The sequence below is a fragment of the Mus caroli genome, chromosome 9, assembly GCF_900094665.2.
Source record: "Mus caroli chromosome 9, CAROLI_EIJ_v1.1, whole genome shotgun sequence".
NCBI lineage: Eukaryota > Metazoa > Chordata > Mammalia > Rodentia > Muridae > Mus > Mus caroli.
In genome coordinates this window covers 88,084,883-88,146,119 of record NC_034578.1, presented here as the reverse complement: position 1 = coordinate 88,146,119, position 61,237 = coordinate 88,084,883, and the positions used below count along the sequence as shown (strand labels likewise).

General features: G+C 38.5%; 3 protein-coding genes across 3 annotated transcripts in view; all 3 read right to left on the bottom strand.

Moving 5' to 3' along the window:
- The window catches only part of LOC110301752 (phospholipid scramblase 1), a 50,002-nt gene extending 46,968 nt beyond the window's left edge, over window positions 1–3,034 (bottom strand). The window contains exon 1 of the mRNA XM_021172387.1: window positions 2,978–3,034. The gene's annotated coding sequence lies outside the window, so the exon portion shown is untranslated. The remainder of the gene's footprint in view (window positions 1–2,977) is intronic.
- Window positions 3,035–16,902: 13,868 nt separating this feature from the next.
- Window positions 16,903–39,779, bottom strand: LOC110301871 (phospholipid scramblase 2). The gene is made up of 8 exons (XM_021172561.2): window positions 39,758–39,779; window positions 31,786–31,866; window positions 26,194–26,426; window positions 24,298–24,340; window positions 23,188–23,408; window positions 22,914–23,075; window positions 18,997–19,158; window positions 16,903–17,487 (listed from the first exon to the last, which is right to left on the bottom strand). Exons 2-8 carry the CDS (start codon window positions 31,856–31,858, stop codon window positions 17,458–17,460), a joined length of 924 nt encoding a protein of 307 aa, XP_021028220.1. The 5' UTR covers window positions 31,859–31,866; window positions 39,758–39,779; the 3' UTR covers window positions 16,903–17,457.
- A 4,036-nt stretch (window positions 39,780–43,815) lies between these two features.
- Window positions 43,816–61,237, bottom strand: part of Plscr1 (phospholipid scramblase 1) — a 22,270-nt gene continuing 4,848 nt past the window's right edge. The window contains exons 2-9 of the mRNA XM_021172508.2: window positions 57,798–57,824; window positions 56,502–56,582; window positions 52,579–52,823; window positions 51,157–51,199; window positions 49,159–49,379; window positions 48,897–49,058; window positions 45,797–45,958; window positions 43,816–44,271 (exon numbers count right to left, since the gene is read on the bottom strand). Of these exons, the coding sequence (XP_021028167.1) occupies window positions 44,215–44,271; window positions 45,797–45,958; window positions 48,897–49,058; window positions 49,159–49,379; window positions 51,157–51,199; window positions 52,579–52,823; window positions 56,502–56,582; window positions 57,798–57,810 (984 nt within the window). The 5' untranslated portion in view covers window positions 57,811–57,824 and the 3' untranslated portion in view covers window positions 43,816–44,214. The remainder of the gene's footprint in view (window positions 44,272–45,796; window positions 45,959–48,896; window positions 49,059–49,158; window positions 49,380–51,156; window positions 51,200–52,578; window positions 52,824–56,501; window positions 56,583–57,797; window positions 57,825–61,237) is intronic.

Here is a 61,237-nt window from a genome sequence, read left to right as displayed (position 1 = left end):
GACTCTAGCTGCATATGTATCAAAAGATGGCCTAGTCGGCCATCACTGGAAAGAGAGGCCCATTGGACATGCAAACTTTATATGCCCCTTTACAGGGGAACGCCAGGGCCAAAAAAATGGGAATGGGTGGGTAGGGAATTGGGGGGGGGAGGATATGGGGGACTTTTGGGATAGCATTGGAAATGTAATTGAGGAAAAGATGTAATAAAAAATATTAAAAATAAAAAAAGAAATGTTATCATTATTTTCTAAATTTTATTAGTATTTGTTGTAATGTCCCTTTTTAATTCTTTAAAATGTTATTTATTTGGCTCTTTTGCCTATTTAATTTGAATAAAGGTATATTTCAGACTTAATTATCTTAACATATTTTTAGATTCATCCTATTTTATATGTATGAGTGTTTTGACGCATATATGTATTACAACACATGCATGGCTAGTGCCTGAGATCAGAATAGAGTGTCAGATACCCTGGACAACAGTTAAGGGTGGCTTTGAGCTACTGTTTGGGTGCTGAGAACCAAACCTGGGTTCTCTGCAAAAGAAACAAGTGCTTATAACTTCTGAGAGAACTCTACAACCCCGTTTTACTTTTTATAGAAACTACTCATTAAAAGACTTTCTGTTGACTACTTTCCTTGCTTTTTTGTTTTGATTTCTTTGATTTCTGCCCTTATCTTTTTTCCTGTCTTCTAGAGTTATAGTTTGTTTGATGTTGTTTCTTATAGTACATTAAGAAGCATCAACAAATTGTTCATTTGATATCTTTCTGAGAATTTAATGGTGGGATTTAGTGCTTTTCTTAGTTACTTTTTTATTGCCATTAAAATAACATCACCATACCTGAAAAAAGTTAGAGAGAAAGAGCTTTATTGGGGACTTATACTTTAGAGGGTAAGCTTATGACCATCATGGTGTAGAAACATGATGCTAGAGCAGTAGTTGAGGACTTAGATTTTATCTATATACTAGAAAGACAGCCTTAACAAGTAATGCCATGGGCATTTTAAACCTCAACAACCACCCCAGTGATACACCTCCTCCAACAAGGCCATATTTCCTAATCCTTCCCAAAGAGTTCCACTAAATTGGGACCAAACATTCAAATATGAGTTTATGCAGGCCATTCCTGTTCAAACAAACCATCACACTACCGTAAAATTATCTATCAGGATTTCCTTCCTTGCATCCCATAGATAGATTGTATTTTCTTTTATATTTAATTCCAGAACATTTTTATGTTTTAATTTCTTCAAAGACCTATTCTTTACTTAACGAATATCAACAATCACACAATTATTTCAATTAAAATATTCAAATAAAAGTATGGATTTTACATTATCTCTCAGAGATAATTTTTTTTAATTTTGGAGAAATTTTGACTTTATTCCATGAGATTATTAATAAACATCTAGGAACCTGATGTTACTGAAAAAAATCACTTCTTACTTAGCCCATAGTATAGATAGAAGCAGGACAAAAACTTGGTACTCCTAATTTCATTTCTATCTTTACTTTGGGGTAAGCTTGTGGAGTTCTGTACAAAAATATGCCAATAATGTATAGATATCTCCTACACTTGTGGAGTCTAACATGTTTCTCCTTCAAGATTATAGCACAAAATAATAGTAGCTCTAGTACTTTGTTTTTGGCTTTAGTATTATCTAGCTCTGAATTGTAGAAATGTCCCGTAGAAGCAACCAGTTATTGTGCTAAACTGAGGATGAGGAGTTCCTAGACACAGTAGGAGCAATAATTTTCTAGATCTAGCTTGTCTTATTAAAATACTTCATTAGAAGCACTTTGTGGAACCAAAACTGAGATAATCATCACCAGACCACAGGTTGATCAAGACTGCTTAACCATGTACACTTCTCACTGTCTGTCCAATTTCTCTTCTTTTTAATGATAATGTTTGTAACTATCCCAAAGATGTGTTCAGATATTTAATTTTCTCCCTTTCCAAAGTGTACGTTTGGCATAAAGTTCACTCTTGAGTCTTCATCATTACTTTCTGTTTATTTTCTTTAGGGCCAAAGCCTAGACTTTGTATGTTGGAACTCCTGAATTGGGCTCTGGGTCAGAGTCTGGTTATATGATCACACACTTTTGAAGTCTCTTATCTCTGAAAACATTCACTATTGATTTAAAGTGAGAACGTCCAAATCATTTCCAGGTCAAGCATCATCCTAGTTTTGGAGATTAAAATATGAGCCTTAGAATTATCTTTTCACTGAGACTGATAAATGGGACGTCTATGAAATGAATCCACATGTTCCAAGAAAGAAGAAGGGGGGAACAGGAGCACATGACAGATTTTGACATGCATATGAACAGTTTGGAAAGAGGGTAGGAAAACTTAAACCTCTTAAGTTTCACATATATTTGTATGTCAGTAGCAAAATGGATTTGGAGGCATTCGTTATAATCCAGCTAGAACATTTGACTCTTTTAATTCTATACAGAACTATAAAAACCTGATTCCTAATAAAGACATGAAATCACAAAGCAGAAGCTCAAAAACTCAGAATATTAGTCAGTATCTTCAAAAATGTCAAGATCTTCACCAATATCATACCAACATCAATGAAGCATCAACTCAAATTTGAAGTCTTTTGTCTCAAGAATAGTTTCTTAGTTTAATGGCCTGAATATTTGTCTGCCAAATAGTAAGAAATGAAACTCATAAAGTGATTGATTTATGAAGAAAAAATATTAAAAAGTCAAGACTATGAGGAAGCCAGGTTTCATCAGACGTCAAATCTCAGCCTCTAGACTGTGAGAACTAGTTTTCTACTCTTATAGCCCACCATGATATGGTCTTGTTTTAATGGCCCAGATCACCCAATACACCTGATATGAGTTAGACAGGCAGATATAAATGAGATCCTAGGCAAAAATGTAGTTATAGTCAGTTATGATCATCAAAATTCCAAAGGACAACAGTCTCTGAAAGATACTTATGAAATGGCTACCTTAGAGGTCATGGAGAGAAGACTGGGCCTTCATCTGTCTTACATTCCAGTAGTTACGTTACTATTAGGAAAGGTCCAGAATGTGGAGATGTAAGCAGCTACAACAATGAGCATTCCATTCAGAACCTAGAAGCTCACTAGTTCTATAGATACTTGGGGTATTTATAGAACTGTACATGGATCATTATTCGTCTAAAGAAATAGTCTCTGGAGAAATATACTACCTGTGTAAACAGAGAAATGTTTGTGAGATAATATTGTTTTATTATTATCATTATTATTAGATCTTTGAAAGTTTCATACAGTGTTTAGATCATATTTATCCCTCCTTCTGCAAGTGTGTACAGATTCAATCCCTTTTTTCTTAACCATCCAATTTTGTGGTTTGTTTATTTGTATTTATTTATTTACTTATTTATTTATCCTTTAACAGCAAGTCTTGTTACCCAAATAGTCTTGATGTGGTTTTTTTTTCCCCACTAGAGCATGGTCGACTTACCAGAGGCTACACTCTGATACAATTGCCTTTTTGTCCCCAGAAGATAATAACAGCCAATAGCGCCATGGCTATAAGGTATAATTGATCTTTTCTACTTTTCTACTCTTTTCTCCATGGTGGGATTTGGTCTGGTTTGTGCTTACAGGGGTGTAAGCACAAACCCAAAGTGTGTACGTGTGTGCGGTCACAACTGCTGTGAGTTCATATGTGCAGCCGCCCTGCTGTGTCTTGAAGACATTGTTCCCTTGTAGTCAGACATGCCTCTGGTCTTCACTTTTTCCACATGTCTTCTACTTGGGATTTAAAAGACTATGTCCCTCTGTCAATAATACTAATATTCAAATTTATAGCTTAATATACTTTAAATTCTCCTTAAAAGAAGGCTACTCTTTGAAAGGACTCCCAAATATTCTTTCCAAATACACAAAACAAACATCTGTAAGGGTAAAAACATTTGCTTATTTTTTTATTTAAAGTTTTTATTTTACCAAAACATTATGCAAGGGAGAGATGGTAAAGGTTGGCATCCTTGTGCTATCTAGGAAGAAGTTCTTTATTATTATTAGGTATTTTCTTTATTTACATTTCAAACGTTATGCCCTTTCCTGGTTTCCCCTCTGAAAAACCCTTATTTCCTTCCCCTTCCCCCTGCTCACCAACCCACCCATTCCTGCTTAGGAAGAAGTTCTCAAGAAATGAGAAACTGTGGCTATATAAAGATTAGTAGAGACAGCTATATTTGGGTCCTTTCAGCAAAATCTTGCTAGTGTATGCAATGGTGTCAGCATTTGGAAGCTGATTATGGGAAGGATCCCTGGATATGGCAGTCTCTAGATGGTCCATCCTTTCATCACAGCTCGAAACTTTGTCTCTGTAACTCCTTCCATAGGTGTTTTGTTCCCAATTCTAAGAGGGGCATATTGTCCACACTTTGGTCTTCATTCTTCTTGAGTTTCATGCGTTTAGCAAATTGTATCTTATATCTTGGGTATCCTAAGTTTTGCTGAAAGGACCCAAATATAGCTGTCTCTTGTGAGACGATGCCGGGGCCTAGCAAACACAGGAGTGGATGCTCACAGTCAGCTATTGGATGTATCACAGGGCTCCCAATGGAGAAGCTAGAGAAAGTACCCAAGGAGCTAAAGGGATCTGCAACCCTATAGGTGGAACAACATGATGAACTAACCAGTACCCCGGAGCTCTTGTCTCTAGCTGCATATGTATTGAAAGATGGCCTAGTCGGCCATCACTGGAAAGAGAGGCCCATTGGACTTGCAAACTTTATAGGCCCCAAGATAGGGGAATGCCAGGGCCAAAAGAATGGGAATGGGTGGGTAGGGAAGTGGGGGGGCGGTATGGGGGAATGTTGGGATAGCATTGGAAATGTAATTGAGGAAAATATGTAATAAAAAATATTAAAAATTAAAAAAAAGATTAGTAGAAAAATGCATCAACAAGTAGTTTGAACAAATTAAAAATCTCACATATACAAAATAAATCTTAGAAATTTACATTGAATGTGACATAAAAAGTGCTAAACATCCTAAGTAAGTTTATTATAGTTTAAATATTAAGTGTCTCCCCAAAATGTTCATGTTTTGAAGGATTTTTCCTTAGGAAATTAATCATGCATTGAGAATTAAATGATGAAGGCTTCATCGTTGATTGATTCATAACTTAGTGGCATTACCTAGAGAAGGTCGGAGGTTGACCAGAGTTGGAAGAAGTAAGTAATTGGGGTACCCCTACAAACAGTGAACTTTCCCTTCCCCCTCTCTGACTGCTTTCTGGTTACCATGAAGTGAGCAATTTTCTCCTCCATGTATATCTGCCCTTAGAGTGGCTATGGATGCCTTTAAGGTTAACCCCAATTAAATAATTGCTTTTGGAATGTCCAGCAGGCAGATGGATTGTCAGGATTCAGCAGAGAGTTGTGTACTTATAAGTCAGAGAACTTCTTTATGTATTCAAAGAGGAGTTAGGTACAGTGAGGTTAAATATCTGAGTTAACAGTTTTAAAGCAAAAGGTACAGAAGAGTTGAAAGTTGAAAGTAAGATCTTTGTCTACCTGTGACATTGAAAGTCAGGGGACGTATCAGATAAGGTAAGCCTTGAGATATAGAAGAATAGGTTTAGTGCACAGGAAATATCTCCACTCTTAAACAGGAAGAAATGCTGGTACTTAAGAAATTGTCTTAAGTTTTTCAATTTTGTTCATAAATCACCAGTTTATAGAAAGCAGTTTTTGGGTGTGACTACAGCCCTGTGCAGGGAACAAAAAACCCTCAAGGGTCAGTTTATAATTAGATACTCTGACAGTGGTATGGGCATCTGACATCAGGCAACAGGGCTACTACTGGACATTCAGGGGACCAAGCATCAGCTGAGTGCTAACAAGACTTACAACTTCAAAAGACTAGTTTGTGGTAGCAGATTGAAGAAACAGCTGAGAGCCTGCATCTTGATCTACAAGTAGGAAGCAAAGAGGAGGAGGAGGAGGAAGAGAGTGAGAGAGAGAGAGAGAGAGAGAGAGAGAGAGAGAGAGAGAGAGAGAGAGAATAACATAATTCTTTTGAGACCTCAAAACCTCAAGGCCACTCCACCAACACCAACACCTTAGTGACACACCTTCTGCACCAAGTCCACACCTCCCAATCTCTCTCTAATTGTTCTAACCTCCTGGAACCAAGTATCCACATATATGAGGGTACATGATCTATTCTCACTTAAACTATCACAGCAGCCAACTCAGATATCTGGATATCTAACAGTAAAGGGTGATGTAATATGGTAAATGACAATTCTTGGGGAAAAAATACTACTTTTGTGTGAATATAGCTTTAAGGTCAGAGGTGTGTGATTTGGGCTTCTGCCAGCCAATGGCTAAAGGTCTATGTGTCCCTACCTGTTGTGTGCTGCCCTGAATATGTAGGTGTGTCGACTGGTGTGTGTCCATGTGCTGCCATTGTTTACATGCTGGTGAATGAAGCATGTCTTATCTGCTAAGAATTCTTCCACTCCCTTCAACCTCTCAGATTCCCAAGACCCTATAATGTTCTTGGCATTGGAGAGCATGTACTATACACCTCGGCAGGTAGGTAGCGTTGATAACCTGTTAGGCAATTTGCAGGGGAGGGGCTTGCATTAGTCTGGGACACACCAGCATAGGCTGACTGTGGCTCCTGCCTTCCTGACCTGGAGAATGGTGCTCCTGCACACTGGGCATTTAACCCAACCGGCTGCTGGTATGGTAGCTGAGTCATGAGCCCTAACTAGCTGGTTCAGGACATCAGCCAAAATGAGTTCCAGGAAAAGGTGTTAAAGCCATGTACAGCACAGATAATCATTTTGTTGTATTGTTCTGTTGGCCTCGTGCTTCCTTTGTTTGGGTCTATGAGCAGGAGGATTTTTTTTTCCTGTGGAAATTTCATTGGCTTTCCAAAGAAGTCCACATGTACAGTGGCCTGAGTAAATGTGATAAAGTAAGAAACAGCACTTGGCACAAGTTGCTTTGAGAGATCAGACCACCTCCGTCTTGAGTTCAGGCTCCATCTAAGAGAACCTCATCTAAGGCTGAACTTGTTAAACACCTGGCCTGGACCTAGCATTGGCCTCCAGGTCACTCCCTAACAACCACCAATCAGGAAGAAAGCTGAAGTTACAGTTGTACCTAAAGATATTTACTTAGGAAAGTTTATGGTTTGGCTCCCAGCACCAGCCAATCATTTTAAAAGCCAACAAATTCCATTAATAGCCCCCCGCCCCAATCCGATGTGTGCCAAGCTGGAAATGCCTTTGCTTCCTTGCTTGCCTCTATAGATGCTTGCTTGAAACTGGCCTCGGGGGGCTACACCCTCCTGTCAGGCTGTGTCAGTGACAATAGTGTGGCCCAAGTTCGAGCTTGAATACAGACCCTAGCTGTGGTTGCCTTAGAATCGGCTCCTCGGTGGTGTTTTGGGGCTCTCAATAAGGGCACAACAGCTTTTGAATTCAGGTCCTGAGGCATAAACTGTCAATCCGAGTCATGGCTGGAGCATGAGCCAGAGAGCTCAGCTCATGCAGTCTCCCTGGGAAAATGGTTTGCTATTATTTGTTTTTCTAAATTCTCTGCTTGTCTGTTACTTGTCCATCCAAAGTGTAATTAGCCTGAGAATAGGCACAAGGCTAAGAATAAAGTAAATTTGAGGTCTGGTCATTGGAAGCTCGTTTACAGATGTCATGAGGAAATAAGCCTCATTGTTCTCAGTTTTGTTTAAGGCATGGAACTGTAATAGAATACGGGAGTTTGTAAGGCCCTTAGTCACAAACACCGGTGAACTGTAACAGGAATTGAAACTTAAGCTGTTGAGTCAGCAATCTGAAAAGACAGGTTAACAGTCTCAAGCTCTGCCTTCCTTCTTTTCTCCCCTGGTAACACACTTTAGGGTGAATTAGAACACAGAGAGCTAAGCATTACATTTATTTGCATCCTTAGTCAGATTAGCCTTGTTGCTGAGCTCCATAGAGCTGCCTCTCTTCTGCTGCTCTCTCTCCCTCAGGGTGGTTTCTCTGAAGTGGGGTTCACACAGTGCTACTGAGCCTCACATCACTATCGAGATCATGGAGGGTTAAGGTTCACTCAGAGCAAACATGACATTATCATTGGGTGACTGTACTGAGATGTTTACAGTGCATATGTACTTAATACAATATGAAGTCCAAATGTAGACTGTATAAGTCTCTTTATCCCTGGGAATAGTGTGTATGTTTAATGTATATATTATATAATGTATAATGTATAATGTTAAATTGCTATGTAATGTATATATACATATATATGTTTAATTAACATTAATAAGCTGTATTAATTAAACCTTACTTTAATTTACCTGTGTATAAAACTGATAACCTACATGAATACTAGAAGCATTGGTCTCATATCAATGCCATCTGTAACACATAACACTTTAGGTTCCATTTACATTAAATAAGGGCTGTAAAATAAAATTTCCTTACAAATCATATAGAGCAGCCCTTCTTCAAGTCTACAAATCATGTTCACATCACTCTCCCAATTTCATCTACACATCACTTTTCTCTTCAGTTTATATTTCAAGTAAGATTTTAAAAAATAGTGTAGGTGATTTATCTTAATAATAAAACTGATGCCTCTAAGGATTTATGCTTTCTTCTGTAATTATTTCTCACTCTGATGTAATTTGCTTGTTTGTAGAACAACAAAAAATAAATAATGCTAGTATATAAGTAGTAGGTAATTTGGTACAGCCCTAAAAACATGCCCTTCCTAGCAGGATATTGAATGACCTCTTTCTGTTTTTCCCTTTTGCTTGTTTTATCATCCTTAGGTGATGGGGAGACTTATATGAAATAAAATCTCATGTAAAAAACTCAGCACTTATTTACAGACCTATAAGTCAAAACAAACAAACAAAATAATGGGAGAGGAAAGCAACAAATTACCAATCTCCACACCACCCTGAAAATGCCTATGAGCATCCAGAAATTGGTAGAAGGAGCATTACAGATCAATCAAAAAAGATGAACTTCTATTAAGATTGAGAAAATTCGCCATTGTATAAAATAGAATCAATGTTTACTCACATCATATGAGAAGCAAATTCATGTCCTACATAGGAAAAACAAACTTTTGAAGCAAAAGCAGGCAAACAAACTGTAAAACACTCAATAATAATTAATAATGATGACTATGTTTCTGTACTAAAGGGCCATCACAAGTCAGTTAAAATAATAGACACAGCTAAGAAAACAATTGTAGTATGTATTACTTATGAGCAGTCTGCTAATCAGAAAAATATTCTACAAAATAGCAAGAATAAAGCAGACCAGTAGAAAAAATTACAGAATATGTAAAAAGATTATTTATTCTACTCGGACATTTAAATTCATAACCTTGAACATCCAAATAAGAAGAGAAAGAATGCTATGTATCTCTGGAAATGTCAAAAGTGGAATTAAAAGTCAAAGTGAAACTCCCATTATTAATGTCAGGTGGCATAAAACAGGAATTTATCACGAGTATGGAAAGCCATAGGCTGTTAAAGGACAGGGAGTAAATGTATAAAAAGCCCCGTGCACTTCCTCTTCCCATGGAAAACTTCCTTAGTTTAAGTTGCCTCCAACTTTGTGTGAATACACAAAATGTGGTACATTTACACAATTGAGTACTACTCAGCTATTAAAAACAATGAATTTATGAAATTCTTGGACAAATGGATGTATCTGGAGGATATCATCCTTATTGAGGTAACCCAATCACAAAAGAAGTCATTAGATATGCACTCATTGATAAGTGGATATTAGCCCAGAAACTTAGAATACCCAAGATATAATTTGCAAAACACAAGAAAATCAAGAAGAGGGAAGACCAATGGGTGGATACTTCATTCCTCCTTAGAATAGGGAACAAAATACCCATGAAAGGAGTTACAGAGACAAAGTTTGGAGCTAATACAAAAGGATAGACTATCCAGAGACTACTCCACCCTGGTATCCATCCCACAATCAGCCACCAAACCCAGACACTATTGCATATGTCAGCAAAATTTTGCTGAAGGGACCCTGGTATAGCTCTCTCATATAAGGCTATGCAGGCTATGCCAGTGCCTGGCAAATACAGGCTCATAGTCATGTATAAGATGGAACACAGGGCATCCAATGGAGAAAGTAGAGAAAGCACATTGAAAGGAGCTGAAGGGGCCTGTAACCCATATAGGTGGAACAACAATATGAACTAACCAGTACCCCCAGAGCTTGTATTTCTAACTGCATATGTAGCAGAAGATGGCCTAGTTGGCCATCATTGGGAGGAGAGGCCCTTGGTCTTGTAAAGATTATATGTCCTAGTACAGGGGAATGCCAGGGCCAGGAAACAGGATTGGGTGGGTAGGGGAGCAGGGCGGGGGGAGGGTCTAGGGAACTTTCAGGATAGCATTTTAAATTTGAAATGTATATAAAGAAAATATCTAATTAAAAAATGAAAAAAAAAAAGTTGTCCATCTGGCCAGTGTTTGCAACACTTAACACTATTTGTGGGACTGGGAATGGTTGTTTCCTAGGCGATATTAACAGATATCCAGTCCGGGAAGAAGTTTATTACTGAATCAGTTCTTTTTTTTTTTTTTCCACTTGGTTGATTTCAGCCCTGAGTTTGATTTCCTCCTGTCTAATCCTCTCCTGTGAATTTGCTTCCTTTAGTGCTAGAGCTTCTAGGTGTGCTGTCAGGCTGCTAGTGTAAGCTCTCTCTAGTTTCTTTTTGGAGGCAGTCAGGGCTATGAGTTTTCCTCTTAGGACTGCCTTCATTGTGTCCCATAAGTTTGGGTATGTTGTGGCTTCATTTTCATTAAACTCTAAAAAGTCTTTAATTTCTTTCTTTATTTCTTCCTTGACCAAGGAATCATTGAGGAGAGTGTTGTTCAGTTTCCACGTGAAAGCTGGCTTTCGATTATTTATGTTGTTATTGAAGATCAGCCTTAGTCTGTGGTGATCTGATAGGATGCATGGGACAATTTCAATATTTTTGTATCTGTTGAGGCCTGTTTTGTGACCAATTATATGGTCAGTTTTGGAGATGGTACTATGAGGTGCTGAGGAGAAAGTATACCCTTTTGTTTTAGGATATAATATTCTGTAGATATCTGTTAAATCTATTTGTTTTATAACTTCTGTTAGTTTCAATGTGTCTCTGTTTAGTTTCTGTTTCCAGGATCTGTCCATTGATGAGGGTGGGGTGTTGACGTTTCCCACTATTATTGTGTGAGGTGCAATGTGTGCTTTGAGNTTTACTAAAGTTTCCTTAATGAATGAGGATGCCCTTGCATTTAGAGAATAGATATTAAGAATTGAGACTTCATCTTGGAAGGTTTTACCTTGATGAGTATGAAATGCGCCTCCTTGTCTTTTTTGATAACTTTGGGTTGGAAGTTGATTTTAGTCAATATTAGGATGTCTACTCCAGCTTGTTTCTTCGGTCCATTTGCTTGGAAAATTGTTTTCCAACCTTTTATTCTGAGGTAGTGTCTGTCTTTGTCCCTGAGGTGGGTTTCCTGAATGTAGCAAAATGTTGGGTCTTTTTTATTGGGGAACTGAGTCCATTGATATTAAGAGATATTAAGGAAAATTAATTGTTGCTTCCTGTCTTCTAGTAATGTGTGAAACTACACCCATAATTCTCACCAATATGACTGTCTGAATGCAATCTGAACAAAGATGGCACCAATGGATATGTTAAAGTGGACAAGGAAAAGCCAATGGAGGTCTCAACATCATGTTAGAACTACAGGCAACTGAGAAAAGCAAGAGGTGGTCTTCCCCAGGGAAGAGCACAGGAATAGGTTGTCTAGTGACACATTGTCACTATATATACAGATACATATATGCAAGCAAGTATAATTAAAGAAGGAAGTCATGGATTTGAAGAAGAGCAGAGAGGGGTATATGGGAAGGTTTGGAGGGAGAAAAGGAACAAGGGAAATGATGAAGTTATAATCTCAAAAATAGGAAAAGAAGTGTGTGTGTGTGAGAGAGAAGGGGGGAGAGGGAGAGAAAGAGGGAGGAGAGGGAGAGGGGAGGGGGAGAACAGAGACAGAGAACAATTAGGAAGTAATTAAGTTTTAGAGATCCTGCCTTTAAGAATGGGAGTTAGTTATACCCTATTCTATCATGTGAGGTACAACATTTATCCTTTATTAGTTCTCCTATCATATGAATACATATTGCATAGACTTCTCTAAGAAGCCAAAGGTGTAGGGGTGTCTCTCACAAAAGGAACTTTCATTTCCAAGTCTGCACAGATTTTGTTTTTCTGTTTATAAATGACTTAATCCGTTGTATGTGGCTGCAGTGTCACTAGTGGAACAGAAACAAACATTGGTGTCTTAGTAACTTAGGAGAGAAATAGGTTTTTCTGTTTGTTTGATTTTGGTTTTTTGTTTCTTTGTTTTTTCGGCTTACAGTTCCATGATATAGTTGATCCTTATGGGGAAGTTTCAGTGGCAGGAATTTGAAGCCTTCATTACATCCGCAGTCAAGAGCAGAAAACAATAAATGCATGCAAGCTCACCTTGCTGTTTGCTTGTGCTCAACTCAAACTTCTTACTCATACAGTTCACAATCCTCTACCAAGGGAATGGTATCACCCACGGTGGGAAAAATAACATTCTTTTATGTGTGAGGGGTTGTGGGGCCAAAGTTCATCTGAGAGAGAATGAACATAAAGTTGGGTGTGAACAATGGTGAGAAAGATCTGGGAGGAGTTGAATACGGGGAAAGAATATGACCAAAATATGTTGTAAGGAATAAAAACATGGTATTAATAAGAATAAAAGTCAATCCCCTACACAGACATACCCACAAACCAATGTAATGTAGAAAACTCTTTATTGAGAATCTCTTACCAGGTGGTTCTAGGCTCAATTGAGTTGATAATAATATCTTCCCTTCACAATTTACCTGGAGACAGTGGTACTGCTGTAATCAAGACTTAAAAGCCATAGGGTTACTTTGCAACTGTAAGTAAATGTTTGTCTGCATGGTTATCTGGCAATGATTAAGAGGAGAGGGGAGCTGTAGTGGACTTTTCTTAATGGACATGGTCACCATGTTAGAAAATTTAACAGTGAAGGAAAAGGATGATGAAAGATAAAAATATCTTAACAAAAATGAGAAACTGACTATTGGCACTGAGAGAAAAGTCCAACTTCTCACAAAGTAACAAGCATTGACTGAAATGTGTTTGTGTCTGATAAAAGACAAACCCTTCAAGTAAAACACTATTTAATAGAAGAAAAACATCTCAGCAAAGCACTGGCTTTTGCGGATGCATTAGAGCAAAAACATGCAAATAGAGACACATTAAAGGTAGGTGGTATAATCAAAAGGCGCATATAATGTGAAGGGCTGGACATTTATAAGCTTGTAAAAAAAACATGACTGCAGAAAACACCGAGTGTGGCAGAGAGACTGTATAGTATGTGCTGATAAAGCCACATGCTATTTATCAAGGCAGTAGAAGTCTCAGTTCATAGACTTCTAATGCTGCCACTTCCATCAGAGACTCAAGTGCCGTAGTCAAGAGAGGGCCCTGAGGGGCGTGAGGGGTCTGAGGGGCCTATGGAAGCTTGAAGCTTCACATCCTGTGCTGCTGCAGGTCTTGGCTCCTGCATTCTGGTGTACTGCTCTTTGAATGTCCCACATGTGGCTCAAATGGGGCTTCATGTCCTGGGATAGCACTCCTAATGGCATAAAAATAACTATGAGGGATGCTCATGTGGTGTTGATTCTGCTGTTGTATCTTCTGCACAACTATGGAGTTATGGGTACCTTCCTCTGGACTCCAGGTGAAGCATGGGCAGACAAGGACAATGCCCTGTGGAGACATGGAGTAGAAGCCCCTGTAATGGGCTTTCACTGGTATACTGTCCCTTGAAGCTATAATATAGAAATGAGGTCCCAAGAGCTACTATGCACCCAGAACCCCAGAAGTATAGAGCCTGCAACTCCAACTGGAAGGGATGACAAGTATAGGATCTAACTGAAAATCATATAAAAACTGCAGCCTGAGGTGTTTCCAATAAATCCAAAGGACATGCTTTCCTGGAGCCTTGAAGATGCAGACCCTTCCAAGGGCATGCAGAAGGCAGAACAGATAAGAAGTTTATTATCAAGTCTTAAACTTCAATGATTGGACTTACTGAGAACCATGTTCGCGCTTATATATTTTCTTTTCTTTATTTTGGAGTATAGAACTTGTTTGACCTTTTGGGTTCACATAAGGGAATTTGCCCCCTGGAAGAATTACATGTAAAGTATTATCCTTGTTTGCTGCAGATGACACTTACGTGACAGACGCAAACTGACTTTAGAGTTGATGCTGGGGAATGGTCTGAAAATTTAATAATTGTAAAGATGCAATTTATATATACATTATATATGAATTTTTGGATTGAATGGCAACCTGTCGTAGATTACATATGTCCCACATAAGTTTCTTATTGTTGAAGCCTGAAGGATGAAGGGGACTATTTAGGGTGTGATTAAATAATGAAGGCATCACTCTTGTGAATGGGATTAGGTGTCTCTATAAAAGTATTGCAGGGACTAATCAGGCCACTTTTGCCCCACTATGCAGTTCAGCATTGAATGATATAGCAATAAGGTGATGACAGGATCACTGAGATGAGACTCGGGACATTGACTCAGCTGTGACCTTCACACACTGTACTTCAGTCTTCAAAGTTGTAAGAAATAAATACCTGCAATTCATAAATGGCACAGTCTAGTATATTCTCTTATGAGTAGGCACTATAAAGGATATGAAGTCAACTGACATCCAACTTACTTGTAAGTTCAGGTAAGAAGGAATTTCACTGCATTATTCCTGCATGACTTGTTTCACTGGCAATGTGTAACTAACATTGAAATGTTTCCTAGAACTAATTCTCAAACATGTACAAGCATCAAAACAAAATGAAATTGTGCCTCAAAATATCCCACTGTGTGTTCTCTAGCCCTGCCAGATAGAAAAACTTCAGTCTCTTAATGATATAAACTCAGCATCCACTGCTAAAATCACATTTTCATTAGTAGAGAAACAGAATTAAGCGTTAGTTTTTCAGATCTTGGCTTTCAACTTGGGTAAATTTTTAAACTACATTTTGGCATATATGGGGCCATTTAAAATCATATAAATATGGAAAGTAGACTGAAAATGATCTTGGATATGTGACAAGAAGCAGAGCAGTAAATGAGACCTAATGCTTACCCGGCTTTCTCCATTTTACATAGTCAAGGATCTATGCAGAAGTCATAAGGCATGGTCCTGCCCTTAGCCAAGATTCTTTGGACATCAATTAACATAGTCAAGGAAATCTCCTGTAGGCATGCTTAAAGGCTCACAGGAGATTCTAAATTCTGTGATATTGACAATTAACAGTAACCACAGAAACTCTACCCCTAGTCAACTTGACATTCAAACAAATAACATTTAACCCATATCCTACAGCTTCTTCCTCTATGAATTTATAACCATGTTATAATACCTTATGCATTCACTCTTACATTGAAAGTCCCTGTAGTCATTTGTAGTTTCAATACTTCAAAAGTCTAGACCATCTTAATTTCGAGCTACCATAAAATCAAAAGCAAAGTTACAAATTTCCAGCATACAATGTCAGAGTATACATTTCTGTCCCAAAATGGAAAGAACCAGGTCCTAGCTTAGGAAGAGTCACAACAAACAGAACCAAAATCCAGCAGAACAAAGTACCTACTCCAAAATTTTTGGTTCTGGCACCTGGAGCTTATGGTACTGTAAACTGGACTCCAAAGATGTTGGATGGTGTGCTTATCCAACTCTGCTGCCCTCCATGCATCTAGTGTGGAATGGGTTAATTTTATGCCTGCAGCTCTCATACACATCTCATTTTCCTGGAACCTTGACTATCCTGAGTTTTCCACTCATAGCTTAAGCTTGACATTTTCAGCTTCATCAAATACCCCATCAAGCTCTCCTTCCAGATACTCTGGCCCTGTTCCACATTGTTAGCCTGAGCTATTTTCCATTGTGCTTTTGATTTTTTTTATCTTCCATGCCTTCAACACTATTAGCAAATGGATGACACTGCCAAGTTCTGCCACAAGTTGGCCTCCCCCACCCTGGCATTCCCCTACACTGGGGCCTCAAGCCTTCAGAGGACCAAGGGCCTCTCCTCCCAGTGATGACCGACAAGGCCATCCTTTGGTACATATGTGGCTGGAGCCATGGGTCCCTCCATGTTTTTGGTTTGTAGTTTAGTCCCTGGGAGCTCTGAGGGGTATGGTTGGTTGATTAAGTGTCTGTGTTCCCTTATGAACCTAGGCTTCAAGGGTCCAATTTTCACAGCCTTTTAGTTTTTCGAACTTCCACAGGTTAAGCTCCAGCAACAGCATTTTAGAAATTTTCTAATCCAAGGTTCCTAACTTTTTCACATTTTCCCCACAATCCAGTTCCAAAGACTAAGGAAGCACATGATACAGTTATTATACTAACAGCTCTAAATCTTGGTATAAGTTTTGCATTTTTTGGTTTTGTTTTGTTTTCTGCTGTTGTGGGAATAAAAGCATCCTGATGTCCTAGGTAGGTTTTATTGCAAACTTGACAGAAATCTAGAGTCACCTGGAGAACAGCAGAGATCAAGTTGTTCTCTGGCCATGTCCACGATAGGATCTTGATTAATAATTGAAAGTAAGTAATGTCAAACATTATAGCAATAGTAAAGATGGTAAGTCCTGAAAGTCGCTGTTTCTTGGCAGCAAAATATGTCCTCATTCACCAAAAAACATTTCAGACTGGTGAGTCATAAACTTTTCAGTATAAAAAGTTAAAACAGTAGAAATTTTAATAAGTTCATTTAATGTTATTTTCTAAAGATGGAAGAAAGTACACATTATCTTTTCTCATTAGCATTTTATTGAATAGAATTTCCCAGGCAATAGTATCTTTTAAAAAGCTTTCAAAAATATATAATTTCAAAATAATAGGAGAATTTCTGTAAGAAATAAACTAACTAGGTTTGATAGTAAAGTACAATTTTATAATAAAATCAGCACTAACAAGGTTTAAATTGAACAAAAGATGAAAAATAAATCAAAGATTATGATTTAACTTACTTTTCCATAAAATGTTTTATTTTAAAACATACACTTTTCTTCGTCGTCTTCTTTTTTTTAACTTGAATTTGGTGAATTTTTTTAGAAGTGTATAAAGATAATTATCCAGGTCTATTCCAATAATGTAAAAGATAAACTAGCATTTGAAAATCAAAATGTTACATACTATGCTTCATGTATAACAGCTTGATTCTGAGAAATTTCAATGAAGAAATTAAAAAGCCCCAGGTCTCTCAATCGTATGATCTCCTTGTGTAGACTTCAGATCTTCTCTGTCCTCTTTCATTGGTCCCTACTGCAGGTCGGATTTCTGTTCCTACTCACAGCCTTCAAAAAACATGTAATCCTATATATAAAGAAAGATATAGAAATATTTTTTTCAGAGACAAAGAATGACCTAGTCTCAGATACAGAAGTCTAACAGCATCTAACACCCAAACTCTATGGATTATGCTCGTTTTCTAAACATGGGATCTTTCACCTGCCCTGGATCTGATTCAAATGTGTCCCCCAAATTACATCTAGATTTACTTTTCAAATGTAAACAACAACAACAAAAATGTTCTCAACCCTCTTCCCATTTCTCTCCATAAAATATTGGTTTTATTTAACCCTGTATAAAAATCAATCAAGCATAACTCAAATAAAAATCGGTAGTGAAAAAAATCTCAGAACCTGCTCATTTGGCTTCAAAAATGATTAATATGAGTAATCTGTGTTTACCAGTTAATTTGCCATACAGCCTTATTGTCCTACCTACATTATTTAAAAGCAAAGATCTTTTATCAAACCAGTTCATAAGGAAGCGACACAGATATGAATAGTTGTTTTTACTAAACACCACAATAAATCTTCCATACTACCAAATAGCCTGGTCATTTTTGTCATTTAATTGAACATCTTACAAATTACTTTTAATATAGTTTTCCTTGAATTGATGTCTAAACATGACCACGGTCAGTGTTATATGAAATCCTTTAAAGTCTCCGGTTTACTTTTGTCTTTATTTTTACTTCATATTTGTTTGGTGAAAGAACGTACACTTTGGGACTGCATAAGCTCTTATAATTGTTATTGTATCTCCAAGTCAATGATTAAGATATCTCATGTTTCAAATTTTCAGTGGATCTAGCTGGGAACTATACACAGACTAAAAACTTGGACAAACCTTTGAAGAGTTTAACTTACTAATTAAGGTGCAATCTGGTCAGGGAAAGTTTGTATGTACTAGGTATGTCTGTTGTGTAGCTAAGGTTGAGGACACTGTTTTCTTCCAGAACATTGCCTGCATATTAGAAACTTCTAGGGTACTATGAACCTATCAATTATGGATTTCTGATTTATTTGAGAAATTAGAAACACTGCTGAGATACCTAGGCATATAAATGTTTGTATTAATTTCTCTCTTGAATCCCTAAATACTCTAGAGGTTGGAAAATAGAGGTAGGACTGGATGAACAACCTTATTGCAACTTATAGTTATGCATTAGATGATAATTTAATGACTGAACAACATTTGCATTTTGACCACATTTTTTCCATATAAATACAGATTCAACACTTCCCCTAAGTTTCTAATTTTATGTTTTATTTTAAAAAGAAAAACCTGAATGGCAAAAGAAGAAAAAATCTGAAAAGTAAAATCTGTGCTTTGACTCATAACAAGATATTGACATATTGACTCATTAGAGTAAGGAGTCAGCGGTATCTGAATAGTAGGACTAAATGTAATTAAAGAGCTATGATAAAGTGGAATCTTGCATAAAACCCATGAGTGTCATCGGGTCACATTGGGATACTTATTTGCCTAGTCATTATCAACTCTTATAAGGAGGATGCTCAGGAACACACTCACTATGAGGAAGCAAGCACCAAGCGTCACAGCTTTCATCTTCACATCCAGGTCTAGCGGGAACTGGATCCCAAAGTTATCTGAATCCGTGAAGGCCTCTTTCACACAACCAGACCATTGCTTGGTGATCTTGCCAATTCTAGTCACTTCATCAAGAGACTTGATCTATGTATGAAAATAAAATCATACAGATTTGTAGAATACACATGGAAAAACCTATTTTCATACTTGAAGTAAAATCAGATGAATGTTTTATTACAATTATCTTCAAAGTGTTTCTTTTATTAAAATTTTAAAAAGCTATTGGGAAGACAATAGATGGGACTTCTGTTAGGTTACCTGCTTTGAGAATCTTAACTTTCACATAGGCTGACAGTTTAAACATGGCAGAGGCTCATTGTCATCCACAGAGTCGGGTGGTAGGGGAGCAGGGAATGAAATGCAACAGCCCAGAAAGACCTAACAACCATGTGGTGACTGGAAGAACCCAACAAGATGCTCCATGAGAGACAGCCAAGGCACATAGATATGAGTTAGGTATGGAGAACTAGTAGGGTGTAAAGAATGCAAGAAGAAAGGTATGCAAAGTCAGTACTTCCAATATGAAAAGGTTCTGATTCGGGGGTCCTGTGGGAGGAAATACCAGGTCCCCAAAATATACTAGAACAGACTGAGCCCAAATTAAATCTGCTCCATAAAGGGCACATAGATGCTCACAAAGGAATGAACACAAAGGCTTTTGCCAAATGAGGAGGAAAAGGTGTCCTGTCCAAACCTGCAAAGGTCACCAAAGATGGGAACGGGAACAGACTCCTTTAAAGTCCTTGCCCCAGGCAGGATCCACCAAGTAATCAAGGGACCTTAGAGGTAGTCACAGATGATGTGACTGGAGGAGGGTGGCACCTCAATGTGTTGAAGTCTACCTCTACCATGAATGGAAAGTCACAGGTTACTGCTCAGAGAGTAGCCCTTGCATTCCATTCCCAGGCTAGGCATAGCACATTTTCTGCTCCTTTAGAACTGGGTTTGCTTGGGTGTCTAATTTGATGACAGGGTGTGACCGAGGACTTGAGTGTTCACCATGGCCAACTGGCTTGGCCTATATGTGCATCCAGTGAGTAGTATCACACAACAAGACGCTATGGCCACAGTCCTAGGACACACTTTTCTTGAGCAGATGGGATGTCACTGTATGGTCCAAGTTAGAGCCATCTGCATGAGCTTCATCCATGCCCAGAAACGTGGCTGTCCTAAAGGCCATAATGTGAACACAGTGCTGTCTGTTTGAAGTCATGAACCATTACAGTTGTATCAGATATGGCATTATGATAAGCTGCTCTATCACTTTATATATTATGTACAATAGCTGTCATTTAAACATTTATGATCAGTCATAAATCATCATATATATCTTTGAAGTATAAATTATATGATGGAAGCAAAGTGGCAATTTGCCAGCATCATAAACCCAATACTCCATGGAGAAACACAAGCACATTTACCATATTTTACAAAGCAAAACCTTAAAGCTAACTGAATTTTATTTCTAATGTACATGCAATCTTATTGGTGAGGATCAGAAATGTGGATTGTAAACTACACTGCAAAGTAACCAGAACATAGGTATTTTTACCTACATTTGAGAATATTTTTAAAGGTGTGTGTGTGTGTGTGTTTGTGTGTGTGTTTGTGTGTGTGTGTGTTTAAACTTGTACAGCTTGGTGTAGGTGCAGAAGTCTGAGAAACAACTTAGAGATGTCATTTTTCTTCTTCCACCATGTTAGTCCTGTGGATAGATCCTCAGGCTCGGTAGCAAGCACCTTTGGCTGTTAAGTCTCCAATTCAGATCCCAGGCAGAATTTTAAACAGGACATCTGAACAAGGAAATTTCATCTCCAAATGAATGGCCTAGCATAACTCAGCGTTCTCCTGTTGTTAGTGGCTCATACTACTGTTTCTTATTTTTAAGATACGAACATTACCATCACAGCTTCTATAGAAATGGAACAAATGGGACTTTCTAAGGTCTGTCAAAGACAAGACCTAGATGTAGTCATTCTAAATATACAATAGAGGTTGTATCCCATTTAAGGCATTGTGTATTTGAAGACATCCATGCAGACAGATGACACAATTAAACTTAAAATCCCTAAGAATATCACAAAACTCCAGAATTTTTATTAAATTAAGCACATGCCAACAAAATTTCACTTAATGTTGTTTCTTGATCTAAATGAAAAATCTACCATAACTTGAAACTAACTACAACTACCTTCTGATTCTCAAAGAAGCATAATATGCTGTATGAAGAATTATCATTACAAATATTCATAAGTATTTTCATCTGTACATATCATATAAACATTTCTCTGTCGCTTGTATTTTCTTAAAACGTCTCAGGTCTTCCCTCAAGACCATGAATTTTGTTAGAAGAGAAAAGCTCCCTATACCCTCCCCCCACCCTGCTCCCCTACACACCCACTCCCACTTCTTGGCCTTTGGTGAAGTGAGTTGAACAGTGCTAGGTAATGAAATGAACTGAGATAAAGGCTGCCCAGATCAGGTGACTGCTTTAGGCTATGGCATAAAGGCTGCTTGATCAGCTAAGTGAGAGAACACAAGGTCAGGTGTCTGTGACTGAACCCTAATAATGAGCTTCTGTAATGGACATTGTGGAGGGTGTGCAGGAAGTTGACTCATACCCAGGCAGGTGGAAGAGGACAGCCTGAGGTCTTAGCTCACATTACTGGGACTAGGGTGTAATTTATAACTTAAGCCCTGTTTATTTCAGGGATTTTTTATTCCAGATACTAAAACCACAGTTCACTCTGGGTAATGGAAAATTTGGAAAATGGAACACCAGAGAAGAGAGATGTGTCTTGTAAACATCTCACATTGAAACTATCATTATACCAGTGGGGTTTTGATAGGAATTTCAAATAACAAAAGGTGTGTGCTTGACCAAGAGCTTTTGAGGTTTATAATGCAGAATAAAAGCACAAAGAGTAAGAACCTGGGGATAAGGGGTTAAGAGTCTTGGATACTCTCAGGTATAAAATGATTAATACTGTGTTAACAGAGCTCGCTATCCCTCTCTCTCCCACCCTCTCTCCCCATGTGTGTGTGTGTATGAGTGTGTGTACATGAGTGTGTGTGTGTGTACATATGTGGGAATGGAGGCCAAAGGAAAAATTTAGGAATTTAGGTGTCTTCTTCTATCACCTTTTTGTTGTTTTTGTTTTTGTTTTTGTTTTTGTTTTTGTTTTTGTTTTTTCGAGACAGGGTTTCTCTGTGTAGCCCTGGCTGTCCTAGAACTCACTCTGTCGACCAGGCTGGCCTCGAACTCAGAAATTTGCCTGCCTCTGCCTCCCAAGTGCTGGGATTAAAGGTGTGCACCACTATTACCAGCACTTCTATCACTTTCTAACGTATTATTTGAGACCAGGTCCCTCCTGCCTGAGCCTGAGTAGTTCTTATTGAAATAGACCAGTTGGCCAACAAGCCTTAGGTAGCCTTATTTCCCCATGCCCCCAAATTGGGATTAGAGGTACAAACCTACACACTTTGGGTTTTCTTAGGGATGCTGGGATGCAGATTCAGGTTCTTATATTGTACAGCAAAAGGTAGAGCCATTCAGCCAGTTCAAAAGTAAAACCTATAAAATATTAAATGCTGGATATTTTTCTTTTTCTTCTTATACATTTATTTATTTGAATTGGCCTCTTTTTTGCATGTCACTGGGGATACTCTGCACTAACCTTTAATAAAAGTAATGATCTTTGCTCTGAATAATTAAGTGAACATTTGCGAGGTGGGTACACATCAAGTCACACTAGTTAGGTAATTCATTAGTAATATCTTATAGGAATATATTATTTTCATGTCAGGAAAACACATCCTGTGGACATTATATTTCTTACCTCAAAGTCAATATCTGAACAGCAGGTGCATGCAACACACGGACCAACTACTTTTAGAACATTCTCCCTCTTGTCGTTCTGAAGAGCGAGCTTTGGCAGACATGGGTGCCAGGTCTGAGTCACATAACCTACTGGCACCCCAGGAGGAGCCTGGATTTCTATCTACAAAGGCAAGAGTGCACATTTCATGTAACCATAGTCATACCATCCAGGTTTAATCCATACTTGAAAACTCTTGTTTCTTCTCAAGCTGCTATGGTTACTTGACACTGACCTCCTGGAGGCAGCAGGGGAAGCAGCAGCTACTGCATCTCAGAGGTCTCTCCAGAGTCATGACTTCTTGGCCCAGATGATCCAGGATTCTTAAGGTGAAAGGTCTAGACGCTTCACAGCAATTTCGAGTACAGCAGTCAGTATCTTCCACTGCAACATAAACCATCTGCCCGAGGCTGTTCTTGATTTCAAATTTGTTATTTGTTTCAAAGCCTGTTAAGACTGATAACATATGGGAAAAATCACATTCACCACTTTGTGAGGAATAGTGGCTCACTCGTGAGGTAACAGGGGGATGGTGTGCCTGGGCTTACGTGGAACAGCAGAAAAGGAGAGATAGGCAGTGTAGAGATGATCTGCACTCAGGAAATGGCAGTGGGAAAGGAGGAAGAACATTCAGGTAAGAAGGAATGAAGTCCATATGGGAGACCTNGAAAGAGAGCAATCTGTGTCTTCAACTCCATGTACTCTTGTCACAAGGGGGCTTTCCTGAGTATGGTCATCCAGTGCTGAGGGGAAAGGTAAGGCTAGATATGAGGATAAATGTCCAATAAACTCATTTAGGAAAGCATTCCTTTGGTGCTTACAGAGTGATTGTTCTATTTAAAGTCTGTGAAAGTTTTAATCAATAGTTGAAGAATATATATATGTATATATATAATCAATATTTGACAAATATACACATACAAATATAAATATAAACGTATAAACACACATATATACATATAAATACACACACATCCTCTATGAGAGCTGAACCACTGCTCGAGGTTCTGGCAAGTCTCAAGCTGGTCACACACTGACAGAGAGTTGCTAAGAGGTAGAAGTTAAGGGAAGGACTAGGTTCGTTTAGTACACACAGAGTAAGAGAGAGTAAGAGTTGGCTGTTTCCTTTCTAACACATATCTCAAGGGTACACATGTCCAGCCCAGGAAGTTCTGACTCCTACTTCTCAGAAGTGGACAGGAGATAACATCTATAATTTCTTTTCGTGTGAGGAGAGACATCTGTGACCTCCTAATTGAATCTTCCACCAAAGACTGCTGTAGAAGACGCAACTATATGAACTGCTTCTATCTCTAAAAATACCATTGTCACAATGGATACATACCTTCTAGAAGTTCAACTTGCTGATGAATCAGAAGCTGATCTATCTGTTAAAGAAAAAGGAAAAGATAGATGGAATCTGTTATCGATCCTTAATATTATCAATATTTCACAATTTACATTACTTTTTGGGTAGCATTAACTTTTATATTTTAATGGCAAACATTTATTTTAAAATACATTTATGGGGCTGGAGAGATGGCTCAGTGGTTAAGAGCACTGACTGCTCTTCCAAAGGTTCTAAGTTCAAATCCCAGCAACCACATGGTGGCTCACAACCATCCATAATTGGATCTGACGCCCTCTTCTGGTGTGTCTGAAGACAGCAACAATGTACTCACATATATAAAATACATTTATTTTTATGTGTATGAACGTTTTGCTTGCATGTATGTAAGTTTGCCACTTGTATTCAGTACTTACAGAGGCAGGAAGTGGGAGTCAGGTTCATCAGAACTGGAGATAAAGATGGTTGGAAGTAGCATGTGTGTGTTGGCAACCAAACTTGGGTCCTCTGCAAGACTAGGAACTGATCTTAATTCCTGAGCCATTTCTCCAGCCCCAGCATCAGTGTGTTTAAATTGTTCATTAGAAAATGAGAATTTTTAGGCCATATAACGCTGATTTATAATGTAATTCCCATAAAATTACAAAACAGTGGTCCTTCCAGAAGACAAGATTGATTGATAATGGATGTATATATTTAGATAATTTTTATAGGATGCTATCACTTATTGTAAGTGGTAACGTTCCTTGATATTTTATTTGCCCATATTAAATTATACATATTCCAGGGTATTTTTTTTAAGATCAAAATCTTCTCTTTTTTCCTCTGTTTAAATATTCTACTAAGTCCAATTAGTACAGCCCATGTGTGTGAAGGTGTCAGGGTATCTACAGGAGCATGGGAAGTCAATCTGTAACCATGCTCTCTAGAAAGAAATAGTCTCCTTCCCTCAGCAGGTACCAAAATTTAGGGATGAGATCTCAAGAGCTGCTCCAGGTTCAATGGAGGAAATTTGGCCAGCTTCTCCTTCTTGGGCATTTACAGGCAACCAGAGCTGCTGTGTGTGCACAAACAGAAGACTGCATTCTACAGTTCCCCTCCTTATTCTTCTACTTCTCCCTTCTATCTGCCTCTGTCTGTGCAGTTGATCCTGAGCTTTGGTTGGTATGTGTATGTCAGTCAAGAAAGATGTCCTCTATAGGGATGAGAATTCACGATGACTGACATTTCTGAGTTTGCTGTTTGAGTGCACATGGAACATGCTATTGCCGTGTATGCCAGAGAGACTGAGAACAACTTGGCTACCACAGGGTCATCTGGGTGTGTTCCTGGATTGGAGGCACCCTACAGCCCTCATTATTTCACTGATTTATATACTTCACCCTACGTTATTATGAGTTCTTAATAAGCTTCATCCTGCTAAAATTAATTGACATCAGGTTTTGGGGTAAAACCTGTTTGTGCTCAGTAATGAAGTCCACATTTAAAAGTAAGTCACAATGACTCTTCCTTGGTCTTTGAGCCTGGACAAAGCAGATATTTTCTTGACAGTAGCTTCCAATTCTGAAAAGAACGGTGATAATTATTATCTTGCCCATACATCACAGATTTTCTATAAGGATTAAACTAGAGATGATAACTAGAATAATGTTTAATTAATCCTAACAGCCAATGGCCATTGGCTGTTATCACAGACTAAATTCACAGGAACAGAAAACACAATTATCTCACATTGATATTCTTCTTAAAAAATGATACTCATCTAGGGGAATTATGAGTACCCAGAGGGCATATAGGAATATGTCATGCTTTGGTGAATGAATCATTTGTTGTTCAAGTAAATTAGAAGTAGAAATACAGTTTTTATTTCCTTTGTGAGTTCTATAGACTTACCTGATTTAAGTATTCTAGCCCAGGTGGGCAGTTCAGAATAGGTGGTGGTGCTGGCATCCACTGGGTGTTTGCAAGGACTATCGTCTGATTATTTTGAATAGGAAGTCGTGTAGCAGCATAACCTTCATGTCCAGATGTTGAGACTGTGTAGCCAGCCTGAGGTCCTGGATAACCAGACTGGGGAACTTGGTAGTTAGTCTGGAGTGTGGGGCGTCCAGTATGCTCTGGAGGTCCTGGAATAGGAGCAAAAACAGTGATTTTCGACTTCATAGAGAAAAGATATCAGCAGTTCATGTGGATTTATCTATCCCAGACATCTACCAAATGATCTCTCCATCCAGAAATTATGTGTCTATGAGGTTTAAGACTTTTCAGTGCAGTCCTGTGATTTATACCTGCTTCTAATTAGGAAGGATGAAGAATAAACACCCATGTTGATTGCTATAATATTCACAATACCAAAGATGTGGAATCAGCCTAGCTACCTACCAACCAGCAGATGAATGAAGAAAATTTTACACACACACATATTGACATTATGTATATGAAATTAGATATACTTATAATCAATATGGATATGCATATACATATATATATGAATTATAGATATAAACAATGAAGGTTTAGTCAGTCATAAAGAAGCATAAAACATCTGTAGGAAGATGTATGAAACTAGACATCACCATACGGGACATAAGCCAGAGGCACAAAAGTAAGTACCTTTATATTGTATAATAAAGAATCTTTTGTAGAATTTAAATTTAAGAAACGTATGTGTATGTATGTCCACACATACACATATGTAATCTTCCTTAACATATACATGAATTCTACCACTATTGCTACACTTAAGTATTTCTAAGATGCCTGTTCTAAATGCTGAATCTGAGCACTCTGTTGTAACATGCTCTACTCCTATTGATTGGTACAGTAAGCAATCACACGCTCACTATAAGATAAAAGCTTATTTAGCTTCTTGTGCTACTTTGCCTCTCAGCTACAAAGTTTTTTTCCTCTAACTGATCTTACTTCACCCTTTTTAAAATATCAAAATGTCTTTCCCCCAAAACATATGGTACTAAATTATAAAATTTAAATATATTGCACCCAATGAATTGTTTATATATTTTTAAAGATTTATTTATTTTTATTTCATGTGCATTGGTGTTTTGACTGCATATATGTCTGCATGATAGTGTCAGATCCGCTGGAACTGAAGTTACAGACAGTTCTGAGCTGACTTGTGGGTGCTGGGAATGAATCCCAGGTCCTCTGGCAGAACAGCCAGTGATCTTAACTGCTGAGCCATCTCTCCAGCCCTTGTTTAATTTTTATTAACAGAGACCTAGTAATTCCTTCTGTGAAGTGTGTAGTAAATTGCTCAGCAAAATGATGGACTTTATTATGACTTTTTTACACCTGTATATCATGTCATTTCAATTTTTTCATCTCCTCCCATTGAAATGAATATATATAAACAAAACTGGAATTAATAAAAACAAAAACAAACAAATAAAAACTCTAGGCAATCTGTCAATCTAGGCAGGTAATTGTAATGTGGTAGAATGTTGTCACCTGTATTCCAAGGCTTCATAAAAGTAGCAAGCTAATGTTTGGGGTTCAATGACACCTGTTTTTAGGGACATGTTCTGGGCCCTTAAGGTTGACTAGCAACTCTGTGTTCTACCCTCCAGCTGAGAGGACTATCAGGCTCACCAGTTTTAGTAAATAGGTATTCGTCTAAGTCTTCCCACACACTTTCAAGAAGAAGTGGTGAAAACCATCCTTAGGTCTTCATGTGTAGGAGGGACTACTTGGTGGCATGCTAGAATTGTCATATTCTTCCCTAGACTTCTTTGTCTTGAGAAGTAAACTCTGAGCCTTTGTTTTTGTCTTACATTCTGTGCTTCTCGCTGTCACTAAGGATGACTCTGGGTCATAGTGATGGTCTATCTGATTATTGGGCTTTAGAAAAAAATTTTATCTCACCTCTGAAATTAACTTCAATATGCTCTCTTTTTATGACTTCTAGTTTTATACACACATAATATATATGTATATTATGTATATATATATATATATATATATATATATATATATATTATGTGTGTGTTTGTGTGTGTGTGTATGGTTTAGACCAACAACAATTTAAAAACTTAGATTAGCAGACCAAATGACAAAGTTGCATTGTGACACTGACATACTTATATATCAAGTCCTTTGCTGCCAGTTCATCTACTATCACCCTCTTGTATACCATCCTCTATATTTCCACTGGTTCTGATTAGTCCCCAGAATAGCTGGGCCTACATTTCCATTTTATATAGACATGTTTCTTAAATCTAGATTACACTACATTATTATTATTATTATTATTATTATTATTATTTTATTTTTATTAAACAGAAATGTTTGTCTTTGGAACTCTGGCTTGTATCTCTTCTCTCTGTCTCTTGCTTACTCAGACATATACAAACACATGTCTCTGTCTCTGTCTCTCTGTCTGTCTCTGTCTCTCTGTCTCTCTCTGTTTTGTTTGTTTGTTGATTATTTTTAGATGTCTCACTATACTGCCCTGGCTGGCTTGTCTTAAGCTTGCTATGTGGGCCAAATTGGCACAAGACTCACAGAGATCCATTATTCTCTGCCTCTCAAAGTTCTAGGATTAAAGATGTGCACCACCATACTCAGTCTGGCTTGTATTTTTAAACATGGTGCTGTCTAGTTTTATCCATCTTCTATAAATGTCATAATTTCACTCTCCTTTCTAATTGAATAAAATGTGTGTGTGTGTGTGTGTGTGTGTGTGTGCATGAGAGAGTCAGAGAATGCATGTGCATGTGCATGTATGTGTGTGTGTGTGTGTGTGTGTGTGCATGTGTGTATATGTTTGGTTTTATTCATCTACTGATTAGCCTCTAGGATGACTCCATATTTTGGTCATTACAAATAGTATAGTAATCACCATGGATAAATGTTTGTGGTATGCTGACTTAGATTCTGTTAGGAGGGAAATCATGCGATAGTTCCATTTTTAATTTTTGGAAAGGCCTCTAGTACTAATTTTCTTACTGACTGCATTAATGTACTAGCAGAACGTAAGTCCCCATCCCCAGCTCATCATTTACTGCTGTTTTCTTCAAGTGGACCATTTAGAATGGAATGACATGGGATTTTGATGTAGTGTTAATTTTCATTTCCCCAATGGCTAAGGCCGATTGAATTCAAATAACTAAAGTAAATACAGTTTTAAAAATAAGATATATAAGTATTCAGTAATGATATAATAATGCTTTAACTTTAACACTTGCAATTTATAATTTCCACATCAAGTAAGCTTTGCAGAGGACAAATTAATGGCAGGTGCTGCAGTAGATCTGAAAGACTTTCACATAACTTCTAGTACACTTACAGAAAGGATTTCATATTTATGTGACAGGAAAAGTTTTAGGAGAGATGGCAACATATGAGGCAGTTAGTTTACATAGATTTTATTTATGCTGATACGTAAGACAGGAAAATGAAAACACTTTATAAAATAATGTGGTGAGAAATGTTCCATACGGAAAGAGAATGTCTAAATTATGACTGTACATGAATTTAGCCTTACTGCTAAAGAGGGGGAAATCTTTAACTGTGACATCAGGGAATGGCTAAGACAACAGGAAGTAGTTCACCTGGTCCCTTATGAAGCAGTTTTGAGTGTTACTCAGGCATACACTGGCAGAAATGGAGCAGTCTAAGGAATGAAAGCTTGAGGCTACCTCCAGATAGCTATAAGTACAAAATGCAGATCTGGAAGTCTCATCCAAGCTCCCTGGACCTAATTTTCCAGAGTGTTAGGGCAACCATAATAGTACAGTGGTTCCTAAGTCCCTACAGGATAAAGGTTCTAGAGAAGCCATTTGGATGGAAATCCAATGAACAGTATTTCTTTGACCTGTGCATATCTCTCATAGACACAAAATCACTACTGTATTGCCTGAAATCCTAATTCTATAAAATGTCATAAAAGCTACCACATCTCATTGCATAGGGAATAATGACAAGAGATTTGTATATACAAGTTCAATACAAATAATGTTCTGTTTATATTTGGTTGATTGTATTTTGGCTGAATAATTTTGATTGTATTTGGTTGAATCAGCAGACATGGGCACAAAACACTGTTTCTTAGATCCTTAGATCTTATCATCCTTAGATTAACCAGCCTAAATATGGCAATCCCTTGCTTAGAGCAATGCCTCTAACTCGGGAATCTTTACATTTTAAGTCGTCATCATTCTCACCCCATTGTTATATGAAGACATATCCTATTTGTGGTCTTGGAACTTAGAAACCGTACCAAGCTACTCTTTCTAATACATTCCAAGCCATATACTAACTGAATTTAACATGTATTCCTAGTTTAAATTAGCTGTAAGGTTAATTAATCTGTTCTATGTGTGCCTGGGTTAAATGATGGACATGCTGGGAATTCTCCAAGCACTTTATCTATACGAACTCAGAACAGATGTTCTCAACCCAGGGCTCACAATAGAATCACCTTGCTATTTGGAAATCGCCAGTCATTGTTTAAAGGAGTGATTTAATTTCCCGAGGAAGATCCTCTGTATTAGTATTTTTAAATGAAAATTAATGACAGCTACAGATGAGAACTTCTGCCTTAGAGCTCTGGAGCTTAGTCAGCTCATATTCCTTTAATTACAAACATCTGGATAAAGATCCTGGACCCACAGGGAGTTTTCTAAGACAATTACACAGGCCATTCAACTCCCAGAGCCAATCTGTTTACTCAGAACACAAAAGGCATGTACCCCTCCTCACAAGCAGAACATCTTTGATATTCGTCCCCAGGGTGCTCACGGAGGAGCTGCATAGCCTGCCACTGGTAAATCAGGTACACCATCAACATTGGCATTTACAAAGATCCCATGATGCTGACAATAGCATCTGCCTAGATTTCAGAGAGTTTAGTGTTTGAAATGATAAATGCACATCCTCGTATGTGTAATATGTGACTCACTTCCTTTTTTCTTTTAACCAGAAAATAACATGCAGCACGAACAGAAGAGGAGAGCCTTCATATGCATTACACAGTGAAAGTGATGGTTACTTTGAGCTAGCGACGTTTCTGTAGTGGGCAGCTTCCAGCCTTAAGATTTTATTCTTTTTCACTGGGTACAATTACTTCCAAAGACTTTATGGCACAAAAACCACCCACAGTTAGATTTTGGAAAATACCATCACATGAAACAATTTTCAGCACAGGGGAACAGCCAATAAAAGATTTTACTTATTATCTATCAAGATTTAATTTATTTTCAATCTTATATTTCATGAGTAAATATAGACTCATTGGTTCTATTAGTTTGTCATATCAGTTATGCTCCTTTATAAATAAGAATTAATTCATTGGAAAAAAATGCTTATTCTAAAATAAAACAAAACCTAGGCCCCCAGTGTTTCTTTGAAGCAAGTTTAAGAAAAAAAAATTAATAAAAATGAAGGCATGATCGCTTAATCTTTCTTTCTCTCTCTTTGGAACATCAATTGATCAGTAATATTTTTCTTCTTCAATGACTGCTTTACCTTGGACTGCTGCTGGAGGATACTGAGGGGCATACACAGCTGGCAAGTATGTTCCTGAGCGAGGAGCCTCCATTTGCAAGCCTGCAATTCAGGAAGGAGCACAGACATATTAGCTTAAAGGAAGAAACAAAACAAAACAAAACAAAACAAAACAAAACAAAACAAAACAAAACAAAACAAAAACCAAAAAAAGCAAAGCAAAACAAAACAAAAAAACAGTGCACAGTGCCAAGATAATATGCTTGAAACACGCAGAGTAAACGCAACACATTTAGGTGGTGTGCCTGTAAAAGAGCCAACATGTAACAGAATCCTATTTGCAGCAACTTCTTTTCTAGATAGCTTGAGGCAACTCAGTTCCCGGGAATGAATTCCCAAAGATTTCCAGATTGCTTTTGGGTTGCCTTCCAGAACAAAGATAATTTTAAAAGCACATATGGATAGGTAGTGGAAGAAGTAATAAACCTACCTGTGTGTGGTGACGGTACTGGTAGAAATGTGGACTTTTTTTTAAAAAATAAATTGTTTTCATTAATTCTTTGAGAATTTCATACAATGTATTCTTGCTATATTCACTCCAATTCCTCTCTTAATTTCTCCCAGGAGAGTACCATTGGAGTCAATGGTTTATTAAACTATGAATTAAGCATCTGTAATTTTTTAAGATTTATTTTTGGTTTTCTTAACTATGTGTGCATGAGAGAGGCATTGGATCCCCTGGAATTGTAGTTGGAGGTGGAGCTGGGAATCAAACTCAGGTCCTCCTCAAGAGTAGAAAGTGCTTTAAACCACTGAGCCTTTTCTCCAGCCTTGAATTAAGCATCTGTAATCATTGCCTTGAGAATTAATTTTAGTCTTGATGCGTCAGCTGTTAACCCACGTGCTGCTTATTCCGGGGCTGGAGTTTTGCTATCAATATTCACATTATGCAGTTCACATCTGTCTGTAACTCCAGCTCCAGTGGATCTGACTCTTGGCCTCTAGGTACCTGAACACATGTGTAAATGCACATACAGTCACACAGACAAACATGCATATAAATAAGAAATGCTTACTCTGGACCTGCCCTACTGACACTGAATTCTACAAAGTTTCTAAATTGCAACCAATTTATTTCTAAAAACTATATTCTTCACACATAATCTGAATGTTATCATCTATATATTTTGACTTGAATCATCTTGATATATTCACGAATGTTTCAACCTATTGCTTCTTCATAGTCATGTCTCTTTACGGAGTCATTGACCCATCTCAAGTAGTCAATAAATATGAAGTGAGCATCTTTCTGTGCTACTCTCAGTTGACTGGGTGACAATGGCTTTGCCATTACAAAAATTATGATATTATAGGCATTATATTTAGTTATAGAAACATGGCCTTAACATAGAAGTAAACAGAGGCTGGAGAGATGGTTGAGCAGTTAAGAGCACTGACTGCTCTTTCAGAGAGTCCTGGTTTAATTCCCAGCATCCACATGGCAGCTCATTACTGTCTGAAAATTCAGTTCTACATGATCAGATATCCTCGCACTGACATACATGCAGGCAAAGCAATAATGAATATGAAACAACCACTACAAAAAAAAAAAAGGGAAGGAAACATTCTGGCTTTTTAACTGGTATTTTCAGCATGTAATGCTTTTGTAGATTTTTTTAAAGATCATTCAACTCATTGCTTATGTATGTTTGTGAGAAAGGCTAGACTGAAGCCATTCTCCTTATTCAATTATTTCATAACAACTCAGCAGTATAGAGCTCATGGCAACCATAAATGTAGAAAACAAAGAATCCCTTGCCCAAATTGCTGTCACGTACCCTAAGGTATCCCATATCTCAAAATACCACCACCTCATTCCCATTAAAACCATCCTCTCCCACTTCTTTGTAGTAGATGAATGGCCTGGATGCTTAGTTCTCCTATCTGTTAGGCCTTCCTGCAGCCCTGACACTCACGCTGGGTCTCAGATCACATCTAAAAAGGAAACACACTGCAGCACTGATGGAAAGATCCATGCTAAACTGGCATGACACACTTTGCTGCCCCATAGCAATCCTCACTTTTTGCATAATATAAAGTGCATATATATATATATATATATATATATATATATATATATATATAACCAGGACCAGATGGACTCAGTAAGTCAGGAGCTCATATAAGCACACACANTATATATATATATATATATATATATATATATAACCAGGACCAGATGGACTCAGTAAGTCAGGAGCTCATATAAGCACACACACACACACACACACACACACACACACACACACACACAACTATATATCTGTGAAGCCAAAGAATTAAATATGCCCATACCCAAATGGATCTTTCTAAGCTGAAATGAACCACCCTGAAGCTTGTAAAGGATAATGTAACAAGTCTACATAAATTTTAAACATTTTAAAGCCTTTCATGAAAATAAGTCAATGCTGACATCGTTAATAAAGATCTACTTGGGGGAAATATATGGAATATGGTCCTGGAGATGGTCTCATATACTCATCAAGGCTGACTTGATAAGAGACACATTATTTTATTGTGAGTTCTACATTAACCAAGAGAAGGAGGGGCAAGATCATATCAGAAAAGCATTTTCTTTTTCTCTTTTGACGAGAACCTTAAAACTCTAACATGGCAAAATCTTTTGTTAAACACTTGATAGATACACATTTTACTTAAAAAAAATATTTAGAGAAAAAGCACAAAGCATCATGTTTGGCGTTCACTTAAGTCAGTGCTATGGAAATATACAAAGGTATACCTCTGAGGGCTTGTTAGAATAGACTGATTAATTACAATTATATTTTTTTAATTTGTGTGACTACAGTGAACTTTGTGTATATAAAATGTACACAGAAGCAGAAAACTGTCCAACTGAAATGCATTCTACATATATAATATGTGTACCAACAAGCCTAATATTTAGCTTTCCCAATGGCTATATGGGAAAAATTCATAGCATTGGATATTTTTGCATACATCTTCTCTGTTGTTGAAATATTGACATAGGCATTGGATTCTGTAGCATAAATATAAAAATGCATGGCTGAATGCCAGCACTTGAGAGGCAGAGGCAGGGGAATCTTAGAATTGGATTCTAGCCGTGTCTACAGAGTAAATTCCAGAACAGGCAGGGTTACAGAAAGAAACACTGGTCAAAAAATCAAAAATCAAAACCAAAACTAAAACCAAAACCAAAACTACAAAACAAAGCCAAACATTTCGGAAGAGAATAGGTAAACAAAATTAACTTAATAGGGAGAAAAACGAAAGCATTTACAGTATCTGCCCATGATTTAGAAGAGAAGACCTTCTGTGAATACAGCCCATTTTCACTGATTGGCTCAAACAAGATGCCTTGGAGTTCCATAGACTCGTGGGCTAGTGTTCTTCAGTTATCTGATTTAGCTTTATCTATCCAGTTAAACTTCTGGCTTTGACTCTCGTGCCATATGTAGTTTTCAGAAAGACCTGAAATTGGTGGCTGACCCAAGATGGTTAGCAATTTTCTTTTTTTTTTTTTAAATTAGGTATTTTCTTCATTTACATTTCCAGTGCTATCCCGAAAGTCCCCCATACCCTCCCCAACCCACTCCCCTACCCACCACTCCCACTTCTTGGCCCTGGCGTTCCCCTATACTGAGGTATATAAAGTTTGCACGACCAATGGCAATTTTCTAAAAGCCTTTGGGTGAAGAGTCCAGTGAACCAGAGGTAGAAATGGGTAGGACTCCTTATGAATGTGATATGTGACATATTTAACCTGTGTGTAAAGTTTTAATCTTCCCCAATTTTTAATAAGACATCATTCTTCATTGATAATGCTTGGCTAATGAAGGTTCTGAAAACTTCCAACAAATGTTAACAGCAATTCAAAGATGACTGACCGTTATTTTCACTTTGCCTCTTTGTCAGAAAAGTACACCTAATGGTAAATTATCAATGACTTCTATAAGAGATGTAGGTAAGTTTTCCTTATTTTATATTAAAATTTTCAAATTTTAATCTTTTATTTTCAATTGAGTTAACAGTTGAATTGGAATTATAACGTTTGGACTGTAGATCTATACATATGTATGGTAATATTTCTTATCTAGTTTTAAGAAAATCTCATCTATTGGTTTAGCTATGATAAACTGAGAAATCTAATGCAAATTAGAACCCAAGAGCATGCTGGGAAGTTGGAAATACATAAAGCTGTGTGTCAGGTGGACTTTAAGCTGTTGGTTGTCTCTGCCCTATATGCACCTAGTGGTAATAAACGAGGTTTACATTTCCAAGTGGGAACCACCCACTCTTTACGCGGAACAGATTCTAAAATATATTCTCTTCTTCCTACCCTGTTCCATTACTATGAGTCTTAACATAAGAGAGTGAGGAGGAGCACCTATTGCCAAAGGGCTGCAGAAAAGAGCCCGAGTGCCCTCACTGTATTAAAGACTTCAAATGCAGTAGGAATACAACATCACAGGCATTAAACTGTGAGTCGCCGTTCAAAGAGTGAGGTGCTTCTGTAAATATACCTGTACATGTGCCAATTAAAATAAGCAACTTGGTGATTGTCGAACAAAGCCAGCTACTCAATCAATGCTTTCTTTGTGTGCTAGTATACTGTTCTGTGTGCCATTATAATGATCTTTGGCTTTCTCAATTCTAATGGGTCTATTCTCAGGCATGTTACTCAGTTTTGGGAACAGCTGGGCATATGCTCGCCTACTTAAATGGTTAATAACTTACATGACACGATTGTGAAAAAAACTCTTAAAGAAGTATTACAAAAAGACTTTAGGTAGAGAAGAACTCTTCATGATGCATTTCTGAACTTTCTTGTAGCATTATCCTATGTTCTGTGCCATGTGAATCGTCATCACATGAGAACAGAATTTTAGGCACAAATGATCACACACATTTTCCAAACTATGATAAATGTTTGGGATGCTTCATTCTACTAAAAATCATAAGGCCACACTCATGTCCTGAGGTGCTTGATAATTTCTACCCTTTCCAAGCAAGGAGAAGGAGAGTGCTGTGGGAAACTGTTCATAATTTATACTATAGTAAAATCTTTCTAACCCATGCCCCAGAATTCAGAAAATTCTCTCATAGCTTTCAGAAAGTATTTGTGTAAAATCACAAAACTATTATGTCAATCAAATAAGAAAAAAGAGAGAGAGAGAGAGAGAGAGAGAGAGAGAGAGAGAGAGAGAGAGAGAAAGAGGTCTTGGCTACTTAATGAGAAATTACTAGTCAAGTTTAAGAACAAAATTCTCATCATAAGTCTATTCAATACTCAAGAGAAACCAGTTTCAACGTTTTAGAGATCATCACCAGAATTCTAAGTCTTTAATGTCCTATCAACAAGTGAAACTGGGACAGTATGTTGAGGGAAAGAGGAGTGAAGAGTAGGTCAGAAAGTGACCAAAAAATAATAAAAATAAGTTGCAAACCTAATAATTTTCATGTATTTCTGGCCATTTTTGTGCATACATGTTATGCATTTGAAAGGTTGATGTCCAAAAAGGACACAGACTTCAGCTGTTGAACTGTAGCTTGGGCGGCTGGTTCTCTGGAGCCAGAATAGTTGTCTATGCACAAATGTGAGCTAGATAAGAAGATGCCAGTGAGCCCTTGGGGGACACAGGGTAAGCCAGATGTGCTGAAATAGATAAATCTGCCTGAAGGAAATGTGGTCTTTGCAAGAAAGTAAGACTTTCTAGCAACATCTGACTAAAGGAGGAACAATAAACAAAACATGCTTAGATGCAATTAGCGGATCTTAGAGTATTTTATTCATAAACTTTGAATGTAGATTATATAGAAGCTAGTACAAAGTTCCACAAAAACCATAAAAGCTCAAGTCATTGAAAGAGAGGAGAGAAACAAGAACCGACTCAGTCCTTTTCATTTGGTCACTTCATTATCCCTGCAAACCCTCCGTGGACAAGCCTGTGCTTCCTTCTTCACTGTTCCAGATCATCTGGTTTCCTCCACATAACAGAAACTAAACCGATGAGGTAAAAGTAACTATTTGATAACATGTAGCTCCCTAATCACATGAATTAAGATGATTAACATCCTTTGTGCTTATTTGCTCAGTTCTCCAGAAGATAAGCACACACAAAACAAACTAAATCCATCAAGTTTTAGGGAGATTTCTTAGCAACTTCAATCAAAGCATCTTTCTTATGAAGGACAGAACAGCCTTTTAATTTGATCTGTTCTACTGGCCATGTTAATGCTCCTAAGGTAAGAAACAGTTTTAAGCGTTTAATAAAACAAAATTTAGAATAATAAACAAACATTAAATAATTAAATAAAAATAAATAAATAATAAAAAACTGTTGGTTTTAATTAACACCCAGACATTCAAACTGAGTGATATTAATCATAAGCTGTAGAGAGTGGGCATTCACACACATATTTACACAAACATTTCTTATTTAAGTATTTAAATATTTGACATAATAAAAGCCAACTGTCACCCAGTCCTTTATGGTAACAGCAGCCACTCTAACAACCTATACTAATTGATGTAAAATCAATTTAACCTGTTAGGTCTTGTACTAGACTTTAACTTGAATTCGTAACTAGAATTTGTTGCACAGTTTGTAAGAGTAGCTGAAGCAGTATACATGGAGAAACTGGTCCAGGGTCTGCAGATGTAAAGGAACTGAGAGAGGGTCACACTCAGGCAGCCTGAGTGGGCAGTGTGAGCACACACAGTCTGCTCTGTCTTTTCTGAGCACTTGGTACTATAAAATGCCAAGCCTAGTTTGGGTTCCAATTAATATTTATCCTTCAATAGCTAGCAGGCTTTGTGATATGTTTCTCTAATCCCCCTCCTCGATGGCCTTGATTAAGGATTGCACTTAACTATGAAATGGTGTTATTAAGTTGAACTGGGGCCTCATGTGATCTTTTCAGACAGGATGTGGTATGGGATGCTAGGTAGGAGAAAAATAAGTAGAAAAGAGCCATCTACTACTTCCCAGGTATTATTTATGGCATATGAAACTCTGTTATCTTCTCATTTGGTATCATAAGTGGCATAGCTCCTGGCTTAAAACACCCTGTACAAATGGTACAGACTCTGGCCAGGGGAATAACAAGCAGAGGCATAAGGTAATAGCAGTCACTAGACCAGAAATGGTATTCGTAAAAAGTTAATAAACTATGCTGCAAGAAAGAGGCAAGCAGACTCTCAAAACACCCTCTTAAAAGGGAATGTGTGTCTAAAACCGGTAAGAACAATTACTGGCCTTAACGCTCCTGCTTTGTCCACAGATATGCTGGTACTCCACTTGCTTGTTAAATAATATGGTTTATAGCTATAACTGTCTTTTGAGAGTGGCCCTTGGAGGTGAGCTATCTGGGCCATTAGAAGTTACTCTTGAACGTTTGTGTGAGACCTCCCAGGTAATGGCTCCAACTGCCAGCTGTCAAAGTCTGATTACTCAGTCATGAGGAGTCGAGGTACTTTGGCCCCTTTGTGTCTAAAATTAACGGGTTTGTTTGTTTGTTTGTTTGTTTGTTTGTTTTACAAAAGTACAGGAGGTGCCTCTGACCTCCAATGAGTTCAGATCCTTCTCCTAATAAAACAGGAAATTTTGTTTACAACCAAGAGGCTTGAAATGGAAAGACATAGAACACATAAAGGCAATATCCACTGGACAAATGAATAACTGGCTACTTGTTACAAGATACAGGAAAATAACCCAAAACTCCTACCTGCCCACAGACAAATCTGACTGAACTCCATTTTACCTCTCCAGGCAGAGGTACTTCCCTTGCCCCTGTGCCCACCTCCCCTTCCCAGTCACCTTCTTGGTCACCTTTCCTATCTTCCAGCTTAAATCCCCACCCTCAGATTTCTCTTTGCAGGGCTTATAAAAGTTCTGGGTCCGGTGAAGGTCACGGATCTCTTGAGAGGGACCGACCAGGGCTTCTGGCTTACCTTTCTCATGCAACTCCAAGTGAGGCGAATTCCTAGAATCCTGGCACCAGCAGCGACTCGGCTCTCCAGACTCCTCTCAGAAAGGCATAGGTGCTGCACTACTCCACTAGACTAAAGTCAGGGAGAAAAGCACCTTGACTATGAGGCAGTTTAGGTTTCGTTTCCTGAGTCTTTAGATTTCCTTTTCCTGACTGAAAAGATATGCTCCAGCAACCAAATTGAAACCCTGTCTGCGTTCTAAGTCCTTTGAGAATTGTTAGCTGCTCCTGGCAGAGGCTCTCAGTAGAAATGAATATCTGGTTTGTGCACAGTTCTGGAACACCAAAGAAACACTTACTGGCATTTCCTTTACTCTGACCTCCACTGCATTCTTCAAATGCTGGCACTGATTCAAAAGGAGACTCAGGAATGCTTTCCCTTCCTTCTTGTTTTGTTTTGTTTTGTTTTGTTCTGTTTTGTTTTGGGTTAGGAGAGTCAGAGCGCATATCCAGATAGACCTCAAATGCCTAACTTCTTATACTGAGTACCAGCAGGAGCCGGTATGACCACCAATATTATTTTTCCTTATTCTATTTTTGTCACAATCATGGGACAGTTGTTCACGTTCAGGTGAATGAGCCTCTTTGAGATGGAGTCTCCCTATGACTGTTATGGGTCTGGGGTCACTCAGAGATTCACCACGACCACAGGTAAGTTTTAATAAGAGGCTTTATTAAATACTGCCACCCGATATTCATGGCTCCAGAACAGCAACCGAGAGGGCTCCCCAGATGCAACAGCTAGTCATATCAAGCCAAACCCACAAGACTGCATGTGTTTTATATACCTGGAGGCAGATTCTAATTTTAACATACATATCTTGTAGATGTTCTCGTCATTGAGAAGAGTATGCAAGCTTAATTACAAAAGCTAGAAATAGTGTCCTTAGTGGGTCTCAAACCGGAGACAAAGGGCTGAGTTCCATTAACATATGAAACTGAATGCTGGCTACCAGGTTCTCCCTGCATCCCTCACTCCCTACCTGTTTCAGGGCCTGACTGCCATATTTGGTCTGGTACCCTAAATTCTCCTCCAGCCAACAGGCAGGGCTGCTCTTCCCTATAAAATCCAGTCATGTAAGTTACCTGGATGTGTTTTTGGTTTGCCTTGCTCTTTGGTTTGTGGTTGTTGTTTTTTAGGTGTTTTCCTTGTTTGTTTGCTTTGTTGTTGTTGTTTTGTTTTGTTTTCTTTTGTTTTATTTTTTGGTCTATCCTTTACCCTCTTGGCCAGTCTCTTGCTCCAGGCTATCCCCTCCTTAGTTGGCAGACCATCTCTTATCTCCCTTCTACTGCCTTCCTCTTCCCCTCCCCTCTCCTCACATGACCCAGCTCAGCCTGTCTGTGTGGTGCACTCTGGACTCTTCCTTTTCAATGCTTTTGTGACCTCTCAAGCACAGTGAAGTCTAAACTTTAAGAGTACTTGTTAATCATCAGACACCTCACGTCCTGAGCTCGCTTTTCTTTCACACAAAGCTGGACTGTTTCTCCTGCCTTCCTTCACTGCTCCCCACAAAATGACTACAGAATTTTTAAAAACTCCTCAACAGATAAAAATTCTAGAGAGGGTCTAGTAGAGCTCCTGATAGGCAGACAAAGGGGGAGCAGGGGGAGCCATGACTACATAATGAAAGGCTTCTTCCTCACCCTTGGTCAGAGGTGAAAACCAGTCAGCCTAAACCAAGGGCCTCAAAGAGGGTTTCTCCTCTCCTTAGCCTCTCATCCCCACACCCCTGCTGATGGATTCTCTGGACAAGTTCACCAGGTCAGATCAGGCCATGTTTTATATAACAGTTGTGGACTGATCCACCATCCTGTCTATCTGCAAACTAACAAGCCCTGAACTAGGGGAGGAAGAGGGGGAAAAAAAAAAAAAAAAAAAAAAAAAAACCAAACAACAAAAACGAGCTCTTGAGAAAAGAGTAGGTTTTCAGCTTGGGCATCCCCTTCCCCTCCTGCTTTTCCAGGGTCTTTTCTTTCCTCTGTGTGTCTGCTCCAAACCTGTTTTCCTTACCCCCAATACAAGCCTCTCCTCAAGGGCTGTGTCCGGCTGCTTTCTGGAGATTTTTCCTTTTTGTACTTGTCAAGCTTGAAATTTCTCCTGCTATTTCATTCTTTTTTTTTTTTTTTAAATTAGATATTTTCTTTATTTACATTTCAAATGTTATCCCCTTTCCTAGTTTTTCCTCTGAAAATCCCCTATCCCCTCCCCTTCCCTCACCCACCTATCTCATTCTTTAACTGGCATAGAAAATGGACCCCATGGAGAACCCTAGATAGAAACAGTAGTCCATAGCCACGGTACAGATGTTACTGCAGAAGGAAGGACTGAGTGTGCTCGTAACTGACAGACGGAGAAGACAGCATACACTCCATTTTAGAACCAGGCCTGACTTCAAGAGGAAAGCCATGCATTCCAAGAACAAGGCCATAAAATCCCCCAGCCAAACAGTGTGGGGATGACCAGAAGGATGGAGATCTATCTGTGTTGGGCAGCCTTATATGTTGTGTGTATCTCATCCTGGGGTTAAACATTCATGACACAAGAATGCAGTCCACTAACCACCTGGTCACAAGTCAATCACAAACCAATCCATGGAACATCCCCAACACCCACCATTGAAGCTTTAGATTACCTAACTCTAGCGAAAATTCCCCTAGAAAAAGGCCTGCATACCTTTGTCTGGAGTCAACTATTTTTCTTTTTTCTTTCTTTTCTCTTCTTTTTTTAATTTTTGTTAGTGGCTAACCTCTGCATGCAGGATTGTTGCTCTCTAGAAATAATAACACTCTTGCCAATTGCATCTGTGAGTGGTGGTCTCTGTGTAGCACTTTTGGACTTAACAAGACCTTAGCCAAGGATGTAGCTGAATTGGTAGAGTGCCCATCTCTCCCAAAGGTCCTGGGTTCTACCGGAAATACCCAGAGGTGGGGAAAACTGTAGGCAAGGGCACAATGAAAGCAAAGAACTCCATCATTTTGTAGGTAGAGGGGTTTAACGGGGAATCAAACTTCCAGGTATGTCTTTGGAAAATTCCAAAAGCAAACGGGAGAGTGAACCTTAGGAGTTTGGAGGACAAGACTTGTGAGCCAGCATAGCTTGGGAGTTAGAGCAGGGCACAGGGACAAAGGAGCCCTTGACAGCCTAAGAGCTAGACGGGGACTTTGGTTGTTTGCAGGTTTGTTTGGGTTAATCAGGAACTAGAGGACCAGTTAGTGTGTGAATGAGGGAAGGAATCCTCTTCCTATTAAGTAAAATGCAGGCCCTTCCCAAGAATCTAGGACTCACTGCAATCTATGGACTGCTGACTTTGGAGTTTTGTTTACCTACTAGCAATCCTATGTTCTGGATTACTCTGGGGCAATTGATCTAAGAAAAGAGAGATACTGCAGCATAAATTTTGGTTTCTCAAGAGGCAGGGAGATCAGCCTCTTAAGAACTGAACCCCAAACCCTGTTTCCATAGGCTCTTTATTGTTATACAAAAGGCACCATTAACAGATCAATTTCCACAAACTAAAATTTATCTGATCTAGGGGTTGACTTGAAAGAAAAACCATCACCTTAAGCAATTCTCAGCCAGAGGGAATTTCCTGATTTGCCAGGCCTGTCTCCAGACTCCAGACTCTCCTTTGAAAGAACAACTCCATAAAATCTCAGCTAACAATCACTGGCAAAATGCCTGACTGATTACTCTAAAAATATTAGAATACAGGAGCTAAACATTTCAGGAGAAAATAATTGTATATATTTATATGAAACACACATGAAAATATGTGTATGTATGGCATTATTGTATTATAATATATCAGATTATACTATAATAAATTATTATGTTATATATACTGGTGTGAACATTATAGAAGTAGGTTTACATAACTATATTGAATTTTCTAAAGAGAGAAATACATTTACTGTTTCTTATTATTGACTATATTGAGTAATAGTTAACCCTAAGGTAAAGGAAACAGGAACGTTTTAAAAGGTTTTAAATGGATAGTATTTGTAAAATAACATCAACACTTTTGTGTAAATCATAATTATATTTAGTGTGTAGTTTTATATTAAATTACAATAGCATTAAAGTTTCCACAAAAATGGGAAATGAAAGACAAAGTCAAAGCATTTTTTTCATAGAGAAGATCATTTCTATGTGTATAAATTCATATAACTGTTTTCCCAAATTCACAGTGAAAACCTTAAGAATGTATAAAAACAAATACATGACAGAATCCTAAAAAATAAACCCTAATTTGAGAGCATAGTTGTACAACAGGGCACACAGGCATCACAGGTGAGTTGATAGAAAGTTATTTCAGTCAAGGAAAAGAAGCCAGGGTGTGTGCCTTTTGATTCCTCAGTTTCCATTCAGTGTCCATAAAATTGTAGTCCTTAAACCTCAAGAGGGATTTCAGGAAACTACTACCATACTCCTGATCTTTGTTCCTCGTTTCCAGTTCTTTCAAAAAACATGAAATCCTGAAAAAAAAAAAAAAAAGAGAGAGAGAGAGAGAAATAAAGAAAAGAGTTTAGGACAACAAAACAGAGAACAAATCCCAGATACAAAGGGAACTTATCAAAACTAAGTGCCTGCCACGAGAACAATGGGAAGCTAGAGCTATGTAAGCAAGCTGTGCCTTTCTCTTTGCATTTTAAGGGCAATCAACTAAATCGTCCCCCCTTTCTTCTGTTCTATACCAGTCTGGTGACCCCTGACAAATTCTCTGGAGACTACTTTTTCATATCCCCTGCAAATCTTCCCATCACACTTCCTGAACCTTTGCTAGTCCTTTCTAGTGATTTCATGTTTCTAGTTACAGGAGCTGTTCCAGATTCAGCTCTTGACTTGGTGCTGGTGGAGCCTTCTCAGTTGGAAACCTTGGCAGGGAGCCAGCTGACTTGTGGTTTGTTTTGAAAGTCAGTTATGTCCAAGAGTTTTGCTGGAGCACACAGGTGAAGGGATGTTTTGCTGAAGCAGACAGTGGGAAACGGACACTGAGCATTGGTTTGGTTTGCTCCGCCTCTCTATTCTTCTGGCATGTGTTGGTTCACCTTACATAGCCTTGTTGAGCTCAACTTGTAGTCATGCCGCCATTGTGAGAAATTTACCCAAGAACTGCTCGTGAAGTTCCTGCAGCAGCTTGCCGCCTCTGCCGCCTCACCTCAGGCAGTTTCTCTAGGATGGAACTACTGCTGCTGTTTTGTGCCTGGTGTCTGCCTGCCCAGAGGACTGCTCTGCAGCTGCTGAGTGAGTGGTATTTGGTGTTTGCTATGGGACTGAACTACTGCCAAAGAAGAAGGAGCTCACGCCGGAAGAACTATTGCTGAGCAAGTCCACTTCCTCCAAATCCTAACAACTTTTCTCTTCCACTACCACAGCTGGGCAGTGGGCTAGAGGAGAGGCTGAACTCGTATTAAAAGGAGCTTGGGAAAAATTTATGCCTACAGGGAGCTCCTGGGTCCTGGGTCAGTAATTCTCTTCTGAGCAGGCTTACTGTCTGTTAAATCGTATACATTTGATTTCTTTGATCTCTTGTTTTCCTTTTTCCCTTCTATCCCATTTGCTAATCACTTGGTTTGAACAATCACAAGTGATACTTCCTTTCAACCCAATTATCACAGAGTCACCAAGATTTATCTTTGTAAACTTGGATTTCCAGCAGTTCTGTCAAATTTTAAATGGACAAGTTAACTAAAGTCCTAATGACCTAGTCGGTGGCTTTAAAAGCTGCCCAACTTCCCCAAAACAACAATTTCCCATCTTAGTGATCACTCCAAGCCCCAAGACCTTTGGCTTCTGGACATACATAATCTTTGTAATCAAGTGTACTAGACTGTGTCTAGAGTGTCATGTTGAATGGTCTTTCAGACATGGTTGAATGGTGAGTACTGATATAAGCAGCTATTCCCTTCATAGGGCATCGTGGCACATACAATTTGGTGAATGGTTTCATAATGACTCTAGACAGCCACTGATAAGGGAAGTTAGCAGGGACAGACTTACTATGAGGAAACAAGCACCAAGCATCACAGCTTTCATCTTCACATCCAGGTCTAGCGGGAACTGGATCCCAAAGTTGTCTGCATCCGTGAAGGCCTCTCTCACAAAACCAGACCACTGCTTGGAAATTTTGCCAACTACTGATTCTTCATCTAGAGATTTGAGCTGCACAGAAAAAAATAAAGTCATAAGCATTTCCCAAAACTAAAATGGCAAACATTAACTTTCAAAGTCACAATTCAAGAAAACAAATTGTTGCCTTAAATTATATAAAGTGATAAGCATCAAGAGATTGAACTAGGGGGATGGAGAGATGGCTCAGTGGTTAAGAGCACTGAGTGCTCTTGCAAAGGTCCTGAGTTCAAATCCCAGCAACCATATGGTGGCTCAAAGCCATCCTTACTGAGATCTGATACCCTCTTCTGGTGCATCTGAAGACAGTTACAGTATACTTATATGTAATAAATAAATAAATAAATCTTTAAAAAAAGAGAGAGATTGAACTATTCATTGTATGCTGGCAAAACTAACGTTCTCTGGTTTCTGCTAAGACAGATAATATAAATTCTTTTAAATGTTTTACTGACATATTGTTTAGAACCACTGGGAAGATTATAAATGCAACTACTGTTCAAATTCTGCTTCAAGAATCTTAACAGAGGTTCACTGCCACCCATGGGGTAGTGGGTGGTATGGGCTCCAGAAATGCAAAAGCCCAGAAAGACCTAAAGACCAGCTGGTTAGTGGAAGGATACAAGAAGAAGCTCCAAGGAAGACATCCAGGGCAGAGATGGAGTAGGGATGGAAAACTGTAGGATATAAAGAATACAAAAAAGAAAGGAGGCATGGGAAGTCAAGACTTCCAATGTGAAAAGATTCTGATTTAGGGGGCCCTGTGGGAGGAAAGGCCAGGCAGAGAACAGTAGAACAGAACCGGCCCAAACTAAAGCCACTCCGTAGAGAGCACGGGGATGCTCCCTGAAGTATGAACACAGGCTTGTGTTCAAGGAAGGTATATCCTGTCCAAACCTGCAAAGGTCACCAAAAGTGAAAACAGCCTTTTTTAAAGCCTTTGTCCCAGGCAGGATCCACCAAGTAATCAAGGGACGTTAGAGGTAGTCACAGATGATGTGATTGGAGGAGGGTGGCACCTCAATGTGTTGAAGTCTACCTCTACTATGCACGAAAAGTCACAGGTTACTGCTCAGAGAGTAGACCTTGCATTCCACTCCCAGGCTAGGCATAGCACACTTTCTGCTCCTTTAGAACTGGGTTTGCTTGGGTGTCTAATTTGATGACAGGGTGTGACAGAGGACATGAGTGTTCACCATGGACAACTGGCTTGGCCTATATGTGAATCCGGTGAGCAGCATCAGACAAGATGCTGTGGTCACAGTCCTAGGACACACTTTTCTTGAGCAGATGAGCAGTCACTGCATGGTCCAAGTTAAAGCCAGCCATATGAGCTTCATCAATGCTCAGAAGCTCAGCTGACCTAATGGCCATAATTTGAACACTGTGCTGTCTGTTTGAAGTCATGAACCATAATAGTTGTTTCAGATATGACCTTATGATAAGCTTCTCTAAAATAAATCCTCTTTTGTAATATCCGAATATTTTATGTGCAATACCTGCCATTTAAGCTTTTATCGTCAGTCATCAAGGGCCATATGAGCCAAGACTCATAGAGGACAGGAGCTGCAAACAGTACTGAGCAGAGTGTGAAGTGCTTTAACATTCTTACATTCCTGATGTGGCGCTTATTTCATAAATCAGGAAACCAAAAATGTTTTTAAACAGACATTAATATAAAGCTATGATAGTACTATGAGGAAAGTTCCAGGAATGGGTGTCTCTCTCAAAAGATCTTGGTCTTTATTTATCCTTCCCTTGGTGAAATGAGTTGAACAGTGCCAGGTCCTGAGATGAACTGAGATAAAGGCTGCCCAGGTCATGTGACTGCCTTAGGCTCTGGTGTAAAGGCTGCTTGATCACTGCAGTGACAGAGCTCAAGGTCACGCTTCCGTGACTGACCCCTAAGAATGGGCTTCTGTGATGACATTGTGGAGGGTGTACAGGAAGATGACTCACACCCAGGCAGGATGGAGCAGTTCAGCCTGAGGTTAGCTCACAGTACTGAAAATTTACATCCATAGAGCGTTATATCTGGAACCTTCTACTATATATTTTCAAGCCATTGTTTACTATGGGTAATAGAAGCTTTGAAAAGTAAATCCTTGAAAAGATGACTTAGAAACTAACTATATTCAAACTGTATTAATAAGGCATAATAATCTGCATTTGAATTCTCAGCATTCACATAAAAAGATGTCACCTATAAATCCACATTAATAAATGTCTAGGTTCCACCACTTCTAGGGAAAGTATACACTAGGGTTTGGGGCAAAACTCTAAAAACCAAAAGTGCACTCTTTCCTCTGGACAACTGGAACTTGTAGTGCAGAACAAGAGAAAAGAGGAGAAAGAGCCAAGGAAGCCCACTTCAGTGGCTTGGTAACTCCTCTATGGAAAACATCCAATACAAAGTAGAAATGTACAGAAGTTAGTCTGTTTGTGTGTGCATCACCTGTGTGTATGTGTTTATGAATGTGCTTATCAGCATGCCTTAGGGTGGGATGCACATCTTTAGACAGAGTGGTTTAAGGCTGAGGCCTTATTTTTGAGACAGGGATTCTCACTTGCTGATGCAGCAAGGCTGCAAGCCGCAGGCAGCCTTTTGTCCCCGTTCCCCAGTACTGGAAGACAGATGGGCATTTGCATCTATGCCATGCTTCTCATGGCTGCTGGAGATTCAAAGGCAGTACAGTGAGCAATTGTCGACTGAGCCAACTCCTCACCCAAATGCACAAAGGTTTTAAGGACTCATTTTTTAAAAAATGTTTCTTTCTTTCTCCTTTCTCCCCCATTACCGACCTCTGCTTTTTATCAACACTGACCTTTAATCAGAGCAGTCATTAATCATTAACCAGATGAGCAGACATCCGTTCACACTATTTAGCTACTGCAATAATAACATCCTATCGGGATACGTTCTTTTCAGGTCAGGAAAACACATCCTGTAGACATTTATGATACTTCTTACCTCAAAGTCAATGTCTGAACAGCAGCTACACACAACACACGGACCAACAACTTTCAGAACATCCTGCTTCTTCTCATTTTGGAGAGTGAACTTGGGCAGACATGGGTGCCAGGTCTGAGTCACATAACCTACTGGCACCCCAGGAGGAGCCTGGATTTCTATCTACAAAGGCAAGAGTGCACATTTCATAGGCGTACCATCACACCATCCAGGTTTAATCCATACTTCAAACCCCTTGTTGCTATGGTTACTTGACACTGACCTCCTGGAGGCAGCAGGGGAAGCAGCAGCTACTGCATCTCAGAGGTCTCTCCAGAGTCATGACTTCTTGGCCCAGATTATCCAGGATCCTCAAGGTGAAAGGTCGAGACGCCCCACAGCAGTTCCGGGTACAGCAGTCAGTATCTTCCACTGCAAAGTAAACTCTCTGCCCGAGGCTGTTCTTGATTTCATATTTGTTATTTGTTTCAAAGCCTGTTAAGACTGAGAACATACAGGAAAAGTCACACTCACCACTTGGTGAGGAATAGTGAATACCCTCTCCTAAGGTAGCAGAAGGATGGTGTGCCTGGGCTTATGAGGAACAGGAGAAAGGGGAGACAGGCAGTGTGGAGAGGATCTGGACTCAGGAAATGGCAGTGGAAAAGGAGGAAGAACATTCAGGTAAGAGGGAATGAAGTCCATGTGGGAGACCTCGAAAGAGAGCAAGTTGCATCTTCAGCTCCATGTACTCTGTCACAAGTGTGTCTGGGGTGATGCACACACATACACACCCTTTCTTCACCACTTGAGCAAAGGGAATGGGTGTGCTTGTTTTTAAAGTATGAGTGTGAAAAAGAAGAGTGAAAAGTGAAAGTGAAAGTGAATCTGAACAAGGCCCTGGGCCCAGGGACTTGTGCTTATTATCTAATTATCAAAAATAGTAACTCCAAGTGGAAGGGAGGTTTTAGACAAGAGGCTCTTAGCAGCTGTGTCTTCAAATCACAAGGCTATGACATCATGGGCCTACAGTGTGGTACCGAGTCCTCTCACCCGGAGAGTTTCCAAAGACGAGCCTTGCTGTATTGACTCCTACACGGCTATCTTCTCTTTTTGTTCAGCTGGAAAGACAAAATAAAAGTCCTTCCTAGGCCATAGCTCTCTGATTCTAGAATTGCAGTTCATCAGAGGACTGCCCAAAATCACAAGAAATTATTTAAACTTTGCAGAAGCTCAAAGTACGGGATGCCATCTGTATGCAAGGCCTTCTGGTCATCTGCGGATGCTCTTTGTCATGATGAATGCAGTGAAGAGCCTTTGGTGGGGCTGAGACAGTTTGAGCTCTGCTTTCATGGGAACTTCCTTTCTTTCAATACTTGACTATCATTTAACTGATTTTTACAGGACAATCTGTTGCTGTTTTAGTATCTTAACCTCAGAAATTTTGACCTTATTCATGGAAATTAGAAATATTTTACAGTCTCTAATTTTCTTTGTGATTATTAAATGAATGAATGAATGAATGAATAAATAAATAAATAAATAAAATCTGAAACCACCAAAATAATTTTATGTGTATATCTTTCTTGTATATTGAGATTTGAATACAGGAAACTCAGTAAGAACTGATGTACATTCAAAATGTATAAACCTGAATAATTTCATTATTTTTATGCTACATATAATATAAAAAAGTAAATTAAAATCATTTTTGTAAAATAAGAAAATTAAGGACATTCTGTTTTTTAAAAGAACTAACTATTGAAAAATACTTTAGAATTATTTGTATTTCATGGTTTATATGTAGAGCTACAGCATCTTGAAGCCTATAGCTCTAAGAGGAGCTATATTAAAGGGTCGCAGCATTAGAAAGGTTGAGAACTACTGTAGGAGCGATCTGTGACCTCGTAGCTGAACCTTTCTCAGAAGACTGCTGTAGTAAAGGTAACTGACAGGCCTTTATTTGGACGAATGGCTTCTCTTCCTACAAATACCATCAACACTACAGATACACACCTTCCTACAAGTACCATCAACATTACAGATACACACCTTCCTACAAATACCATCAACACTACAGATACACACTGTCCTACAAATACCATCAACACTACAGATACACACTGTCCTACAAATACCATCAACACTANCCATCAACACTACAGATACACACTGTCCTACAAATACCATCAACACTACAGATACACACTGTCCTACAAATACCATCAACACTACAGATACACACCTTCCTACAAATACCATCAACACTGCAGATACTCACCTTCTAGAAGCTCAATTTGCTGATGAACCAGAAGCTGATCAATCTGTTACAGACAACAAGAAAACACGTGCTTGAAATCAGTTATCAACATCTCTTATCTGATTTGCTTTCCATTTAAAAGATAATATTTTTTAAAAAATCACAAAACATTTGTGGAAAGTATCTACTCCAAGATAACATCTTGGTCAAATAAGATTGATTTGTAACACATTCACGCCCATATAAAACAGCATTCTTTCTAAAAGGAAAGTTTCTTGGGGAACACTCACAATACTTCGATTGATTTATTAAAGCTTTTGTGCTACCAGATTGAGCAATATCACGAGTGATTGATATCACTCGTAGTAAAGATACATTCTTTTCTGGTATCTAAAGGATGCTAATTTTATTAACATCTATTTTGAAGTTATTTCATGATCAAATAATTTCTAAGCCTTTCTTTGTCCTACACTTTTGAGTATGCCCTGGAAAATTAAGTTTGCACAGAGGATCCACCAGGATGCTCGACTGATTGACAACTGGACGGCTATCACAGCGTATTTGCACGTTCATCGATTGAATATACTTCCTGCTCCTAGTTCTCCTAATGTTCTTCATCAAATAAATGTTAAAGTCATGCAGCTGTAACCCATTACCATGTAGTGCAGCTTACACTTGGCCTTCTTTCTTTATTTGTAGGATTTTAGAAAACTACATCATTCAAAGGACATAAGGAGCAGCATAATTATGAGCTTTATTGGTGCTTAAAATATGATATATTTTGAGGGCATGAATTGGGGTCAACATGAAAACAACACTGAGTTCAGTACTTAAGTCCAGGTTGGAAAGCCAGGCCTGCTACTGTGAAAAGTATGTGCTACTTTTTTTTTTTTTTTGTACAGTTTTCTCCCGAGAAACACAATAATTATAACACCTATGTACCAGTGATTTTCCTACAATGATTAAGTGAGGTAATATAGTAACCGAGTAGGAACCTGAATTGAAAATAGTGCTAACAACTCTCATTGCCTAGGGAAATTCAAAATTACAGAAAGCACAATTACTTTGCACATTAATATTTTTCTTAAAAGGTGAACCTGCACTGGGCAGTGGTGGCTCACGCCTTTGATCCCAGCACTCGGGAGGCAGAGGCAGGCAGATTTCTGCATTCCAAGACAGCCTGGTCTACAGAGTGAGTTCCAGAACAGCCAGGGCTACACAGAGAAACCCTGTCTCAAAAAAAAAAAAAAAAAAAAAAAAAAAAAAAACAGAATGAACCTGACAAGAGTTAGAAATATCTGTTAGTAGAAAATATTATTTTATTTCAGATTTTTGTAACTTTTTTTAGGGGGGGGTTGATACTCCACCCTAAAAACGTGAAACACATATTTGTGTTTTGCTTTTGTGTTTGCTTTCATGAGTAGTCCATGCATTTGTACTTGCCTGAGCTAAGTATTCCAGCCCCGGTGGACAGTTCAGTGGAGGAGGGGGGGCTGGCATCCATAGGGTCCCCCCAGGTCCACCTGGATGATTATATGCTGGCTGATTTTGGACAGGAAAGCCACTAGGGCCACCACCTGCATAACCTCCTGGTGGGACTGGGTAGCCAGGTTGGGGCCCTGGATAGGGGCCCGGAGGCCCTTGGTAGCCAGCCTGGGGTATGGGGTAAGCAGCATGGTCTGAAGGCCCTGGAATAAAAGCAAGTGGAATGAATCATCGGACAGAAAAATCAGTTCATTAGCTGTATCCCAACTCTCTAACAACTGAGTTCTCATCTCAGAAATCCTACAGATACAAGATATATCTGATGCTGTAACTCTTTATACGCCAGAAATAGCAGTTCTAATAATTGAGTGTCGGAAAGAAAACAAGCTGTGTCCTAGAGGCAAGACATAAACCTCCTGACGTTTGATGATAGAACTCTCAAAATGAAGGCTCTGAGCAAAGCACCCCAAATAGAGATCACCATTCTAGAATTTCAGAAAGACCTGGGAAATCTGAGTTTTCTTTGTCTCCCTGATGAAGAACTGGAAATATATGGACCATTGTTTATCTGCCTGAGCTAAGGATGGTGCCGTAGTCCCTTGGGTGCAGGGGGTGTAATTATACATTACCCAGCAAGGGCAATAGGTTCCAGGAAAGGATTGTTTAAGGTAAATATTATCAGGCCACTGCTGAGGGATCCTGGGATATAATTAAAGACAAATTATTCTTTCTAGTACATTGCAGATCTTGTTTGCCAAGAGTTGTAATCCAGTATATTTCTCTGCAGTCTTGCACATTAAAAAAATATTACATATATCACCTCCATTTTCTTAAGTTTACAGATATAAATTTTACAATTTAGCTCCATAGAAGCTCTAGAAAATAGTTGGTTAACCAAAAAGAATGTAAAAATTATGAGACAAATTATTTTTGCATTATCATTTTGTATTATTAAAACAATTAAGTAAGCTCCCATGGCGAGTTCCTGCTACCCACCCCAATGTTTTGGGTTCCCAAACTTATATTTTGATATGTCTAAAACAGTGAAATAGTTGGGCCATTTCCTAACCTTCACGTGGTTCATCCATTTCCAGCCGATAATCCAAAGTTATCATTTATTAAACTCTATCTTGCCGTGCTCTGCGCCGCGTTCCCTGGCTCCTTCATTTTATGTCATTTTATGTGTATGATGTTGTTTGCATATATGTGTGTGTGTGTTTGTGTTGCATCACCATGTGCATGCATGGTGTCTCTGACATTCAGAAGAGGGCATCGGATCCCCTGAGTTGGTCTTATAGACCATTGTGAGCCACAATGTGGATGCTGTGAGTCAAACCCCAGTCCTCTGCAAGGGCAGCAAGTGCTCTTCACCACTAAGTCAACTCTCCAGCCCCATGGAAACTCTTTTTTTTTTTTTTTTTTCCCGAGACAGGGTTTCTCTGTCCTGGAACTCACTTTGTAGACCAGGCTGGCCTCAAACTCAGAAATGTGCCTGCCTCTGCCTCCCAAATGCTGGGATTAAAGGCATAAGCCACCGTGCCTGGCCCCATGGAAACTCTTAAACAACTAACAGCTAGAGAACCGGAGGGAAGTTACACCTGTGTGTCTCATATACTCTATGAAGGATGATTCCAGTGAGTGTCACTCACGGTATCTATCAACAGAGTAGGTACTACATAGAAGTGGAATATTCGATTTATTGATATTGTGCTATGCGCATCAATGATGTCACACTGAGACATGCAAAGGTTAGTACTTAGCACCCACAATTGATAAATTGAAAACTTCTCACAAAATTCATGTCTCTAAGCCTCAACAAGGTTTAGAAAAAGTACTATAGCTCAGAAAGCTCTTTGATTGCCTTCGTCATTTCCATCATCGTAAAGGGTTATTGAGCATAAATATAAGAAGGCTTTCATATAGAATTCAGGGGTAGAAGCAGGAGAACTGACTCAGGAGAGCTACAGTCAAACAAACATTTGCACTGATATGACGGAGATCTATGAGCAAGATGGCAGTAAAGACGGTGGGTGCTTCATGTGGATTACCGCATGCTCACACCTAAAGCATGAGGAAGGAGGCACTCAAGGTGAAGGCCTGATGAGAGGTGTTTCCGGTGGAATGAAATGGAATGTCGAAACTCTCTGCATGACAAAAGGGGGAGGCCAGTCTACCTACTTCAAGTTAACTATGAAGCAGAGTGAAACATTCTTTAACTCTCTTCCTTACATTTTTTAACTCCTTGGGAACTGAAACAACACCACTTCCTTAGGAACTCAAAGCAGAGGGTTTCAAGCCTGGTCTTCATATTGGAAGCACCTGATGAATGCCTCCCAGCTCACAGGTCTGCAAGTGTGCTTGTCCTGATACGTGTAAGTTACTCAAAAGTGAACGTGGCCGATACTTACAAGATGAGAATCTTGGGGTTTAGCCAGAACATACTCTTTTATTTTAAACATCTAGATAAAATCTAGGATCCACAGAACAGTTTCTAAGACAATTTGTTTGCTCAGCAAAGAGAACAGAATGCATACCACTCTTCTGCCCAATGAGAATACCTTGATACTAATCTCCAGGCTGCTTTCTGAAGATGTGGATAGCCTGCTACTAGAAAATCTGGGTAAACCATCTTCCTGGCCATTTGCAAACATCAGGTACTGCTGACAGCTGCATTTGCTAAATGAAAAATCTTTCAATTACTTTACCCATTGGCTCAAAATAAGACAAAATTTATATCTCTTGTATATAACGATATGTTGTGTCTATTTTTCTGAGACACAAAAAAACAATAATCATAATTACAACATAAAGGTTATTTTTTTTTTTTTTGAGTTGTGGGATGGGATTTATGTTCTCACACACGTAAGGCAAGCATTCTACAAATTTGCTCCATCCAAGTCTTACCTGTGTTTCTTATGTGAAGTCAGACTTTGGCTAAATGTTTGGCCTTGAAGCTACCATCTCCTTGCTATGGCTTACTATGCCCTGGGTTTATAGATTCACATCTCTAGGCTTGGCTCAGAATAAAGCTGCCTATCATATATGTCGTAAAGTGGAAACAAGAACCCTAGTTTGCTTCCAGCACTAAGCAGTCTTGTCATTTGTATGCTACTTTACAATTAATTCCCAGTTCTCTATGACTCAAAACACCCATGGAAAACTTCAAATTCTTCAACACTTGATCGCAATCTTCACAACAAATGAGCAGTTGACAAAATTAACTCTTAATTGTGTGTTTTAAGTGAAACATTGTTGCTCGATATAAACCTACTGTTGATTTTACAGTTCTTTACAACCTCTCCTGCCCTCTATAAAAAATACTTCTATGGCTTCAGCGGTTAAGAGCACTGACTGCCCTTCCAGAGGACCCGGGTTCAACTCCCAGAACCCACATGGCAGCTCACAACTATCTATAACTCCAAGACTGGTACTCTCACACAGACATGTGAGAAAGACACCAATGCATATAAAATAAAAATAAATACATTTTTAAAATAGTCCTATAGAAAACATGGAACAGGGGTTGGAGAGATGGCTCAGCAGTTAAGAGCACTGACTGCTCTTCCAAAGGTCCTGAGTTCAAATCCCAGCAACCACATGATGGCTCACAACCATCCTTAATGAGATCTGATGCCCTCTTCTAGTGTGTCTGAAGACAGCTACAGTGTACTTACATATAATTAATAAATAAATCTTAGAAAAAAAGAAAACATGGAACAAAAGGATATCAAAAAGAGTAAAGTTGTCAAAATTCCTTTAATGCAACTTCATGTAAAAGAATTACTAAAATAAAGACATGTGTGCCCTGACCCCCATTTCTTTCTCTCCCTTCCAATTGTCAATTGGTTAGTATTATTTTTCTTCTGCAACAACTATTTTACCTTGGAAAGCTGCTGGTGGATACGGAGGGGGATACCCAGCTGGCATATATGTTCCCGGGTGGGGAGCCTCAGTTTGCTTGCCTACAATTCAGGAAGAGACAGGAGCATGTCAGTTTAAATGAGATGTTTCAGGAAGAGAAGGACACAAAACCGAGGACATGTGTGATGCTGAACTGAGCCAGGCAAAGCAGACTCAACACATGAGTTCTGTTTGTAGAGGAGCTAATATGAAGGAGACCTTTGTTCTAAACATACTGTGAAAACTGATTCATACAGTTGAAAGAATGTATGTATTTTATGGTGTTTGAATTATAGCATACATAGCCTAGGAAAAGCATTGACCTATCAGAAAACTATCACTGGAAGACATTTTGTTTTACTTTTATGTATTCATATGTATATATAACTATATGAATATAATGAGAAAAAAAAGTGATTTTTTTTCCAGTGGTCAAATGAGTTTCTCTAAGCTGAATAAATTGCTAGCATGTAAAATAGCTCGTCTACATAAGATTTCATTTCAATGGCTTTTATTTTGTTTTATGAAAATTTAGGTTGCTACGAAAGTCATTAAGAAATAAGTAGTCTGGCCTGAAGGTTGTTAAATATGTAGATTATGGTGAGATATGTGTATTTTTTATCATCAATAAAGAAGAAAGAGAAAGAAAAAAACATTTCAGAGAAAATGATTTGACCAGTATTATTTTGCAAGATATGTAATGCTTTTCCTCTCAGAATCTAAAATTTAACAAGGCAAAATATTTTACTGTAGACTTGATAAATGCTATTTTGGAACTTTATTGAGAGGAAATAAAGACTAAAAGCAATATGATCAATAACATTAACTCCTAAAGGCTGTGTGTGCTCTAAAACACATCAACAAAGTAAAAATCTGAACGTTTTCCAGAATAAACAGATATAGAAAATGTTATTCTTTAATTAGTATGACTAGAATTACCACTATACATATAAAAGGTGCCACAAAGCCCAGAAAAGTTCTTTGGTTACAAAAGAGTATGATCTGCATCATGTACATAACTGTAAACCTAACATCTCTCTCTTTCTTTGTGGTATATCTCTTTCTCTGTGGCTTTCTTGTTAGTAACTAAATGGTACCATGGATATTTCTGTCTATCTTATCCGTGCTGGAATCCTAAATAAAATACTAAAGACAATAACATAACAATGAATCGGCAAAGCAATTTCAGGAACTGAATGAAGCATTACAACCAAGTGATGCCTTAACAGATGATATTATAAAGAAGAAAAAGGATATAATTGTCATAAACTACTTACTGTGGTTTTCCATGATTTAAACAGTTTCTGAAAAAAAGAATAACCGGTGTTAGTTCATTATCTACAATTTATAAGAGAGATGTGACTGTTCCAATGTGTTCACAAACTCTTCAGGCACAGGACTGGTACATCCTCCTGATTCATCTAGGCTGATCTACTTACTCAAACATTTGTGTTTCATCCTTTCCCTACACTCTTGTTCTCAGTAGGACTGCAGAAGTCTTTTCACCAGTTCTGATTGGTGGTCACATTCCTAAGAGTCTTTGGAAAGCGTCTCCAAGGAGATAACACTGTGAAAGACCCTGCAACTGGCAGCAGAACTTAAATGGTCAGTCTTCACAACCTGAACTTCTTAAAAGAAGCATATGGCCCACATATGAGCCTCTGAGCTTGGGTACAGGAATCGTCCCATGGGAGAGCAGAAGTTTCCAGGGTACAGGACTTGAATCTAGAATCCAGGTTCTGTGTGGACTGTCCTGTCTAACCCAAACAAATTTGAGAAAATCTAATATTCTGCTCTGTAAATTAAAAGTTGCTTTTTAATAAAGGAGTCTGGTTAAGGTTCTAAGAAGACCAGATATCTGACAATCCAAGCGATTCCGTGTCTATTTCTGCAGCAGCATGCAAAATTTCTACTTGATATTGCTCCATTCCCAGTAGCTGGATCCCATCATAGCTTTCTCTGCTCTCTCTAGGTACCATATTCTGAACTCTCAATGGCAACTTATTCCATGTCTACTGATTACATCTGTAATGAGGCAAAAATTCTGTGACTCAAAACTTTTTTCCTGGACTCTCATGAATGTAATTGGCAACCCCTTTTCTCTGGCACACCCAGTGTTGACTGTCCTTTTACTAACTCCCTCTACTCTGCAATTCCAAGTGACAAAACATTCAATCAATGTGACAATCAATTAATTACATAAGTAATTAATTCCAGTGTTCTCAAGAAACAAATGCCACCTTCTATACCATTTCAAAATTTTCTTTTAGCACAGGCAATTTTAAATTTAAAATTTCATATCTTAGTGAAATACCTAAGATTTCTAAGTATTAATAAATACAGTTATATGTACTTTATATGCAAGAAGTTCAGCACTGGTTTAGTTAATCTCCGATAGGTTTATTCTACTCTAGAATAAATCTAAAAAAAAATTTTGTGTTAATCACTTTAATTTCTGTATTTCCTTCTAACAATAGGTACATTAGTTTGTATCAACTGAGTAGTATCCAGATCCAATGGCGCTCATCAACCCTTAAGGGCAGAAATACAAATATTCATGTTTTCCTCCAACTAATTCATAGAGCTAATAACGAATTAATAGGTTTATGTAATCACAGTAAACTAAAAGGTAATATAGGGATATGTTAATCCTACAGAATTCATCATATCTATATATATGTATATAGATATAGATAGATAGATGTGTGTGTATATACATATATATGTCACACACATATATTCTCAACATCACATTTTTATTATAAAAGCTTATGCACTGAAAGGAATATCAGTTTTCATAAAACATGCCAACAATACCTTAACAGATGCATCAAACTGAAAGACAAAGAAATCTTGATCTAGAGATAGGTGCTATTCCTTATTTAATAAGTATGTTAAATGACCCTCAGGTTTTTTTTTTTAATTAGGTATTTTCCTCATTTACATTTCCAATGCTATCCCAAAAGTCCCCCATACCCTCCCCCCACTCCCCTACCCACCCACTCCCACTTTTTGGCCCTGGCGTTCCCCTGTACTGGGGCATATAAAGTTTGCAAGTCCAATGGGCATCTCTTTCCAGTGATGGCCGACTAGGCCATCTTTTGATACATATGCAGCTAGAGTCAAGAGCTCCGGGGTATTGGTTAGTTCATAATGTTGTTGCACCTATAGGGTTGCAGATCCCGTTAGCTCCTTGGGTACTTTCTCTAGCTCCTCTATTGGGGGCCCTGTGATCTATCCAATTGCTGACTGTGACCCTCAGGTTTTTATCTGCACCATTTATATTTTTAAGACTCATTTATTTTTGTTGTATAAGTTTGAGTGGTTTTACATGCATGTAAATATATATATATATATGCAGAATGAGCCTGCTTCATTAGAAGGCCAGGAGAAGGCTCTCCATGCTCTGGAACTGAAGTTACCAGTGGTTGGAAGCCATCATGTACATGCTGGTACCCAGAGGTTGATCTTCTGCAAGATCCACAAACACTCTTAACCACTGAGCCATCTCTCCAGCCCCATGTTCCTTATTTCTCATGGCACTGTTTAATACATTTAGTTTATAAAGGTCTATGGCCTCAACTAAACAAGAACTTTAAGGGGTTGCAGTTTTCTGTTATTTTCATCATGTATCTAATCAAACAAGTTTATATTTCTTAGAGTTGTTAAACAAAGCCCAGAACTGGTAAAAAAAAAAAAAAAATCCTTTCAAAGTTACTGAATTCCAATTATAAAATAAGACCAGATCTCTCTCCCTAACTCAGCCAATGTTCAAGATAAAACCAGCTCAACAGTTCAAATTTTGAAAAATTTTAATTAAAAATTTTAATTAAAACATTTTTTCACATATGCACACATATGATACCTACATGTAAACATAAATGTATATACACAGGCATGCATACCACACACGGTGAAAAGAAAAATGTGTACATATATTTATACGTGGATACTGTATGTTTGCATATATACACATGGGCTATAGTTTAGAGAGCTGAAATGGACCCTGGTATGTTCCTCTACTATATTTTACTTTAAGTATTGAGGTAGGTATTCTATTGAACTTAAAGCTTGCCAATCCATGATAGTCTATCTAGCCAGCTTGACTATGAAAATCTTTGCTGACAAATATGTCTTCCCAGGATGTGGAAAGAGGGGAATTCCCAAGCCATGTCAGATGGACCTTAAGAATGTGGTGGGGTAAGATTCTGCTTGCATAATGTGACCAACTGAGAAGACACTGGGTTTGTTTGTCTTGGGGCTAAAGAACATTTCCTCCTTGCACAGAAATCCCCAAACTGTGCTCATTTGTCTTTCCTTGATGTTCTCTCTTTACTCTGGTCCATAATTTTGAGGCTTTACCTATGTTCATGAGGAACACCCATTAGAAAAACTGCTGCAGAATAAAATGTGAGATCTTCTTCTCACGGAGTGTTTAAATCCCAAGCTTTAAAATGCTATGGGTAGGATCTAGAGAAAAATATTAGATTGCCACTAAGCTTGTGCATGTGCCACTTAAAATAGAGACCCATGTGTGCAATGAATGACAGCATTTACCACACAGCTGCCTACCCAGACTGCTCTCCTTAGCTGTACAAACAATTCTCTCCCTTCTTCAACCTTAGTGGAGCTATGTCAGCTTTCATGTCACCCGGCTGGACAGCCAGGGCTACACAGAGAAACCCTGTCTCGAAAAACCAAAAAAAAAAAAAAAAAA

Excerpts from the sequence above, each read along its gene's own strand:
- LOC110301871 (XM_021172561.2), bottom strand. The coding sequence starts at position 31,858 with ATGGAGGCTCCTCGCTCAGGAACATACTTGCCAGCTGTGTATGCCCCT. Across the intron at positions 19,159-22,913 it reads GTTCAGATATTGACTTTGAG|ATCAAGTCTCTTGATGAAGT; the intron begins GTAAGAAATATA and ends TTTCATACATAG. Across the intron at positions 17,488-18,996 it reads TTGGTGCTTGCTTCCTCATA|GATTACATGTTTTTTGAAGG; the intron begins GTGAGTGTGTTC and ends CTTTATATATAG.